The 72,089-nt window shown below is 36.7% G+C and overlaps 3 protein-coding genes and 1 non-coding gene across 5 annotated transcripts in view; 3 read left to right on the top strand and 1 right to left on the bottom strand.

The window, feature by feature from the left end:
- Nucleotides 1–4,860, top strand: part of LOC113893632 (killer cell lectin-like receptor 5) — a 10,212-nt gene extending 5,352 nt beyond the window's left edge. Inside the window, exons 7-9 of the mRNA XM_027543529.1 lie at nt 1,577–1,680; nt 4,454–4,619; nt 4,713–4,860. Coding sequence (XP_027399330.1) covers nt 1,577–1,680; nt 4,454–4,583 — 234 coding nt within the window. The 3' untranslated portion in view covers nt 4,584–4,619; nt 4,713–4,860. The remainder of the gene's footprint in view (nt 1–1,576; nt 1,681–4,453; nt 4,620–4,712) is intronic.
- TRNAC-GCA lies at nt 4,184–4,255 on the bottom strand. Its single transcript has one exon. It is a non-coding gene; the product is annotated as a tRNA-Cys (tRNA).
- Nucleotides 4,861–30,653: 25,793 nt separating the features above from the next.
- Nucleotides 30,654–41,804, top strand: LOC113892466 (killer cell lectin-like receptor subfamily I member 1). The gene is made up of 5 exons (XM_027541323.1): nt 30,654–31,152; nt 31,301–31,369; nt 40,518–40,669; nt 41,030–41,124; nt 41,632–41,804. Exons 1-5 carry the CDS (start codon nt 31,122–31,124, stop codon nt 41,741–41,743), a joined length of 459 nt encoding a protein of 152 aa, XP_027397124.1. The 5' UTR covers nt 30,654–31,121; the 3' UTR covers nt 41,744–41,804.
- Nucleotides 41,805–55,484: 13,680 nt separating this feature from the next.
- Nucleotides 55,485–70,548, top strand: LOC113892464 (killer cell lectin-like receptor subfamily I member 1). Of its 2 annotated transcripts, none has more exons than XM_027541321.1 (7): nt 55,485–55,800; nt 59,852–60,124; nt 63,123–63,221; nt 63,372–63,440; nt 68,942–69,093; nt 69,443–69,546; nt 70,339–70,548. In XM_027541321.1, exons 2-7 carry the CDS (start codon nt 59,920–59,922, stop codon nt 70,448–70,450), a joined length of 741 nt encoding a protein of 246 aa, XP_027397122.1. In that variant the 5' UTR covers nt 55,485–55,800; nt 59,852–59,919; the 3' UTR covers nt 70,451–70,548. The 2 variants fall into 2 exon arrangements, with proteins under 2 accessions (XP_027397122.1, XP_027397123.1); XM_027541322.1 differs by lacking the exon at nt 55,485–55,800 and adding an exon at nt 56,743–57,445.
- The last annotated feature ends 1,541 nt before the right edge of the window (nt 70,549–72,089 follow it).

Genomic DNA, 72,089 nt, shown 5'->3' with positions numbered 1-72,089 from the left:
TGGGATATAAATGTGTAGTAGCCACCAGTGGAAGGAAGAGCTCACCCGCAGCTCTGAAATCAGGGTAAGGGGAGCTCTCCTGTTTCATTTCCATTCATCTTTCCGTTGAGTGCTCCACCTTTCTTTCCTAACATACATGCACACATTCATTGCGGAAACATTGCATTTGCTGTTCCCTCTTCCCTTGTGGCTCAGAGGGTAAAGAATCTGCCTGCAGTGTAAGAGACCTAGGTTCTATCCCTGGGTTGGGAAGATCCCCTGGAGAAGGGAATTGCAACCTACTCCAGTATTCTTGCTTGGAGAATTCCATGGACAGAGGAGCCTTGTGGGCTATATATAGTCCTTGGGGTTGCAAAGAGTTCCACACGACTGAGCAACTAACACTTTCACTTCACTGCATGTAATAGTCTTCTCTCTGATACAACCATGGTGAACTACTTCATCTCCTTCAGCTGTTTATACACTTGTCAGCCTCTTAATGAGACCTGCCCTGACACCTACTTAAAATTGCAACCTGTGTATCAGCGCCCACCCCACCCCTCAGCCTCTCCTCTTCACTTGCAGGCATTCTTACCCTGCTTTAATTTTTATAGCTCTTGTCACCTTCTTATATATCATATTATTTATATGTATGTTGTTGACTTCTGTCTGGCCCACAACCCTCCAAAGCAGGGATTTTTCACATTTTTGTTCCATGATATATCTCAAGCTCTAAAAACAGGCACAGAGTTGAACAAATGGTCAAATAATAAAGTGATTCATATATTGGTGTGGTGTCCTCTTAAATGGAAATTTTTCTGTTATATCATCACTTACTATTTGGCTCAGAAAAAAATAATATTAACCTGGTAAAAGTATTAAAACACAAGCTAAAAATTGTGAAGTAACTATATCAAAAAGAGACAGGAGGTGAGAAAATAGAGCATGAGACTAAAAATTCTGCCTTTGTAAAATAGGAAGTCATAGGACAAACAGGAGAAGATAATTGCCTCTGGAGAAAGGCATTTAGTGAGGGAGGGATGACTACACACACACACACACACACACACACACACACACACACACATATATATATATATATAGCATCACTTGACTTCTAAAACCAAGTGCATGTATTTGTGTAATAAATTTTTAAAAATATCTGTAAGTTTAAAAAAGTGTATGAATTAAAAAACAGTTAACACTGTGCCCTTTCTTTTTGCAACTTAAATATTTCTAAAATACACTGGGAAAATAATACCCTTTTCATTACTGGGACTAAGCTAAAAAACAAACAAAAAAAATGATTAGCTTTGTTTATTTTATTTTTGGGGTTGAAGAAGAACTCAAATATTTTTTCAATGTTTCACTTATCAGTGGGCATATATATACTGCATTATTTTTATGATTCTTTAGACACCAGTTTTTTAGATTCTTTTTTTATGATTCTTTAGACACAGGACAGGGAAGCCTGGAATGCTGCAGAGTCGGACACAACTGAGTGATTGAACTGAACTGAACTGAGACACAAGTTCTGTATTTTTGTGTCTAATGGACTTCTGGTGTTAATAGCTTTGTGCATTCTGTTTCCATGCAGTGTATTCTGAAGTTACTTGCAGTAAACCAAACTTGGCTTGGCCTGTCTTATAAGGAAAAGGACAATGAATGGAAGTGGGAGGATGGTTCTCTTCCTTCTGGCCTGTAAGTTTCTACTAAATAATCCAATGCCTTACTCTTTTTGCAATGTCTAGCCTAAAGAGTTTTGAGGAAATAGAGATTATTAGGGACAAAATTTAGTCCTCTTTACTTCTCGCTTTTGTTATTTCATATTATATTGTCAGCAATTTTATAAATAATTAAGTCATTTAGATATTTTAAAATTAGTGTAAGTATATCCTTATTATTAGATGACCTGAATGATTACAATTTCAGGTAAGAAATATGATTATGGGAAAGAATATCATAAGTATGAATCTGAGTACCTCTCTGGTATTTTTATTGGGAACAAGCATAGAACTGTCATTTCTCATACAAATAATTTAGGTCTATTTTTTGGTTTTAAAGGCATATTTTTCAGTTGTTATTCAGAAACACTGCATTAGACAACTATGTCAGGAAAAAATATTTCAAGCTCTTTCATCACCATGTGCCAATCTTAGAGAATAAGATTGATAATCTTGATAGCCAATTATTTTTACTTTGTTCCATTAGGTTATATTATTCTGATGTTTAGTAAGGCTGTTTTTCTTCTAACTTATAATGTCAATACTTTTGACAGTTTTATCCTATTTATCTTTTTATTTCTTTTAAGATTTCTTGTATATAGTTTGTAACTTCTCTTGCAGGCACAGCTTTCCAGTTTTTTCCTTTAATAATTTGCTCTTTAAGTTTATTTGCTTCTATCACATAAACAGATGATTAACATTTAAATAAAATTAGATTTTTTTAACTCATTTGAAATTTATCTTAACACATAAAGGTGTGAAGGAGAAAGCTGAGGCATGTACATGAGTATTCAAATGTAGATGTAATTATATCTGTCTCTCTATGTATATTTCAATTAGGCAATCACTTTTCAGAGCACTGCTTAAACGACTCATTTTTTATCACTGGTTTTAATATCATTCATCATATACTAGAATTTAATATTTAAATAATTTTAGTCATCATATATGTCCCTTAAATATTTCATAGTTTTTACGAATATTTTGTGTGTAAACATATATGAATATTTTCCTGAAATTGCTGTACTAATGCATCAAATTTTTAATCTATTTTGACTTTTATGGTCAATCATTTTAATTACAGGAATTTTATGAGTTGAAAGGTTTCCTCTACTTCAAACCTTGTACAATGTTTGGAACATAGAACATTCAATAGATATGTTGAATTAATAAATGAAATAATGTATGAACTATTTTGGCAATTTAATTTTCCCAACACAGTTCAGAATTTCTTTCTAGTTCCTTTGGTATTTAAAAAAAATGTACTATGCCTTTAGCAATTCAGTAAATAAGCTTTGTCTTTTTTTTCAGATAGTATTAAACAACCAGTTTTGCTCTAGAGTGGATGAAAAGTCATTTTATTGACATTGAACTAAAATATTCCTTATATTCTAGATCTTTAGTAAAGGATTAAATTCAACCAGAATGTTTGGTAGCATCTGCCTACTAGCATTTCTACCAATGGTGATTTTCTAAATTGAAGTAAGATGAATGTATCAGAACAGAGGCAACTGTCCCAGCATAGTACATATACACTTGATCTTTGAACAATGTAGAGCAGGGGTGGGGGTTAGGGGCACCAACTCCTCCATGTAGAAGAAAATCTGCTTGGAAGTTTTAATTGGCCCTTTAAAACTACATGTTAAACTAGCCATGGATCCTGTAATACTGTAGGATTTACTATTGAAAAAAATCTTCATCTAGTTAGAACTGAGTAGTTGAAATCCATGTTGTTCAAGGATCCGTACACACATACATTCACACGCTCTCTCACACACACAAATATACGTATATGTGTGTATATATATACACACACAAAATTTAGAATATATATATATATATACAGGAGAAGGAAACTGCAACCCACTCCAGTATTCTTGCCTACAGAATCCTGTGGACAGAGGAGCCTGGTGGGCTGCCATCTATGGGGTCACACAGAGTCGGACACGACTGAAGTAACAACATACATGCATGCATATATATATATATATATATATATTCTAAATTTTGTTAGTAATTCTGGCTAGCTTTTATATCTAACATATTTACAAGTAAAGTATTCCCATTCCAGCTGCAACTGTACATGCATGTGTTTTCTTTTTAAAATTAATTTATTTTAATTGGAGGCTAATTACTTTACAATATTGTAGTTGTGCTGATCTATACTTAAACTTAATTCTGTATCCCAGATCATATGTCCTGTCTTTCCTGCTATTGTCATAATTTTCACAACTGGACCAGTCTCTTCTTCTTTATACAGGTGTACCTTTTCCCACATGTAAAATATTGGGTTGGCCAAAAGTTTGTTCTGATTTTTCCATAAACTGTTACAGAAAAAAAAATGAACAAACATTTTGGACAATAAAGTAAAAGTGAAAGTCTCTCAGTCCTGTCTGACTCTTTGCAACCCCATGGACTGTCCATGGAATTCTCCTGGCCACAATACTGGAGTGGGTAGGCTTTCCCTTCTTCAAGGGATCTTCCCAAGCCAGGAATCGAACCTGGGTCTCCCGCATTGCAGGCGGATTCTTTACCAACTGAGCTATCAGGGAAGCCAGTACTTAGAAATAATTAACACATTTTGTGAAACTTACTTATCATATGTCTATCTCTTTGTGTATATAGCATCGTGTGAGTTCTTTGAAAAGAGGGAGAGTGAGTGCCTTTACTCCCCCAAATTCCCTACAGTGCCAGGTATAATAAATTTCACACATCATGTTCTAAAGTAATGTTACTTTATTTGAACACAGCAAGTGGAGTCTACCAAAGCCAAGTATGGATTTCCAGGGGAAGTGTGTGTATGCAGGCGTGCACACTGTCGGCATAGATAACTGCACCATGTCTTCCTCGTGCCTGTGTGAGAAGCCTGTCTGTGCTTAAAACTCAGAAGAAGAAGGTTAAAAGAAAACTGATGAGGTTTGCACATCTCAGTAACATTCAGATTCACAATCTGCCTGTCTTTATTCTACTGTCACTTTACGTTATTCATAACTTTTTTGTTTTTGGCAGAAACTGATAAATGACTTCATGAAAGAAGAATCCAGAGTCTAGAGTTAAAGCCAAAATATCAGAGTGTCACACAAAGCATAGACACTCAGAACCTTTTGATTTTTTGAGAATTATACAAATGAATTAATAAACATATTTGTCATAAATACTTAGTCTCTAGGAGTCTTTTTATATTTAAAAATCTACTTATTTATTTTCAATTGTGACCTATGAAAATAATCCTGTAAAACAAATATAGTGGGGAATATAAGTGATAAACGGTTTACAACATAGCATACAAAAATGTAAAAAATACAAAGAAATATGAATAATAATAATAAAAGGCAGAAAACTTTTTTAAATTAATTAAAACAAATTGCTAAAGTTATCTGTTTCTCAAAACTGCTTGCAAAAGTCTTCCTAGCAGATTTTCAATATATCAGTTTCATTTAACATCTTTAATTTCTTGTTTCTCACCTTAGTGGAAAAGTTAAACTTCCTGCCGAAGGCTATTTTTAAATAGAAGCTGGGTCGGTTCTCCCCTAAATCCCACAGTTTCAAGTTGTTACGTCATTAATTCCTCCATTGCCTACATGCAACCACTTCCACTTAAAGAGCATTACTTTCAATCCATAAATACACCCATACATCTCTACCTATTTGTTATATTCATGTCTTCTAATCACTCCTTTTATGGGTTTCTTTTCACAGTAACTGTACTTGAGCAAAACTTCTACACTGATTATGTACTTTCTCACTTCTCAATCATCTTAGAATGTCATTATTCATCTTCTCTTTTCTCCTCTTTATTGGTACTGCTTTTGTTTGACACTAATTATCTGTTATTCACTCATTCACCCACTTTGAATCTTTTTATCTGTCTCTTTTAAGCAGTAAGTTTAATTCATAAATTCAATTTATTTCAAAATGTTATTTCTGAGATCAAATATTTTATTTCATGCTATTTGATCTATCAATAGAATTTTACTGAGTACTTATTTCATTCTTTTTGACACATTATCAGCAGCAGCAGCATTGTCATCTTTGGACACAATATTATTTTACTTTTAACAGCTTTTGTTCTTTCTTAGTTTTCTTCTTACTACTCTGGTCCCGTGCACTTAGTTTTCTTTATGGATTTTTCAATTGCTTCCTAATGTTGAAGCTTGAAGTTTATATCAAGGAATATTCATTTCATTTAGGATAACATATGATTTATTGTCACAGGTAACGGTAGAGAGACTTTTGCTGTAAGAGATAATAGACCAGAAAAGAAAGTGAAGTCGCTCAGTCGTGTCTGACTCTTCGCGATCCCATGGACTGTAGGCTACTAGCTCCTCCATCCATGGGATTTTCCAGGCAAGGGTACTGGAGTGGGTTGCCATTTCCTTCTCCAGGGGATCTTCCCAACCCAGGGATTGAACCCAGATCTCCCACATTGCAGGCAGACGCTTTACCGTCTGAGCTACCTGGACTCAAATACTTCTACTGCACTATCAGTATACCTAAGATTCTGCCAGTTATTCTATGAGTCTCAGTTTCCTAATTTACAAGATGGGGATAATAGCTGAAGCTCATAGTTGTTTGAGGATTAGGCAGGATCATCTGTTTGAGGCATTTAGGAGAAAGACAAGAGTGTGTCCAGTAGATGTTAGCTACTATTTAAGATGAGAAGGAAAATTTGAAGTTTCTTATAAACTGTGAAACATTGTATGATTTAAAGGTATTTTTATTATAAATAATAATGGCAAATGTAGAAATTATGATGGTTGAATGCACACTCTTCATAAATATCACATTAACTTTTTAACCTTTTTTAATCTACCTCCCTTTTTTCTATCTTGCACTCCTTCCTCTCCCCTTATTTCTTCATTCAATTACCTACACTCTTTTCTTTGTTTACTATCTTCCTTTCCTTTTACTTGTTATATTTCAGGTAGAGTTTATTAATTACAAGTGACAGAAACAGAATTTAACCTAGTGTGGGCAAAAAGGGAGAACTTTTGGAAATATACTTGCTTAGCCCCTAACATTGAAAGAAAGTTTGAATAAACAAACCATAAGAAAGGAGATGGAGTAGTTTAGCCACAGGGGAAACTGGAGCTGGAACTTGAACTCTACCAGGGTGATCCATTCCTTTTCTCTGCCTGTCTCAGGGTGGGGTTTTAAAAAAGATTTTTCATGAATATAGGTTTCTTCCATATAATAGAAAACATGGACAATATCTATTCTCAGGCCCCCTATTTTATGGCTTCTATTATGAGTATTATGAGAGAGATTCTTCTCATTTAATTTCAGTAGAAAAAAAATAGTAAATAATGGCACATTAAGGAAAAGCTAAGCCCAGAAAACACATCACCTTGGCCATAGCTCTATGTATTGGAGAGTGGGAGGTTCTCAGAAGAAGAGGTGTATGCTGGCTGATAGTTGCAAGAAAGCTCCTATAAATATGCACTAATTTTGCCTGTACAAACAAAAATTACCCCAAATTAAATATATTCCTTGACAGTCTAGAGATTTTAAGATAAAGTAATAATACTGACTCATTGGAAAAGACTCTGATGCTGGGAGGGATTGGGGGCAGGCGGAGAAGGGGATGACAGAGGATGAGATGGCTGGATGGCATCACTGACTCGATGGACGTGAGTCTGAGTGAACTCCGGGAGTTGGTGATGGACAGGGAGGCCTGGCGTGCTGCGATTCATGGGGTTGCAAAGAGTCAGACACAACTGAGCGACTGAACTGAACTGAATAATACTGAGCATATATTTAAAATTTACTATGTGTCAAGTGCTAAGTATTTACATGCATTAGTCAAGATAACCCTATGAAGTAGATGGCAATATTTTATAGAAAAGAGAAGTGGTTAACTTTCCAAGGTTGTAGAACAAGTTAGTAACAGACCTAGAATTTGATGCAGATATGTTTTTTCTAATTTATTTTTTAATTTTATTATTGGAGTATAACTGCTTTACAGTGTTGTGTTTCTGCTATACAGGAAAGTGAATCAGCTATAGGTATAAATATACACACATTAAAGATTGAAGGCAGGAGGAGAAGGGGACGACAGAATATGAGACAGTTGGACGGCATCACTGACTCTATGGACGTGATTTTGAGTAAGCTCTGGGAATTGGTGATGGACAGGGAGGTCTGGTGTACTGCAGTCCACGGGGTCTCAAAGAGTCAGACACGACTGAGTGACTAAAATGACACACTTTGCCCCTAATCCCACCTCTCTAGGTCACCACAGAGCACCGAGCTGAGCTCCCAAATGCACACGTCTTAATGCCACAACTCATGCCCTGAAACACATAGCTACATATATCTTCTCATATACCGATTCAAAGAAGCATTGGTAGAAGCATAGTATACTGATTAATGGCAGGTGACATTATGCTGGTAACCTTAGAAAATCATAAATAATGGTTCTGTGTTCAATAAAAATAGTGGGGAACTCAAAAGACTATATGGCCTTTGCAGTTTTGCAGTAGAATAGCAGTGTTAGAATAAGAACAAGTTCTCTGGAAAGTACACATAAGGGTGCCACTCAAATTTAAGAATAAAGCAGGAGAGGAATCCTAGTGGATTTTATATCTAGAAAAATATATCGATAAATTCCCCAAATCTCAATTTTTTTTTAGTATGTCAGGCTTCCAAGGAAATTGTATCTGAGACAGAGATTATTGTGTCAAAGGGGCTCTTAATGGAAGAGAAAGAAAATAGTATTGAACAGAAAAAGATGTGATAAACCTATAACTGAGATGGGGTTCAGTTCAGTTCAGTTCAGTGGCTCAATTGTGTCTGATTCTTTGAGACCCCATGGACTGCAGCACACCAGGCCTCCCTGTCCAGGAAGGGTTAATTTGTTGCTCACTCAACATCCCTTTTAGTCAGTGGACTTCTAAACCAATATGGTCACAGAAATGTCTTTATTTTTCTATGGTGTAGGTAGCTCAAGATTTAAATAGTTTTAAGGTTTGGTGTTGGTTAACACAAGCCATAAGACCAGTTCAAGCAGAAGGGAAATAAACTACATGCTTTGATGAAGGTAAACCATAGATACATAGCAGAGAACATGAGAAAAGGAGAGATTTTTGTGGCTAACTTTGGAAACACAATGTGGGAAAGATGTAAACACAACTCACATCTTTTCCACATTCAAAATCTGCTCATCTTGAAGTTTAGGATTTCCTCATTTCAATAAAGTCAAGTTGTAAATAAGGATCACTGAGTTATGTTCACTGGGATCAGATTCACGGGCAGGTCCTTTCAGTCCAGTGATCTGTATATTAAAAGCAAGTTTTCTGTTCCCCAAAACTCAAGAAAAAAAGTAGTGAAAAATTGTCTTCCACAAAACTCTTCCGCAAAACTCGTCCCTGGTGCCAAAAAAGGTTGGGGCCTGCTGCTTTATTTTCTAGAATGGGTACTGTATACCAATAAAGTTCAGAGCATTCTTTACATATAACAAACAGTTCAGTTCAGTTCAGTCGCTCAGTCGTGTCCGACTCTGCGACCCCATGAAGCGCAGCACGCCAGGCCTCCTGTCCATCACCAATTCCCGGAGTTCACTCAAACTCATGCCCATCAAGTTGGTGATGCCATCCAGCCATTTCATCCTCCGTCATCCCCTTCTCCTCCTGCTCCCAATCCCTCCCAGCATCAGAGTCTTTTCCAATGAGTCAACTCCTTGCATCAGGTGGCCAAAGTACTGGAGTTTCAGCTTCATTATCATTCCCTCCAAAGAAATCCCAGGGCTGATCTCCTTCAGAATGGACTGGTTGGATCTCCTTTCAGTCCAAGGGACTCTCAAGAATCTTCTCCAACACCACAGTTCAAAAGCATCAATTCTTCAGCGCTCAGCCTTCTTCACAGTCCAACTTTCACATCCATACATGACAACTGGAAAAACCACAGCCTTGATTAGACGGAACTTTGTTGGCAAAGTAATGTCTCTGCTTTTCTATATGCTATCTAGGTTGGACATAACTTCCCTTCCAAGGAGTAAGTGTCTTTTAATTTCATGGCTGCAATCACCATCTGCAGTGATTTTGGAGCCCCAAAAAATAAAGTCTGACACTGTTTCCACTGTTTCCCCATCTATTTCCCATGAAGTGATGGGACCAGATGCCATGATCTTCGTTTTCTGAATGTTGAGCTTTAAGCCAACTTTTTCACTCTCCACTTTCACTTTCATCAAGAGGCTTTTTAGTTCCTCTTCACTTTCTGCCATAAGGGTGGTGTCATCTGCATATCTCAGGTTACTGATATTTCTCCCAGCAATCTTGATTCCAACTTGTGCTTCTTCCAGCCCAGCATTTCTCATGATGTTCTCTGCATATAAGTTAAATAAGCAGGGTGACAATATACAGCCTTGATGTACTCCTTTACCTATTTGGAACCAGTCTGTTGTTCCATGTCCAGTTCTAACTGTTGCTTCCTGACCTGCATATAGGTTTCTCAAGAGGCCAGTGAGGTGGTCTGGTATTCCCATCTCTTTAAGAATTTTCCACAGTTTATTGTGATCCACACAGTCAAAGGCTTTGGCATAGTCAATAAAGTAGAAGTAGATGTTTTTCTGGAACTCTCTTGCTTTTTTGATGATCCAGCGGATATTGGCCATTTGATCTCTGGTTCCTCTGCCTTTTCTAAAACCAACTTGAACATCAGGAAGTTTACAGTTCACGTATTGCTAAAGCCTGGCTTCGAGAATTTTGAGCATTACTTTACTAGCATGTGAGAGTAGTGCAATTGTGTGGTAGTTTGAACATTCTTTGGCATTGTCTTTCTTTGGGATTGGAATGAAAACTGACCTTTTCTAGTCCTGTGGCCACTGCTGAGTTTTCCAAATTTGCTGGCATATTGAGTGCAGCACTTTCACAGCATCATCTTTCAGGATTTGAAATAGCTCAACTTGAATTCCATCACCTCCACTAGCTTTGTTAATAGTGATGCTTTCTAAGGCCCACTTGACTTCACATTCCAGGATGTCTGGCTCTAGGTCAGTGATCATACCATCGTGATTATCTTGGTCATGAAGATCTTTTTTGTACAGTTCTTCTGTGTATTCCTGCCACCTCTTCTTAATATCTTCTGCTTCTGTTAGGTCCATGCCATTTCTGTCCTTTATTGAGCCCATCTTTGCATGAAATGTTCCCTTGGTATCTCTAATTTTCTTGAAGAGATCTCTAGTCTTTCCCATTCTGTTGTTTTCCTCTATTTCTTTGCATTGATCACTGAGGAAGACTTTCTTATCTCTTCTTGCTATTCTTTGGAACTCTGCATTCAGATTCTTATAATTTTCCTTTTCTCCTTTGCTTTTCATTTCTCTTCTTTTCACAGCTATTTGTAAGGCCTCCTCAGACAGCCATTTTGCTTTTTTGCATTTCTTTTCCATGGGGATGGTCTTGATCCCTGTCTCCTGTACAGTGTCACAAACCTCATTCCATAGTTCATCAGGCACTCTATCTATCAGATCTAGGCCCTTAAATCTATTTCTCATTTCCACTGTACAATCATAAGGGAATTGATTTAGGTCATACCTGAATGGTCTAGTGGTTTTCCCTACTTTCTTCAATTTCAGTCTGAATTTGGCAATAAGGAGTTCATGATCTGAGCCACAGTCAGCTCCTGGTCTTGTTTTTGTTGACTGTATAGAGCTTCTCCATCTTTGGCTGCAAAGAATATAATCAATCTGACTTCAATGTTGACCATCTGGTGATGTCCATGTGTAGAGTCTCCTCTTGTGTTGTTGGAAGAGGGTGTTTGCTATGACCAGTGCATTTTCTTGGCAAAATTCTATTAATCTTTGCCCTGCTTCATTCCATATTCCAAGGCCAAAATGCCTGTTACCCCAGGTGTTTCTTGACTTCCTACTTTTGCATTCCAGCCCCCTATAATGAAAAGGACATCTTTTTTGGGTGTTAGTTCTAAAAGGTCTTGTAAGTCTTCATAGAACCATTCAACTTCGGCTTCTTCAGCATTACTGGTTGGGGCATAGACTTGGATTACTATGATATTGAATGGTTTGCCTTGGAAACGAACAGAGATCATTCTATCGTTTTAGAGATTGCATCCAAGTACTGCATTTCGGACTCGTTTGTTGACCATGATGGCTACTCCATTTCCTCTGAGGGATTCCTGCCTGTAGTAGTAGATATAATGGTCATCTGAGTTAAATTCACCCATTCCAGTCCATTTTAGTTCGCTGATTCCTAGAATGTCCACGTTCACTCTTGCCATCTCCTGTTTGACCACTTGCAATTAGCCTTGATTCATGTACCTGACATTCCAGATTCCTATGCAATATTGCTCTTTACAGCATCAGACCTTGCTTCTATCACCAGTCACATCCACAGCTGGGTATTCTTTTTGCTTTGGCTCCATCCCTTCATTCTTTCTGGAGTTATTTCTCCACTGATCTCCAGTAGCATATTGGGCACCTACTGACTTGGGGAGTTCCTTTTTCAGTATCCTATCATTTTGCCTTTTCATACTGTTCATGGGGTTCTCAAGGCAAGAATACTGAAGTGGTTTGCCATTCCCTTCTCCAGTGGACCACATTCTGTCAGCCTTCTTCACCATGACCCGCCTGTTTTGGCTGGCCCCACAAGGCATGGCTTAGTTTCATTGAGTTAGACAAGGCTGACTAACTAGGCTTATCAAGGGACTTTACAAATCTTGAAAAAATTTTAAATACCTTAATCCACTCAGGAATGGTTCTTTAAAGCTATTTAATTATTTAAGTAAATAGCTAGTGGAGGTGATCAAATTCCAGCTGAGCTATTTTAAATCCTAAAAGATGATGCTGTGACAGTGCTGCACTGAATATGCCAGCAAATTTGGAAAACTCAGCAGTGGAAACAGGACTGGAAAAGGTCAATTTTCATTACACAAAGAAGGGCAATGTCAAAGAATGTTTAAACTACCCCACCATTCACTCATTGCACATGCTGACAAAGTAATACTGCAAATCTTTCAAGCTAAGCTTCAACAATATGTGAACCAATAATTTCCATATGTATAAGCTGGATTTAGAAAAGGCAGAGGAATCAGGGGTCAAATTGCCAACATCTGCTGTATCATAGAAAAAGCAAGAGAATTCCAGAAAAACATATATTTCTGCTTCATTGACTATGCTAAAGCCTTTGACTGTGTGGATTGCAACAAACTTTGGAAAATTTTTGAAGAGATGGGAATACCAGACAACCTTATCTGTCTTCTGAAAAACTTGTATGCAGATGAAGAAGCAACAGTTAGAACTGGACCTGGAACAATGGACTGGTTCCAAATTGGGAAAGGAGTATGTCAAGGCTGTATATTGTCACCCTACTTATTTCACTTTTAAGCAGAATACATCATGCAAAATGCCAGAATCAAGGAAATTCAAGTTGGAATCAAAATTGCGGGAGAAATATAAATAACCTCAGATATGCAGATGATACCACCCTTATGGTAGAAAGTGAAGAGGAACCAAAGGGCTTCTTGATGAAGGTAAAAGAGAAGAGAGAAAGCTGGTTTAAAACTCAACATTCAAAAAATGAAGATCATGCTTTCCAGTCCCATCACTTCATAGCAAGTAGATGGGGAGACAATGGAATCACTGAAAGAGTTTATTTTCTTGGGCTCCAAAATCACTGCAGATTGTGACTACAGCCATGAAATTAAAAGACGGTTGCTCCTTGGAAAAAAGCTATGACAAACCTAGACAGCATACTAAAAAGCAGGGACATCACTTTGCCTACAAAAGTCCGTATAGTCACAGCTATGGTTTTTCCAGTAGTCATGTACGGATGTGAGAGTTGGACTGTAAAGAAGGCTGTGCTGAAGAATTTATGCTTTCCAACTCTGGTGCAGGAGAAGACTCTTGAGAGTCCCTTGGACTTCAAGGAGATCAAACCAGTCAATCCTAAAGGAAGTCAACCCTGAATATTCATTGGAAGGACTGTTGCTGCAGTTCCAATTCTTTGGCTTCCTAATGGGAAGAGCCAACTCTTTGGAAAAGACCCTGATACTGGGAAAGATTGAGAACAAAAGGTGAAGCGGGTGACAGAAGATGAAATGGTTGGATGGCATCATCAACTCCATGGACATGAGTTTGAGCAAAAACCGGGAGATTGTGAAGGCCAGGGAAGAACAGCCCCCTGGTATGCTGTGGTCCATGGGGTTGCAAAGAGTCAAACAGGACTGAGTAACTGAACATAAACACAAAATAATATGTATATAATAAGGTCTATTTGTACACACATTATAGATTTTACACCCCCCCCCACCACCATTTCTTGTTTTTTTCTGGTTGAAAGTGATGTGTTTTAAAAATAACTTGTCAAACTGAGATAGTCGCATTGACATATACACTACCATGTATAAAATAGTTAGTTAGTGGGAAGTTGCTATATAGCACAGGTAGCTCAGCTTGGTGCTCTGTGATGACTAAAGGGGTGGAATGGGGTTGGATGTAAGGGAGTCTCAAGAGGGTGGGAATGTATGTATACATATAGCTGATTCACTTCACTGTTTAAGAGAAACTAACACAACATTCTAAAGCAATTATACTTCAACAAAAAAGCAAAAACATAAAAAGTAAAAGCAATTTGTCTTCTTGATTAAGATTTCAATTACAGAACCAAAGAATTATATTTTACAGACTTGAAATTTACACACAAAGGTAAGATTTATGGGAGATTCATATATAAAAAAGCTACTCACTCTACAAATATTTTGAATATTTGTATTTAATTCTGTTTTAAATGTTAAACTCTTTGTTTTGATTCCTATTTTTAGAAAAATAGATTTATAAAAATGTCTGTAACCTTAGGTAAGTGAAGGTCTTTGAGGTACAAAATCAACTACAGATTCACTGAGAAAGAAAGAGGAAATACAAGATTATATTCCTAAATATTCTGGCTGGCAAAGTTTATAGAAATACATATTTAAATTCTAGCTAAATTCTAGAAAAATCCCCCGATCTAAGGTTGTAGAGATAGGCATTTCAGTCTTGGGAGTGTGTGAAATTAGAAAGTTTGAGAAAAGTTTAGAATTTTAAAAGGGTTAATAAATAATACAGTACAAAAATATAAAAGAATGGATATATGCCATTTTAAGTTTGGAATAAAATTGGAAAATGTCCTTTCTCTCATAAACAAAGAGAAAACTTTTGCATATCTTAGAATTAGTCTGTTAGAACTGAGTAAAGTGGAAGATTTAATTAATGAAATATGTCCACTTGAGCTATATTGTTATTTCAATTGAAGATAGTCTTATTACTGGGAAATTTATTACTTAGTGATTCTTACTGAAAAAGAAAATGTTAATTATTAAAATGCATTTTGTTACAGGACTGATAGATAAATAAATATTATAAATGTTATATTAATCTAAATACTCAGATTGCACATAGTTTTTGTTGGAATTTTCTTTTTGCTATTTTCCCTCAAGAAATATTCCAAGGATTTTAGCAAGGTTAAAGTTGGGAGTATACAATTGTCCCTTAGCATCCCTAGAAGATTGGTTTCAGGATGCCCCATGGATACCAAAATCTTTAGAATTTGCATATAATCTCAGCACATCCTCCATATACTTTAAATTATTTCTAGATTACTTATGATACCTGATTCAAAGCAAACCTTGTACAAATAGCTTAAGTACAATATAAAAACTATGTAAATTGTTGCCAGTGTGCAGCACATTCAAGGTTTGCCTTTTGGAACTTTCTGAAATTTTGTTTTTCAATACTTTCTACCAGTGGTTGGTTGAATTTATGGATGTGGAACTCATGGATGCAGAAGGCCACTTGAATATGAAAATTAATGTGAACATTGATTTATTTAGTCACTTTAATTTATACTGATATATTTAGCAATGATTCTAAATTACAACCTAAGTTTCTGTTCTGAGGCAGACATGAGTAACAAGAAAAAACAGAGGTTTGTCTTTTATTTTTAAAAGCAGAGATTTGGAACAGAAAAGATGCTGTTAAAGTGCTGCACTCAATATGTCAGCAAATTTGGAAAACTCAGCAGTGGCCACGACTGGAAAAGGTCAGTTTTCATTCCAATCCCAAAGAAAGGAAATGCCAAAAAATACTCAAACTGCCGCATAATTGCACTCATCTCACATACTAGTAAAGTAATGCTCAAAATTCTCCAAGCCAGGCTTCAGCAATAAATGAACCATTAACTTCCAGATGTTCAAGCTGGTTTTAGAAAAGACAGAGGAACCAGAGAACAAATTGCCAACATCTGCTGGATCATCAAAAAAGCAAGAGAGTTCTAAGAAAACATCTATTTCTGCTTTGTTGGCTATGCCAAAGCCTTTGACTGTGTGGATCACAATAAACTTTTTAAAATTCTGAAAGAGATGGGAATACCAGACCACCTGACCTGTCTCTTGAGAAACCTGTATTCAGGTCAGGGAGCAACAGTTAGAGCCAGACATGGAACAACAGGCTGGTTCCAAATAGGAAAAGGAGTATGTCAAGGCTGTATATTGTCACCCTGCTTATTTAGCTTATATGCAGAGTACATCATGAGAAATGCTGGGCTGGAAGAAGCACAAGTTGGAATAAAGATTGCTGGGAGAAATATCAGTAACCTCAGATATGCTGATGATACCACCCTTATGGTAGAAAGTGAAGAAGAACTAAAGAGCCTCTTGATGAAAGTGAAAGAGGAGAGTGAAAAAGTTAGCTTAAAGCTCAACATTCAGAAAACTAAGATCATGGCATCCAGTCCCATTACTTCATGGCAAATAGATGGGGACACAGTGGAAACAGTGACAGACTTTATTTTGGGGGGCTCCAAAATCACTGAAGATGGTGATTGCAGCCATGAAATTAAAAGATGCTTACTCCTTGAAAGGAAAGTTATGAGCAACCTAGATAGCATATTAAAAAGCAGAGACATTACTTTGCCAACAAAGGTCCCTCTAGTCAAGGCTATGGTTTTTCCAGTAGTTATGTATGGATGTGAGAGTTGGACTGTGAAGAAAGCTGAGCACTGAGGAATTGATGCTTTTGAACTGTGGTGTTGGAGAAGACTCTTGAGAGTCCCTTGGACTGCAAGAAGGTTCAACCAGTCCATCCTAAAGGAGATCAGTCCTGAGCGTTCATTGGAAGGTGTGATGTTGAAGTTGAAACTCCAATACTTTGGCCACCTGATTGAAAGAGCTGACTCATTTGAAAAGACCCTGATGCTGGGAAAGATTGAGGGCAGGAGGAGAAGGGGACGACAGAGGATGAGATGGAAGGATGACATCACTGACTCAATGGACATGAGTTTGGGTAGGATCTGGGAGTTGGTGTTGGACAGGGAGGCCTGGCATGCTGCAGCTCATGGGGTCGCAGAGTCAGACACGACTGAGCAACTGAACTGAACTGAAAAGACAATTCCAATTCTGCACAGCTGTCAGTTATATATTCAAAAGGCATATCAGTCAATCTCATATTATTATATAACCCAGTAAGCTTCTATTGTCTATGAAGTGACAATAAGATTCCTTACATAAACACAAAACTCTTCCTCACTCCTGCCACCCTTTCAGTTTTATTTCCTCTCACTGCCCTCCTAATGCAATGCTTTCTGTTGCCACAAGGACTGCTTGTTCTGTCCATAACTTTGTTACCTTCTTAGTAATTCTTTAGGACTCCAATCAATTACTACCTCTAAAAATCTGTTTTTCCCATCCACCCTACTTCAACCTGTACCAGGATTTGATTTTGTGTTTTTCTTTTCAAGCTGCACACTCGTATCACTGCCCGCTATGCAGATATCTATAATCATTTCTATACTTTTCTCAAATAGACTAAACACCTGGGCTTCAGTGGCTGTCCATCTTCACTGTGTAGCAGAGACCTAGTTACATTATACACTCAATAATTATTACTTTAATGAATGAAATTAGTGGGTATCAAGCAATATACAGAGGACAAGAAAGTTGGATGGCATCACCAATTCAATGCACATGAGTTTGAGCAAGCTCTGGGAGATGATGAAGGACAGGGAACCTGGCGTGCTACAGTCCATGGGGTCGCAAAGAGTCAGACACGACTGAATGAACAAGTACAAACAATATACATTCAATTAAGTCTGAGTATTTTTACTTCTTGTACAAAACAGCCTGAAAATGTCAGGATAGACAGTCTGTAAGTCAGGAAGAAAACTTTGGTGTAAATGATAATATGTGCACTAATACATAATACACATAAACTAAAATGTGTACCATATGTGTCACAAGCCATGGGCACCATTAAAGATTCACTGTCAGAACTTAAATAAAAGGAGAGATAAAGGTTGCTATTGAACTCAGACGAATTAGGATAGGATGGAAATTTAAATGAAGATGATTTCTGATATGTATTCAAAGTGTATATCACAAAGCCACCTTTTCAAATTTTCAAGTCCTAATTTAGGATCAAGAATTTCTTACCCATCTGATTTTATGGACATGCTTCACAAAGGATTCACTTCACTGATTAAATAATTTATAAAGCAGCATGATTGAATTTGTACTTATGGCATTAATCCAACAACTGAAGTTAAAGAAATGGGAAGACCCAGGAAATAATATCTCAGGTAGGAAAAAAATATAAGGATGGAGAAGAGAGAAATTGAAAAAAATTTATCGGAAAAGTCTCCTAAAAAGTTATCACCTGATTGTATTGAATCTAAATCAGCACCTGGTCCATGCTCTGCCTTCTGTTCTCCGATTTAGTGCTGTCTTTAAAGTCTCTTTTTTTGTTTTTCTTAGATTTGTTTTGATGCAGCCTTTTTAAAAGTCTTTATTCAGTTGGTTACAATATTACTTCTGCTTTATGATTTTTCATTTTTTGGCCGCAAAGCAAAGCATGTGGGATCTTAGCTCGCTGACCAGGGATCAAATTTACATCCTCTTCAGTGGAAGGTGTGTGTGTGTGTGTGTGTGAAAGTCACTCAGTCTTTTCTGACTCTTTGCGATCCCATCAACTGCAGCCCACCAGGCTTCTCTGTCCATGGAATTCTCCAGGCAAGAATACTAGAGTGGGTTGCCATGTCTTCCTCCAGGGGATCTTCCCAACCCAGGGATTGAACCTAGGTCTCCTGCATTGTAGGTGGATTCTTTACCAACTGATCCACCAGGGAAGCAGTGCAAGGTGAAGTCTTACAAATTATCTTTTTTGACAATCAAATAAACTTGCTTTTTTTTTTTAATTTTATTTAATTTTTAAACCTAACATAATTGTATTAGTTTTGCCAAATATCAAAATGAATCCACCACAGGTATACATGTGTTCCCCATCCTGAACCCTCCTCCCTCCTCCCTCCCCATACCATCCCTCTGGGTGGTCCCAGTGCACTAGCCCCAAGCATCCAGTATCGTGCATCGAACCTGGACTGGCATCTCGTTTCGTACATGATATTTTACATGTTTCAATGCCATTCTCCCAAATCTTCCCACCCTCTCCCTCTCCCACAGAGTCCATAAGACTGTTCTATACATCAGTGTCTCTTTTGCTGTCTTGTACACAGGGTTATTGTTACTATCTTTCTAAATTCCATATATATGCATTAGTATACTGTATTGGTGTTTTTCCTCCTGGCTTACTTCACTCTGTATAATAGGCTCCAGTTTCATCCACCTCATTAGAACTGATTCAAATGTATTCTTTTTAATGGCTAAGTAATACTCCATTGTGTATATGTACCACAGCTTTCTTATCCATTCATCTGCTGATGGGCATCTAGGTTGCTTCCATGTCCTGGCTATTATAAACTTGCTTTTAAAGGTCTGCAATCTCTTCTACTTTCTGAACCTAAACTAAATTTCAATATTTATTATCTACTTAAAACTTTTGCATGGACTGAACTCCCCTTCTTATTTAAATTTTACTAATGCCTTTCTATTTTGGGTTTTCTCTTAAGATCTCTGACCACTGGCTTCTACCTGACTCAGCCCCCATTGATCCACTGAGGAAGAAAAGTGGAAGAGGTAAGTGTAGCCTCTGCTACAGGAGAAAACGGTGCCATCAAGCTCCTAGTCTTAGGCTCGGGCTCCTATGGTCTCCCGCTCCCTCTGCCACCACCTCTGCCCCCTTACCCCACCTTCTCACTTCTCACTCCACCCCAGTCCAAGCTCTTGCTTTCTTTCCTCATGGCTAGGGCTCATCATTTTAGATTGCTATTTCATATCTTTTGGCTCTATTTCTGAAAACTGGAAATAAAAAATAGCAAGTATATGTTTTGTGTGCTCAGCTGTGTCCAACTGTTTGCCATCCCATGGACTGTAGCCCTCCAGGCTCCTCTGTTCATGGAATTTTCCAGGCAGGAATAGTGGAGCTGATGGCCATTTCCTTCTCCAGGGGATCTTCCCACCTCAGGGATCTCTTTATCTCTTGCATTGGCAGGGGCATTCTTCACCACTGCCTCACTGGGGAAGCCCCACCCTCCACCACATAATTGGAAATTTATAGTTTAAAAACTGAACTCGTATTGTCTGTGGTGGGAGAAATTTTGATTAGCCATTTTATGAAGAAACTGATTATATCTTTATCAGACTTCACCACATGCTATATTTAAATTTGTGTGTGTTATATAATATGGGTTTCCCAGGTGACTGAGAGGTAAAGAATTAGCCTGCAATGAATGCAGGAAACATGGGCTTGATCACTGGGTTAGGAAGATACCCTATGGGAGGAAATGGCAACCCACTGCAGTATCCTTGCCTGAAAATCCTATGGATAGGGGATCTTGGTGAGCTACAGTCGATGGGGTTGCAAAAAGAGTCAGACATGACTTAGCAACACAACAACAATAACAATGTCATATACATAGGTTATTTTTCATATTTTAATAAAATGTTACATATTTAAAATATTTTGTTTTTCCTTTTATTCAGGCAAATACATTATCTAAAAAAATTTGTCTTCAGTTTATTTTTTCTTGACCTTTCTCAGATTAAAAATATGTTTTATGTGTTTTATTCCCTTATGTGTGTGCATGCTAATTCTTTCAGTCATGTCTGACTCTTTGAGACCCTATGGACTGTAGCTGCCAAGCTCTTCTGTCCATGGGATTTTGTAGGCAAGAATACTGGAGTGGGTTACTATTTCCTCCTCCAGGGGATTTTACAGACCCAGGGATCAAGCCCACATCTCTAAGGTCTTCTGCATTGACTGGCAGGTTCTTTACCATTAGTGACACCTGGGAAGCCCTTTATTCCCTTATACATATTACCTATGCTTAGCACTTCATTTGCCTGATATAGGGAGCTAAGTTTAATTTTACCAAAAGTATATCTAGTTGTTCAAGCACAATTTGTTGAGTATTCTATAATTTATTTTCTGATTCACCCGTTTAAGTAACATGTCTGGGTGTCTACTATATGTCAAGGCCTAAAATGATAAATAATAATGGACATATCCCTGTGGAAATTAGAATTGTTGGAGAAAATATATATCAGTCAAATAACTATAGAAATTATTATAAGCTTCAGTGTTGATTATTGCCTCAAAAATGTAAACTATCAAGCTATGAGAAATATTATAGAGGTAACTGACCTAGTGTCAGAGTTCCCTGAAGAGCTCTAAAGGAGTATAGATTGAAACAGGTATTTTACAATCTGAATTATTTCAGTTAATTAGGTAAAGAAAAGGACAAAGAACGACTTAGGCAAGAATATTAGGATGTGTGAAGACCCAGTGATGTTAGGAAAAATGGTTCATTTAATTAAAGCGGAATGATGTAACAAGAGCAAAAAGACAGAAGTGTATGAAGCTTTCAAAGGCAAGGCCATAGCAGAGGCAGACAATTTGAGGATAATTTCTTATTTAAAATAGGCCAAATCTTGTAACTGACATAGATATACAGAGAATAAGTAGGGGGACTCCAGATTCCTTACTCTTTCAACAAGTTGAAAAATGGTGACCTTTAGAACATCTGTGGAATGATGATATGTTTACTTTGTTTTCATTTTTAAGGTGTGGAGTTCTAGTGTTTAATATTAGGGGCATTTGGAGAGGCGCTAACTGGCAAGGGAATAAGTGAGCTGAAACCTAAAGAAGAAATCTTCTCAGCATGTGCACATGTGTAAACACATGATACGTAGTAATTGAGACAAGGATGGTGGATGAAGAGACCAGGAGACTACAGATTAAAGAAGAAATGGTTAAGAAGAAAAGAGTGGTGAATGGTGTTGAATTCTATGGAAAGTTCAACTAAAAGAGAAATAAAGGATCCATTTAGTGAAGCAGAGATCACTTATGATCTAAAGGTGTACTGATGCCAAGCAGTCATTAGTAAGGAGTCAGAATGCAATGGCTTGAGTAGTGAGAATAAAATATAATAAATAGTAATGAAATGCAATGGCACTTTGAGAATTTTTCTAAGAGGATAGAGAGCAAAAATAGTATTTTTATTGAGCTTGAGGTCTAATGATGTTAAAAATTACATGTAATTTTAAACTGATGTGAAGGATAATATTAAGAAAATATTGAATATTCAAAAAGAAAGTGGAGTGATAAATAGTGTGTGATTCTTGGGTGGTGGAGTAGATAGACTCAAATATAGTTAAAATTGGCTTTATTGAAGAGGAAGAAAAACACCTCTGTTGAACAGGAGAGAAGATAAAATGCATGCGTATATAGAGAGAAAGATGAGGTAATCTGTTAGCTTTTCTTTTTCTGTGATATAGGTCATCTTCTGAGAACAAAGAGAGGGTGTGGAAGAGAGATTTGTTAAGAATGAAGAATATGTGATAAAATCAGTTGCAGAGAATGTGAAAGAATAATGACCTGAAGAAAGCAATAGGACACCTAGCAGCATTAAAGCGATTTGGTGCTGGTGACAAAGAATTTGTATTGTGGTAAATCTTACCTCTTCCAAAAGCACTTGGCTTCTCAGGTGTTGACAGACAGAAACATAATTTATCTCAAACATAGGATAATGATTTTATTGAACAAGTGGGACCAAAATATGTTCAAGAAAGCTAGTGATTGGCAGAAGAGAATCAAGGTTGACCTGAAAGGAGGTGAAGAAAGAAATATACTGATGGAGTGGAACAAGGTCAAGTTGGAGACAGGGCTGGAGATGTCAATGAGACCAGAGCATTTTCATGTTGGAGAAAGATGAATAAGCAATCTTGAAAGGTAAGAGTGTTTGTAGAGGGGGGGAGGTTTTAATAAGACATTTTTTGATATGAAACACTTAAAGGTACGACAAGGACCGAGATGTTCCCATGGGAGGGCTTGGCTGAGGCAGAGTGGGGAAGTCACTTGGGGATGGGGAGAAAGAAAAACTGAGTGGCCAGGGTGTAAGTGGATGGTTCACAGAGACATTGATGAATCAGAAGACTGTGATCCATTATTACAAGTCAATATCGATAATGCCTGGGAGCACATAAACCATGATGAGAGGAGGGAAAAGGAATGTTAGAGTCATAAGTAAATGGGGGTGACTTAAGGAAGATGGGATCAGTATGTGATTCTCAGTCGTCTGGTACAAACTAACAACAGAGACACATTTGGAAATTTATCATAATATGTTGTCTTTTTAACCCGCAAGTAGGTGACTATGGAAGTCTTTCAAATTACACAGTTATTAATTATAACATGCCAAACTCTACTACACTGTATTACATGTTATAATACACACAACGTAAACTTCGTTCTGGGTGGTGATAGCAACTACCACTAAATACTACTAAGAATTATATATTTTAATTTAGCCAGTAAAGCCTAAAATATACTTTCTATTCTGACACATCTGCAGACTTTTCTACATATCCCATGGTATTCTTGTTCTGTGTAACATCTAATAAAATATGTAATTTGGCTCATTTTTCTTTTCCATTAAGCTTCAGCTTTGATAAAGGGATATTCTTATTAAGCCGCCATTAAATTAATATTTTTTCAGACCTTTTTAACTAAAAAGTCTGTAATTTATGATACAGTTTTCAGAGTACCAAAAGTCATGAGGTATTGAAGCAACATTTTCACTTCTTGGTCAGTATTTTGTGGAAGAGTTAAAACTACAAATTGGCAGTTACGTGAAAACTTCCTGTGTAGTTTTTCACATATGTTTTGAACAACAAAAGTTTATGTCAGTATCAGAGTGCTTTCTAACCTAGAGTCTTCTCTAGAGGTTCTTATACCAGATTATCTACCTCATAACTAATTCCAACCTACAATAATTTTACATTATTTTAAGTCTCTGATTTTCCTACAAATTTATCTTCAAGTCAGTGAGTATGATTGCTTCCATTTATTTCCTTCTCTTAAGAAGTTAAAAATGTATGTAATGATTAGCATTAATTTGAACTAGTAACTCAGAATGTATTAAATGATAGTTTAGGAAAAAATAGCTTTTGTAAAATTATGTTGCATGCTTATTTCATAAACAATGGCATGGAGTATGAATCCAGGTATGTCTTTAATTTATTAATTTTTTTGTTTCTTTGTCTTGAAATTTTACTGTTTTTTTTTCTTTTTTTCATTTTTTTCCAACTACCTAGGCTCTTTCCTCCAGTAAATTTATTTAAAAAGCTATAATTTTCTCATTATTTTGAATTATTGGATCAGTAGATGTTTTTATTATTTGGTTTGGTACATAACAACAAATTAATTTCCAAAGGGAAAGATTTAGATTAACCTGAAGTCCGTGTAAATAAATGTGTTTTCTTGCACATTGTGCAACTCTATGTAACTGCATTTGACTTAAATTTACTGATTTTATTGGTAAAAATGTGTATCATTAGTATGTTAGTTCATATTTCTTTGGTTAGTGGTGAAATAAAAATCTTTTAGTGTGATTATTGGTGACAAAAAAATTTTAGTAATAAAAATGACATTTCTATAATTCAACTTAATTATTTTCCTAGTCTGTATGAGATTAGAAAGTTGTAACTATTTACTTATACTTTCTTTTAATCCTTTATTAGCTTTATTGTCTCATGTCTTACATTTAACATTTTGACTTATCTGAAATTTGTTTCAGTATTGTAGTGAAATTAGTGATCTAAGTCTATGTAATGCTTCGCTGTGAACCAATAGTCCATCCTTCCAGTGATTATACCACTTTTAAACTTTTCTTAGACCATGCTTATTTAATTACTTTTTCTTAATAACAATAGTCATTTTTCTTCCTCCTTTGGTACAAAAATGTAGTTTAATTGCACCAAATATTTTAACAGCTCATTCTTACAATACCAATATATTCTTCAATTAAATATCATTTTTCTATCATTGAGCAAAGTTTTCAGTAAACAATTTAAGGAAGTATAAAAATTTTTAATTAAAAAATTGTATCCAATTTTTTTCCTGAAATTTACTCTTAAAATAGCCATGGATGTAGAAAATATCCTATGTATAAAATTATTTGATTTTCAACATTTTAAAATTCTCAAAATTTCACCTTTAAGTTACTTTTATCACGTTCTTTAATTTTCAGTAAAATGAAAAGCAGTGCAAACTTGCCAAAACTGTACCTAAAAGTAATCACTGCAAATCTATTACTTTGCTTTATGTATCAATATTTGTTACATTAAATAGTTAAAGGTGTACTAGAGTATCAATTGGAGAAGGCATTGGCACCGGACTCCAGTACTCTTGCTTGGAAAATCCCATGGACGGAGGAGCCTGGTAGGCTGCAGTCCATGAGGGCGCTAAGAGTCGGATACGACTGAACGACTTCACTTTCACTTTTCACTTTCATGCATTGGAGAAGGAAATGGCAACCCACTCCAGTGTTCTTGCCTGGAGAATCCCAGGGACGGAGGAGCCTGGTGGGCTGCTGTCTATGGGGTTGCACAGAGTCGGACACGACTGAAGCGACTTAACAGCAGCAGCAGTAGAGTATCAATATATCAATGTGAAATATTAACTTATCTCACAACTCACTTTATTACAAACACATCTGCTAATAACTTTGTTTTTTGTTTTCTGTTTTCCAGCTTAACTCTTAGTAAAGCATAATGGAAAAAAAAATCTATGCTGTATAACTTTGGATGTTTAAAAATTGTAAGATAAATTGCTAAAAGTAGAATTGTTTCAGAGCTTGCATACTTTATGTTTTGTAAATATTGGTAAATATTTTTGTACTCACAATCATTTGCTAATACAAGAATATCTGTTATCTAGTGTTTTCACAGGTAAAAGTTATTTTATTCTTTCAATTAGGCTTTTTTATTTATTAATGAATTTGAAGACAATAATTTTTTTTTTCAAATTTTATATTTTACCTTTTTATTTCTTTTGTTCATTTTTGGTGGTTCATTGGCATTGTCTCATTAATTTAGGTGGTCCATGTGCTTGCTTCTGCTTGTGTGTGTATGTGGATAGGTAAATATGACTTGATTAAGTGGGAAAAAGATGGTAGGCAGGCAGACTGAGAGACAAATTGTTATTTTACAATTGTAAGATTTACCTAGTTCCTGAGAGAGTTTTTTCTATATTAAGAATCTTCTGAATAATGGATTATTTCAGTGATACAACAACCTTTATGTCAACTTGATTTGAGATTAAAAAGCTTTAATATTAAATTTAAATAATAAGTTCTTTGTTAATGTCTTTAATCATAGTCTACACATGATTAACATTATTCATTACATAAAAACTATTGAGAGAAAAAAACTATTGAGAAGCAAATATATATATACTTTACTCCTTTCAAAAAATGATTAAAAGAGGAAATGAAATGTATAATCATATTAAAGGAAAATAAAATCATTCTTCTAAATAAGGATTGCAATGTTGGGAGAGAGATTTAGTCTCTCATTTGGTCCCTTTTTTACTCTTCTCATGTTATACCTAAATGTTTACTTATACATCAGAATGAAATAATTTTTCACTGTTTGATCTGATGCAATGACCACTTAACTCTTTTCCTCACATTTGTCTATTGCATAGATACTAAAGAGAAAGATATCAAGATTGAGCTAAAGGAATCCAAGTCTTTTCAGAAAAAAAAAAAAAAGCTTAAGAATATGCAAAATAAAGGTATTGTAAACAAGCAAGAGGTAACCCACACAGAACTGAAATTTCCCAGATCTCAACAGAAGCAAAAAAGACCCAAAACAAATGAGAGAAATGTCGTATCAAGTGAACAGCAAGCAAGACACAAGGAACTGAAATCACCCAGATTTTCTCTTTCAGTACAGAAAATGGTTGTTTAGGAAAAAAAGAAAAAGTATAATATTACATTTTGCAATTCACTAGATCTCAGTTCTTGCATTTAGATTACTTCTCTCAAAATCTTTATTAAATTGCCACATTACACTATTTACTTATCGTCAGGACTGTCCTTGATTATTTTAGGATATTACTGTGGAATTGTTTGTCTCTTAAATAGTCCTTCACTATGTTCATTTCTTCTAAAATTGTACTGATCCAAATCCCAACAGAACTGCATTATTTGTAAGAACTGTTATATGAATTCTATTGCTTCTTTCATGTATTATTTTAAAAATAATTCTTGGTGCAAGTCTTCCATTCAGTTCAGTCTAACTCAGTTCCAACAATTATTTTTTGAATTTGTACTGTGGGCCTGCTCTGGACAAAATGGTACCTATAAAGGTAAAGAAGCAATAATCACTTGACTTCAAAAAACTAACAAGAGTCTATTAGCAGAGAGACAGACTACAGAAAGAAAAAGAATATTTTGGAGGTAAAGTTTTTTAAGACTCTACAATCATTTGGATATTGGAGGTAAAGGTGAGAAATTAGTAGAATAAGATAGCAAGATTCCTAACTTAAGTGACTGAGTAGTTAATCATCTTAACCACCATTAAGAAAAATATTTAATCCAGTAAAAGTCAGATCATGTATGACATTTGAATCATCTCTTAATCAGTTCAGAGGACAACATACATAATGAAATGGGATTTGAAAGGTTGAATCTCTAGAAAGAAGATGGAAATGGGCAAGAAAGACTGATGTGAGTAGATAGGACTACAAATAGAGATGATGTGAATGAAAAGTCTACCATAGAAAAAGGCAACATGTAAGAATTAGCAGAGGAAGACTCAAGAAAGGTACATATGAAATGCATATCCAGATAGGAGAAACTAAACTATGTCTAATAAAGTGTAAGTGGAAAATTATTTCCTTGGATTTTGCAGTTGGGGTTTTTGTTTGATGATGGAGAAAAGCTTACAAGCTACAACTGAAAGTTAAGGGATCGAAAGAAGTTTAGTATAGGAATAAAAAGAGTCCGGAAAGTATTTTTACAATTTTCACTGATAATAGCAACATAATAGAAATGACAATGAAAAGTGGAAGACCTGAGCCAAGACAAGGAATCCCTTATCTCAAAATATTAGATTTTGAGAGATTTGAGCCCATGTATAGACTAATCAGATAAAGTTTATAAAAAAGAGATGATGAAGAAAAGGGCACAAAAAGATAATTTTCTCTTAGATAATAAATGCTCTAAGGGAGACGGGTGGCATGGAATAAATAGGATATGTAAAAGGTTTTGACTTGAATCATAGAGAAATTGCTCATCTTCTGAAATAAAAAGACAATGACAACAGGGTGTGAATATATGAATATATATACACACACATACATACAGATATCGGAGTGGGCAAGTTAAAGACATTCATAGCCTCAACTATTTTGGTAAAATAAGAGAAATATCTTGGTGTTTGGATAGAGCTTCTCCAAGGCTTGATTTTGTTTTGTTTTGTTTTTTAACTATCTGGAGGACTTGGGGCAGAAGTTGACCAAAACTGCTGCTGCTGCTGCTAAGTCACTTCAGTCGTGTCCAACTCTGTGCGACCCCATAGACGGCAGCCCACCAGACTCCCCCATCCCCGGGATTCTCCAGGCAAGAACACTGGAGTGGGTTGCCATTTCCTTCTCCAATGCATGAAAGTGAAAAGTGAAAGTCAAGTTGCTCAGTTGTGTCTGACTCTTCACGACCCCATGGACTGCAGCCTACCAGGCTCCTCCGTCCATGGGATTTTCCAGCCAAGAGTACTGGAGTGGGGTGCCATCACCTTCTCCGTGACCAAACTAAGAGGATTGAATTTAGTATTTTGCTCCCTCATTGCTTAATCTCAAAACCTGAAAGTAAAGTTTGACTCCTCACACTCAAGTAGTGTGTTCAAGCTGACCTGCTTCTCTCTTGGACTGAGATTCATATATTTTCACGGAGATTACTGAGACAGACTCTCAAAAGTCTCACATCTTCCACTTTTCACCTTTCCTTATATTTCAAGCAAAATGATCATGACTTTTTAAACAAAGTTCCTACACAATTTTCTATTGTTCTTAAAGTTAAAAAAAAAAAATAGTCCTCTCGTCCTACAGACTATCTCTCCATTTCCATCCCCTCCTTTACTGAGCTCCACTAGATTGTATTTCAGTTCCAAGCTCCCTGTCCTTTAAAAGTGTTTACAGAGATTGCCTCTCCAAGTTGAAGACACCCTCTCTCCATCCCCCATGCTTCTCCTACTTTAAGGAATAATGAATTTTTATTTTCCTCAAATTTTAAGTACAATGCCACTTTTTGACAGAAACATTTTCTAACATTATGCTGAAACTTGGTGCGTGCTTAATTGCTCAGTTGTGGCTGACTTTTTGCGACCCCATGGACTGTAGCCCGCCAGGCTCCTCTGTCCACGGGATTCTCCAAGCAAGTATTGCCGTGGAGTGGGTTTCCATACCCATCTCCAGGAGATCTTCCCAACCAGGGAATTGAACCCAGGTCTCTCACATTGCAGGGGGATTCTTTACTGTCTGAGCCACAAGGGAAGCCAAAACTTGATGAACATGCTCATATATCTTTATAAAATGTATGACAGCTATTTCTTTCTTGACAAAAGATAATAATGTATTTTGTTACTTCCCTTTTGACTGATATACTGAATGATTGATTGGCTAATAAAATGGATAAGAAAGCTGTGGTATATATACAAAATGGAGTATTACTCAGCCATTAAAGAGAATACATTTGAATCAGTTTTAATGAGGTGGATGAAACTGGAGCCTATTGTACAGAGTGAAGTAAGCTAGAAAGAAAAACACCAATACAGTATACTAATGCATATATATGGAATTTAGAAAGATGGTAACAATAACCCTGTATATGAGACAGCAAAAGAGACACTGATGTATGAACAGTCGTTTGGACTCTGTGGGAGAGGGAGAGGGTGGGATGATTTGGGAGAATGGCATTGAAACATGTATAATATCATATATGAAACGAGTCACCAGTCCAGGTTCGATGCATGATACTGGATGCTTAGGGCTGTTGCACTGGGATGACCCAGAGGGATGGTACATGGAGGGAAAAGGGAGGAGGGTTCAGGATGCGGAACACTTGTATACCTGTGGCAGATTCATGTTGATATATGGCAAAACCAATACAATATTGTAAAGTTAAAAAATAAAATTAAAAAAAAATGTTAATGTTCAATGGAATTTATAATTAAGATTTTTATTTGCATGACACTATGCTTCCTGGTGGGGCTTCCCTGGTGGCTCAGAGGTTAAAGCGTCTGCCTCCAATGCTGGAAACCTGGGTTTGATTCCTGGGTCGGGAAGATCTCCTGGAGAAGGAAATGGCAACCCACTCCAGTATTCTTGCCTGGAAAATCCCATGGATGGAAGAGCCTGGTAGGCTGCAGTCCACCAGGTAACAAAGAGTTGGACACTACTGAGCGACTTCACTTCACTTCATGCTCCCTGGTAGCTCAGCCGGTAAAGAATCCACCTGCAATGCAGGATACCCAAGTTCAATGTCTGGCTTGGGAAGTTCTCCTGGAGAAGGGATAGTCTACCCACTTCAGTATTCTTGGGCTTCCCTGGTGGCTCAGATGGTAAAGAATCTGCCTGCAATGCGGGAGACCTGGGTTTGATCCCTGGGATTGGAAGACCCCTTGGAGAAGGAAATGGCAACCCACTCCAATATTCTTGCCAGGAGAATCCCTGTGGACAGAGAAGCCTGGCAGGCTACAGTCCATGGGGTCCCAAAGAGGTGGACACAACTGACCGACTAAGCACAGGATATTATTTTCTCTATCTAGATGTATTTCATTTCTGAGTTTACTAGAAGAAAGTATATTTGCGGAGTGCTCAGAGTTGATAATTTATAAAATCATAGGCAAAGGAGGCTCAAAGATGATGGTGAAGGTGGTTCAGGTGACATACCTGGAGCCTCAAGCAGGATAAAAAGTGAGATCAGGAAGAACCTATTAGGGAGGATATTTGAGTATGGAAAAATTAGAGTTCTGAATGTGGCTAAGAAATGGTTTTATTCAGGATGAACACATTCAAGAATTTAAAAAACGAATGATTTCCCTCTGAGAGTGAAACATTTTGGTGTTCAGTTTTATATTTGATGTTTTCTGGGAAATGATGAAGCTTCATCATTGTTTCTGTTTCCTTTAGTGCCACACCACCGATCTACAAAGTGGCAAGTGTTAGCTTGGAGTCTAGGGATCTTGTGTGTGGTCCTCATGATAACACTGCGTGTCTTGCTTGCAAAGTGTAAGTAAGTAATTGAGAAAATATCTGTTCTTATTACAATCAGTATGTCAGCAACATGTTTCAATGATTTGAAATCAGGACTGAATTTTACATTGTCTTAATATTTTATCCTAAGGAGAACTAATTACTATCATGATTTTTGCCATAGTATTTTCTAGCAGAGAAGACCAAAACCAAAAAATATCAACTGTTCCCACTCTATCTTCTAAAACTGGTGGTAAGTATTCTCTCTGTTCAGTCTAATTCTAATATTGATTACTGGTCTAAAGAGTTTATTTTCCTGACATCCACAAAACTTTAGTCAATCATGATAGAAAAATATAATTTTATAGTATGTTCAGTTTTTCATTAAGGAAAAATTAATATTGGGCAAAAGAAGAAAGATAATATAGGAGAATGTGAAAATACTCAAAGTGTCATGTGTGTAAGTATTGTCTGTGATTTGATTCTTATTAGGACAAAAAAGCGATTTAAATTATATTGAGGTGAAGGTGTGAGAAATGGGTGAAGGATGTCTAAAAGATAGAAAGAAAACAAGTGAAAAGCCAGGGAGTTGTGTCTCTTTGGCAATTTTTCTTTCTCGCTTTCTCTGATGGAGATGATTAGCATTTTTGAAATCACAAGCATTTATATTTTACATTAATATTTATTGTACATCCAGATTCAGTGGCCATAGTATAGAAAGTTGTTTTTAGTTTTCTCTCTTTTTCACATATTGCAAGTTTACTCAAATCCTTATCAGTAAATTCAGCACTTATAAAGAAAAAGATATATCTATTCCTAAATGAGCCTGTCTTTCCAGGAAGATGGGATTTTTCCCCTCTGTTATCCTTTTGGGGAAATAATTGCATTTTCATGAACAGGGTTGGATTTTCAGGAAGGATGCATTTGCCAAGAAACAAAGTATCTTTACCCACACACACACAAAAAAAACAGAAGGGTAGGGCTCCTATATCAACCAAAAGCATTGCCCATGAGTATTACCCATGAACTATCTTCTAAGCAGTTAAAAAGGAAAGAAAAATTATGACAATAATGGAGTAATTCAGGCATGGCATGAAAATAATTTGGCTTAGCATTCTCCAAGAATTTAGAGACAAACATTTATGAAAGGAGAAAAGTCAAAGTATAAAAAAGATGGAAGAAAGAACTAATTTCAAGTTTTATTAAAAATAAATTGCCTGAATAAAAAGGGAATGTCCCAATAGATTCAAGAAACAGGAGACTAGACAACACAGCTACTAGTTTTTATTATAATCAGTTATTGTTTTAGAACTTGTTTGATGGCTCTTAGAAAAAATAAAACCTATAAATGCCAAATATTAGCCATTTATATGGCTTGTGTTTTTGTTTTTCTTTCATTCACCTGGTTTGAAAATTCAGTTCAGTTCAGTTGCTCAGTCATGTCCAACTCTTTGTGACCCCATGGACAGCAGCACGCCAGGCCTCCCTGTCCATCACTAACTCCCAGAGTTCACTCAAACTCATGTCCACTGAGTCGGTGATGCCATCCAACCATCTCATCCTCTGTCATCCCCTTCTCCTCCTGCCTTCAATCTTTCCCAGCATCTGAGTCTTTTCAAATGAGTCAGTTATTTGCATCACGTGGCCAAAGTATTGGAGTTTCAGCCTCAACATCAGTCCTTTCAATGAATATTCAGGACTGATTTCCCTGAGGATGGACTGGTTGGATCTCCTTGCAGTCCAAGGGACTCTCAAGAGTCTTCTCCAACACCATAGTTCAAAAGCATCAATTCTTCAGCACTCAGCTTTCATTATAGTCCAGCTCTCACATCCATACAAGACTACTGGAAAAACCATAGTTTTGATTAGACAAACCTTTGTTGGCAAAGTAATGTCTCTGCTTTTTAATATGCTGTCTAGGTTGGTCATAACTTTTCTTCTAAGGAGCAAGTGTCTTTTAATTTCATGGCTGCAGTCACCATCTGCAGTGATTTTGGAGCCCAAAAAGATTAAAGTCTCTCACTGTTTTCACTGTTTCCACATCTGTTTGCTATCAAGTGATGGGACCAGATGCCATGATTTTAGTTTTCTGAATGTTGAGTTTTAAGCCAACTTTATCGCGCTTCTCTTCCACATTCATCAACAGACTCTTTAGTTCTTCACATTCTGCCATAAGGGTGGTGTCATCTGCATATCTGTGATTACTGACATTTTTCCCAGAAATCTTGATTCCAGCCTGTGTTTCATCCAGCCCAGCTTTTCTCATGATGTACTCTGCATATAAGTTAAATAAGCAGAGTGACAATATACAGCCTTCCAATACTCCTTTCCCTATTTGGAACCAGTCTGTTGTTCCATGTCCCATTCTAACTGTGGCTTCATGACCTTCATGCAGATTTCTCAGGAGGCAGGTCAGGTGGTCTGGTATTCCCATCTCTTGAAGAATTTTCCACAGCTTGTTGTGATCCACACAGTCAAAGGCTTTGGCATAGTCAATAAAGTAGAAGTAGATATTTTTCTGGATCTCCCTTGCTTTTTCAATGATCGAACAGATGTTGGCAATTTGAAATCTCTGGTTCCTCTGACTTTTCTAAATCCTGCTTGAACATCTGGAAGTTCATGGTTCACATATTGCTGAAGCCTGGCTTAGAGAATTTTGAGCATTACTTTGCTAGCGTGTGAGATGAGTGCAATTGTGCAGTAGTTTGAGCATTTGGTGTTGCCTTTCTTTGGGATTGGAATGAAAACTGACCTTTTCCAGTCCTGTGGCCACTGCTGAGTTTTCCAAATTTGCTGGCATATTGAGTGCAGCATGTCACAGCATCAATTTTCGGGATTTGAAATAGCTCAACTGGAATTCCATCAACTCCAGTAGCTTTGTTTGTAGTGATGTTTCCTAAGTCCCACTTGACTTCACATTCCAGGATGTCTGGAACTAGGTGAGTGATCACACCATTGTGGTTATCTGGATTGTGAAGATTTTTTTTATAGTTCTTCTGTGTATTCTTGCCACCTCTTCTTAATATCTTCTTCTTCTGTTAGGCTCATACCATTTTTGTGCTTTATTATGCCCATCTTGCATGAAATGTTCCTTTGGTATCTCTAATTTTCTTGAAAAGATCTCTAGTCTTTCCCATTTTGCTGTTTTCCTCTATTTCTTTGCATTGATCGCTGAAGAAGGCTTTCTTATCTCTCCTTGCTATTCTTTGGAACTCTGCATTCAAGTGGGTATATATTTCCTTTTCTCCTTTTCTCTTCATTGTCTCAAAAATGACAGAATCATCTCCATTCATTTCCAAGGCAAACCATTCAATATCACAGTAATCCAAGTCTATGCCCCGACCAGTAATGCTGAAGAAGCTGAATTTGAACGTCTCTATGAAGACCTACAAGACCTTTTAGAACTAACACCCCCCAAAGATGTCCTTTTCATTATAGGGGACTGGAATGCAAAAGTAGGAAGTCAAGAAATACCTGGAGTAGCAGGCAAATTTGGTCTTAGAGTACAGAATGAAACAGGGCAAAGGCTAATAGAGTTTTGCCAAGAGAACCCACTGGTCATAGCTAACACCCGCTTCCAAGAACACAAGAAATGACTCTACATATAGACATCACAAGATGGTCAACTCCGAAATCAGAATGACTATGTTCTTTGCAACCAGAGTTGGAGAAGCTCTATACAGTCTGTTAAAACAAGACCAGGAGCTGACTGTGGCTCAGATCATGAACTCCTTATTGCCAAATTCAGACTTAATTTGACGAAAGTAGGGAAAACCACTAGACTATTCAGGTATGACCTAAATCAAATCCCTTACGATTATACAGTGGAATTGAGAAATAGATTCAGGGGATTAAATCTGATAGTGTGCCTGAAGAACTATGGTTAAAGGTTTATGACATTGTACAGGAAGACCATTCCCAAGAAAAAGAAATGCAAAAATGTTATTTGAGGAGGCCTTACAAATAGTTGTGAAAAGAAGAGAAGCAAAAGGCAAAGGAGAAAAGGAAAGATATCCCCATTTGAATGCAGAGTTTGAAAATTAAAAGCAATCAAATAAAAATAATTAAGGACATGCAAATTATGACCCCAGTGGGTTACCATTACACAACCACCCAAATGGATAGAACTTGAAAAGACTGACATTAACAAGCTTTAGAAAGGATGTGGAGTTAACTGTACAGGCACAAATCCCCAATAAGTCTACTCTTAGACACTTAGAAAAGAGAAATGAAGACACATGTCCACATAAGACATGTGAAAAAAATATTTCTAGACACTTTTCTTGTAATTCTTATAAGAATTATCAGCAATCCAAATGTAAATCACCAGATAAATAAACTGCCAAAATGTGGGTTAGTCATAGAATGGACTGTTCAGTAATGAAAAGGAATGAAATCCCTATACTCACAACCTGAGTAAAACCCAGAAACACTATGCTGAGTAAGCTAAGAATTGATCAAAAGAATTGATACTGAGTGATTCTGCTTATATGAATTGTTAAAAATATAATCTGTAAAAAATAATTTACAGTTATGCATATCAGATCCCAGGTTGCTTGGGTGAAGTAGCAGTGTGGGGCATTAGTTGAAAAGGGACAGAAGTTAGCTTTTGATGTGATGGAAATATTCTAAATTTTAATTGGCGAGGAAGTTACAGAAGTATACTTATTTTTCAAAACTTATCAAATTGTGTACTTCAAAACAGTTTATTTTGTTGTGTGTAAATTATAACTCAAGTTGACTTAAAAATGGCACGTGCCTGTGTACTAAGTTGCTTCAGTCGTGTCCAAGTATTTGTGACACTTTGGACTTAGCCCACCAGGCTCTTCTGTCCATGGGATTCTGCAGGCAAGAAAACTCCAGTGGGTTACTGTGCCCTTCCTTAGGGTATCTTCCCGACCTAGGGATGGGACCCAGGGATCAGGCACTGCAGGTAGATGATTATTATTATTATTATTATTAGGGTAACCATCCCTGGAAGCCCTAGTGATTCCTTTGCTATTACATAATGCCTTTGTTTGGGGCTTCCTGGGTAGCTCAGTGGTAAAGAATCTGCCTGCCAATGCTGGAGATGCAGATTCATTCCCTAGGTTGAGAAAATCCCGTGCAGGAAGAAATGGCAACCCACTCTAGTATTCTTGCCTGGGAAATCTCATGGATAGAGGAGCCTGGCAAGTGGGATATGACTGAACATGCAGGCACAGTGCCTTTCTTTGTCATCATGGTTTTGCCTTTAAAGTCCATTTTGTCTGATAGAAGTATTGCTTTCCCCATATTCTTATTTTTTATATTTGTATTTTTGGAAATATCTTTTTCCATCCCCTAATTTTCACTTTGTGTCTTTCACCCTGAAATGAGTCTCTTATAGGCAGCATATCACAGTTTCTTTTTTTTTTAAATCCAATATGCTTGCTTTTGATCAGAGCATTTAGTTCATTGACATTTAAGTAATAATCATCCAGGTGGCTCAAATGGTAAAGAATCTGCCTGCAATGCAGAGACCAGGGTTTGATCCTTGGGTTGAGAAGATCCCCTGGAGGGGAAAATGGCAACCCAATCCAGTTTTCTTGCTTGGAGAATCTCCACAGACAGAGGAGCCTGGAAGGCTGTAGTCCATGGGCTCACAAAGAGTCGGACATGACTGAATGACTAAACATGTTGATATATATGTACTAATAACCATTTACATCTTTGTTTTCTGGTGGTTGTAGTTCTTTTATAGTCATTTCTTCTTTTGTTTCTCCTTTTGTGGTTTGCTGATTTTCTTTTTTAGTATACCTGATTTATCTTCTTTTTAGTTTTTGTGAATCTGTTGGATGTTTTTAATCTGTGGTTACCAGGGAGTTCAAGTATGTTAACTCACAGTTATATCTACTTGCTTTAAAAGGATAGATATTCAAGTTCAAACACAGTATAAAAGATATACATTTTTATATTTACCTCTCCCACATTTTGATGTCCTATTTTATAGCTTCATGATTATCTTTTCACTGTTTCCTGTAGTTACAATCACTTTTGCATTTTTTTTATTCTTTTTTAATCTACATTCTGACTTAAGTGAGCTTAGATTCTTTTATATATTTGCTTTTCCTATTGTGATTTTCCCTTTCCTATAGGTTATTGTTTCTTTTCTATTAAGAAACTGCCCTTCGATATTTCTTTTTGTATAGGTTTGCTGCTGCTGCTGCTAAGCTGCATCAGTCATGTCCGACTCTGTGCAACTCCATAAATGGCAGCCCACCAGGCTCCTCTGTCCCTGGGATTCTCCAGGCAAGAACACTGGAGTGGGTTGCCATTTCCTTCTCCAATGCATGAAAGTGAAAAGTGAAAGTGAAAAGTGAAAGTGAAGTCGCTCCAACTCTTAGTGACCCCATGGACTGCAGCCTACCAGGCTCATCCATCCACGGGATCTCCCAGGCAAGACTACTGAAGTGGTGTGCCATTGCCTTCTCTGTTGTATAGGTTTAGTATTGCTGATTCTTTTGGTCTTCGCTTATTGGAGAAATTCATCATCTTTCCTTCTATTCTAAATGATCATTTTGTTGGGTAGAGTATCCTGGGTTCCAAGTTTTTTCCCATTTCTGGACTTTGAATATATCTTGCCACTTCCTTCACATCCACTATTGATAAATTACTGCAGAGCAATTAGTTGACAGTCTTGTGGGAGTCCCCTTGTAACTACCTCTTTGTATTTTTCTTTCTGCCTTTAGAATCCTTTCTTTCAATTTTTGCATTTTAATTTCACATTTCTTGATGATGTGTTTGGGTTGATTGTGTTTGGGACCCTCTGTGCTTCCTGTTTCCTTCTTTAAGTTTGGAAAGTTTTCAGCCATAACTTCTTCAAAACATTTTTGATCCCCTTCTCTCTCTCTTCTCCTTCTGGAAGCCCTATTCTGTGTGGGTTGGCATGTTTTATATTATCCTATAGATCTCATATATTGCTTTTGTTTTGCTTTATTTGTCCTTATATCTGCTGTTCTGATTGAGTTATTTCCATTTTTTCTGTTCTGGGTCATTTATTCATTCTTTGTGTCATTTAGTTAGTTATTCATTGCTTCTAGATTGCTTTTTATCTCAGTAATTGAGTTATCTACTTTTGATTGGTTCTTCTTTATAGTTCCTAGTTTCTTTTTATAGTGATCTACATTTCTATTGATAGCCTTTCTTAAGTCAGTTAGTATTTTTACTACCACCTTCTTGAACTCAGGGTCTGGTGAATTCTGTTTTATTATTTGTTCTTTCAGGGGATTTCTCTTGTTCTTTTAATTGAGAGTAGTTTCTCTGTCATTTCTTTTTATTGAAATTTCTCTGACTATATTGAATTTAGGAGAAACAGTTGTGTATTGTGGTCTTGAAGGTTGGTTTTCATGTGGCAGCAATCCTGTAAAGACTGTGTTTGTCCAGTGTCTTTGATGTAAGGGCTGCTTTTGATATGGAAGCCAGCTACTTCTATCCTCAGGGTATCCTGGCCACTATCACTTTGCTAGGGTATGTGATTGACATTAGTGGTGTGAGGCGGGACTTCCTCTCTTCTCAGTGGCTGTTGCTGTCTGTCAAGTGCTGGATCTTTTCCCAGTTGCTAGAGTAAAAACCCTGAGGGAAAGACTCGATCAGCCTCCATTGCCCTTGAGTGCATGCCCTGACACAAAGTGGGGTGCTTGCTGAAGCAAGTGTGACCCATGTACTTACAGAAGACCTATGCACAACCTATGGAGGTGTCCATGGCTCCACTCAGAAGTGGCTTGGGCTTGCATCCCTTCCCCTGTTGTGATAATCCCAGGTCTAGTGCAAGGCTGTAGTGTGGAGAATGCTGAGGCTAGGGGTCAGGGCACTGTGGCTGCAGGAAGTGAGTTGGCTGTGCTGCTATCGAAGATCTGGGCTGTCTCTGTGGCATTCTTCTCCCAGGCCCTGTCTGCCACAGATCCAGCTCTGAACTGAGGTATGAAGTGGGTGGAACTGGGGTGCTCTCAATTGGGAGAGGAACCGCTGAGTGCTCCTGTGGGTGCTGAGAATTGCTGTCACTGCCCTCACCTGAAACACACCTCAGGCTCATCCAGGCTGCCTCTGTGTAGTTACATCAGGTCCTCCCTCAGTATCTGTCTACTGGGACTCAGCACGAAGCCACTGAACACTCCTGCAGTGCTGCCCTGCAGATTTGCTGACAATGGCTAGCATCGCCCCACCCAGATCACTCTCTAGGCCTCCCAGTCTGTCCCTGCAGAACTAGACAGAGTCTTTTCCCAGGACCTGTTTGGCTGGATACGACACCAAACAATGGTGTGGAGTGAGCAGGACTGGGGTGATCACCTCTTTGTATTGAAATTTGTGGCAATGCAGCAGTCACCCATGCAAGACTCTACCCACACTGACTGTTAGCCAACCAGCACATACACTGTCCTCATAAGTAGAGTCTAGGCTTTTAGAGCCCTCTTTCTGTCCCAGGAGTTTCCCCATCAGGCAATAGGGCTTGTCTCCTACACACAGGATCCAGGACTGGGATGCCCAGACTATGGCTTATTCTGCTTATTCCACAGGGTGAGGGTTCTTTTCTTTCCTTTCAGATCCCTCCCAAGGGTGCAAGGTCCTGAACTGATGCTGTTTTTTTCCCCCATCCTACCAGGTTACAATTTTCTTGCCATTTTGATTGTATGGGAGTTCTGCCAGTTTCCAGTTAGTTTTTCATGAAAATTGCTCCATATGTAGATGTCTTTTTGATGTGTTTGTGTGGATAGATGAATTTCATGTCCTGCTTCTCTATCATCTTACTCTCCCTCAAGTATATGTTTTTGATGATTTAAAAAATATTATTAAAAATGCAAATTACATGTTTATTAAATAAGGTATAAGTTTTAAAATTTTTTTGCTGAATTTTATTCTGTATATTTAAAATCATTAATAATAAACATTTTTGACAAAAGGGAATAACTCATCAGTTACTTTCAGTGCTTGTATGTTTATATGTTGTTTAGCCTCTTATTTTATTTTTAATATTTATTTATATGGCTGCTCCAGGTTTTAGTTGCAGTATGTGGGATGAAACCCAGGCCCCCTGCATTGGGGGCAAGGAGTATTAGCCACTGGACCACCAGAGAAGTCTCTGGCCTTTTAAACATGCATGTATAATTTTAATCACATCAAGCAATCTTGTAATATTATTTGGAATGCATTTTCCTTATAGGTAAAATTTGATAACAAATTTTAAGTAGAAAAGTATAATACATGAGCTAAATATTATTGTTAGCTATGGTTTGTATAAAATTTGCCCAGGAACATTACAAAAAATGCTCACTTTGCTTTCTACCTAATATTCATCTGTATAAGAAGCACAAAGGTATAGTAACTGTGTTAGTAGTAGTGATTCATAGTACAGAGTACACATTAAATGAGTTTATATTTTCTAGAATGTTCCTGTGACCTTTGTTCCACTCACTGGATTGGATTTGGAAATAGTTCTTACCATCTTTTCAGTCAAGCCAGAACCTGGGTGGAAAGCCATGCTGCCTGTGCAGAGCTGAATTCCCACCTTCTAAAGATTGATACTAAGGGAGAGCTGGTAGGATAGACACTTCTGTTTTTGTTGGTGGTGGTGGTGTTATACTGTAACTATATTTGGTTTGAAAGCATTAGTGATTGACACCATAATTTGGGAAAACTGGAGATTCTCAAAAGTATATGATATTTTCTTTCTTTGACTCAATTTTCTTAGGGAGAGATTAGAGAAACTCTACTTTTTGAATGTTTAATGCTAGAAGAAAAAAATCACATTAACAAATGAGATATCTTGAGAAAAAAAAAATCTTTTTAACACTAAGTAAATGTATGCAAGCCCTTGGGAGAACTCTAACCAATAACCTTTGAAAGGAGTGGATTATAATATGCACACTTTTCTGGTTTATGATTTTTTTCCTAATAGGAAATTTTATCAGTGCTAGAAGAAAAAGGATGGATAGGTCTTCAAATCAGTGAATCCTGGTTATGGGAAGATGGCACCACAGTAAATGAAAACCTGTAAGTACAGTATTTTGATAACTGAACTTTTCTGTGTATATAGGGATGTGTGTATGTTATGTGTGTAGGGCACAGAAAAATCAGCTAAGAAAAAGGAAATTATTATGTTTTTTGAAAATCATCCTGTGAGATTTAATTGGGGGAAAATTGCCAGTTCTTTCTAAAAAATTTCACCTTTAGGAACTTTACATTTTTAACTTTACTGGACTCAGGATAAATTTGTGCATAGTTTTAGGCAAGCTTATAAATCTATAGACTTCTGTTGTATTTTTATTATTTGTCATTTGGCTTATAATTCTACTTAAACAGGATGGGATTAGGTATTGTCTAATATTTTCTGTTAAGTTTTAATATTTTGTAATTAAAGACTATTAATCTTCAGAGTTTTGTTCTTGTTTTGATTTGTTTAGTTTGTTCTTTTACTGTTTCTTATTTTGTTTTTGCTGATTTTAAGCTTGTGAGTTGGCATTTGTAGATATGACACCTTGCTTTACAATTTTTTTGCAGATTTGAATTCCTGAAAATGGATGATGAGAGTTGTGCATATATTGAAGGAAATTATGTGTATACTGCTAACTGTTTATCTGGGAAATCTTACATCTGTGAGCTTACCATATAGCAGCTGAATTTTGCTAATACATATTGTTGGTGAATTTTAATTAATTAAAAAGTACAAAATATGTTGTTGCTTTTATAAAATGGTATAAATTATTACTAAAGCTTTTTTTTTAACTGCACACAGAATACTTTAGCTAAATTTTTGAATTTTAAATGTATTCTAAGTGAGGAAAATTTATCACCCAAATTCCTTGGGAGCAAGTATTTTCCCTATGATAACTCATATTAATATTTTTTAATTTAATAAAGTTAAAAGCACTTTTTATGAACTAAAAAATTTGTAAAATTAGGGATACAAAAATAAAAAGGGCTTCTATATCAGTTAGGGTTCTGGCATGAAATAGACATCATTTAAGATTGTTCAAGAGGTTTACAGTGATGAGGACACTCACCATATTGGTGAGGTTTAATGGAAAAAACAAGAAATAACAAGATTTATAGACCTCTCCTTGGGGGCAAGTCTTGGGGGCAAGCCAGGGTGCTTGTGTTCAAGCACACTCCTTAAGAGCAGAGTCCAGGATTCCCACAGTCCTTCCATCTGTCCCGGTACTTCTACCATTAGCCACGGGTACTTGTTTCCCCCACAAAAGACTCCAGGACTGTCACACCCAATCTGTGGCCTGACCCATTCAATCCCAAGAGTGGGCCTCCATCAGTATAATCTCTCTTTCCTCTGAGGCCCCTCCAAGGGGCACCAGTCCTGACCCAATCACTTCTCTTCCCTGCCTACCTGATTACTTGTGTATCTTTCTTACAGTTTGGTTACACAGGAGTCCTTTTGCCAGTTTCCAGTTAGGTTTCAGTGAGAATTGTTCCACATGTGGATGTATTTTTGACACATTCATGAGAGGGCAGGTGAACTTTATGGCCTCTTACTCTGCCATCTTAATCTGAAAAGTGTTAGTCACTCAGTTGTGTCTGACTCTTTGCAACCCCATGGACTCTAGTTCACCAGGCTCCTCTGTCCATAGGATTCTCCAGTCAAGAATACTGGAGTGGGTTGCCATTCCCTTCTCCAGGTCTTGATCTGAACCTCCTTTATTTACTTGAAATATAGCATGACTCCCTTTTGATCTATAAAATTTCTGCTGAAAAGGCAAATAATAATGTTATGAGAGTTCTCTTGTATATAACCAGTTGCTTTTCTCTTGCTGCATTTAGTATTCTCTCTTTGCTTTTAATTTTTGCCACTATAATTATAAGTGTTTTTTTGTGAACCCCTCTGAGTTCCTATTGTTTTGGAACTTCTGTGCTCCTGGACAGGGATATTTGCTCCCTTTTCCAGGTTAGGGAAGTTTTATACTCTTATTTCTTCAAATGAGTTCTCTGCCCCTTTCTATCTCCCACTTCCTTCTGGGTCTTGTTTGTGTACTTGACATTATTCCATAAGTGTCTTAAACTGTCCTAATTTTTGAAATTCTTTTTTCTTTATTCTGTTCAAGTCAAGCAATTTCCACCATTCTCTACCAGTTTGTTCATCTGTTCATCTGGGTCATCTAATCTGTTGCTGATTCCCCCATGTGTATTTTAAAATTTTAACTATTGAAATCTCCAGCTCTGTGTTTCTTCTGATATTTTCTAACTCTTTGCTAAAATCTGTGCTCACCCACTCTTCTCCTGAGTTCACTGAGCATTCCCATGATCATTTCCTTGAATTCTGTTAGATAGATCAGTTACCTTCACTTTGTTTACTTCTTTTTCTGTGATTTAACCTTGTTCCTTAATTTGAAACATCCTGTCTCCATCATTCTCTCTGATTCTCTCTATTTGTTTCTCAGTGTTAGGTAGTTTGGTCATGTTTCTGGTTCTTGGAGAAGTGATCTTACATAGGAGATGTCTTATGGTTACAGAGCCATATGCTCTAGAGGTGACTCTGTGTGGGATGCATAGGTCAACTAACTACTACTGGGACACTGGTAGATGTGGTTAGTCCCTGTCTTGTTGGTTATGTTTGCAGAAAACATTTTTCCATGTTGTCATATTTTTTTTCACTTTTCCAATAGTATCTTTTTGATAGACACAAAGACTTTATTCCCAAGATTTATTGAGATATAATCAACATATAACATTAAGTCAAACATTTTGATTTGATAGATTTATATACTGCAGAATGACTACCATCATTGCATTGACTAGTACCTCTGTCCTATCACAGAGGTACCTTTCTTTTTCATGATAAAACTTTCAAGATATATTTATTAGCAACTTCCAAGAATATACTACAATATTATTACTTTATTCATCATGCTGTACATTAGATCTCTAAAACTTGTTAATCTTACCACTGAAAGTTCATTCAGTTCAGTTCAGTCACTCGGTCATGTTCAACTCTTTGGACTCCATGGACTGCAGCACGCCAGTCTTCCCTGTCCATCACCAGCTCCTGAAGCCTGTTCAAACTCATGTTCATTGAGTCAGTGATGCCATCCAACCATCTCATCCTCTGTTATTCACTTCTCTTCCTGCCTTCAATCTTTCCCAGCATCAGGGTCTTTTCAAATGAGTCAGTTCTTCACATCAGGTAGCCAAAGTATTGGAGTTTCAGCTTCAGCATCAGTTCTTCCAATGAATATTCAGGCCTGATTTCCTTTAGAATGGACTGGTTGGATATCCTTGCAACTCAAGGGACTCTCAAGAGTCTCCAACACTGCAGTTCAAAAGCATTAATTCTTCAGCCTTCAGCTTTCTTTATAGACCAACTCTCACATCCATTCAAGATTACTGGAAAAACCATAGCTTTGACTAGACTGACCTTTGTTGACTAAGTGATGTCTCTGCTTTTGAATATGCTGTCTAGGTTGGTCATAGCTTTTCTTCAAAGGAGCAAGTGGCTTTTAATTTCATGGCTGCAGTCACCATCTGCAGTGATTTTGGAGCCCAAGAAAATAAAGTCTGTCACAGTTTCCACTGTTTCCCCATCTATTTGCCATGAAGTGATGGGACTGAATGCCATGATTTTAGTTTTCTGAATGTTGAGTTTTAAGCCAACTTTTTCACTTTCCTCTTTCACTTTCATCAAGAGGCTCTTTAGTTCTTCACTTTCTGCCATAAGGGTGGTGTCATATGTGTCAGTCAGTCAGTTCAGTCGTTCAATTGTGTCTGACTCTTTGCAACACCATGAACCATGCACGCCAGGCCTCCCTGTCCATCACCAACTCCTGGAGTCCACTCAAACCCATGTCCATTGTGTCAGTGATGCCATCCAACCATCTCATCCTCTGTCATCCCCTTCTCCTCCTGCCTTCAATCTTTCCCAGCATCAGGGTCTTTTCAAATGAGTCAGCTCTCTGCATCAGATGGCCATGAAGTGATGGGACTGGATGCCATAATCTTAGTTTTCTGAGTTGAGCTGTGAGCCAACATTTTCTCTCTCCTCTTTTACTTCCATCAAGAGGCTCTTTAGTTCTTCTTCATTTTCTGCCATAAGGGTGGTGTCATCTGCATATCTGAGGTTATTGATATTTCTCCTGGCAATCTTGATTCCAGCTTGTGCTTCCTCCAGCCCAGCATTTCTCATGATGTACTCTGTATATAAGTTAAATAAGCAGGATGACAATATACAGCCTTGATGTACTCTTTTCCCTATTTGGAACCCGTCTGTTGTTCCATGTCCCATTCTAACTGTTGCTTCCTGACCTGCATACAGGTTTCTCAAGAGGCAGGTCATCTGTGTATCTGAGGTTATTGATATTTCTCCCAGCAATCTTTATTCCAGCTTGTGCTTCATCCAGACCAGCATTTCATTATCTTTGACTAATATTTCCCTACCTCACACCAAGTCACTGGTAACTATCACTTCTCTGTTTCTCAGAAATTGACTTCTCCAGATTCCACACATATTTGATATCAGGTAATATTTGTCTGTGTCTGTCTGACTTATTTCAATATCAAACTGTCTGGTGTTGCTTTCAGAATATGTAGTTTTGTATTTACCATGCCAAATTCTCTCTTATCATTCTTCAGCTTTAGAAGTAAAATGTCCATTCTTGGCTCTTTGCCCTACTGTACAATTTTTAGAAATACCTTGTTTAGTTCTTGAAAAAAATTAATAATTGGATGTTTGTTTTAGTTATACTAAATGTTTATAACAATTTGGGCAGAGTTTGTGTATTTGTAACATAAGTAAATATTTCAGTGAATTGGTAAGATATTTTACCATTAATTTAGGTCTTCTTCAGTAATTTTCAATAAAACTTCATAATTCTTTACATAGTAATTGTGTTTATCTTTCATTAGATTTATCCTAGGTATTTAATTTTTTCCTTAATGTAAATCACATCATTTTTTAAATTTATACTGGAAGTGAAGCACTCATATAGAAAATAGAACAGCCAATTAATGTATAATATTTAATTTTCACAAAATAAATATGACTATTTGGGGATACATTGTGTTGCTGCCAGAATATATTTTGAAGTGTTAACTCCCTATTTCCAAATGTGACCTCATTTGGAAATAGATCTTGGTATGTGATCTAGTTAAAGCTAGTTCTTTCTTTAGAGATACGCCTAGAAAATTGTGCTTAGGGATCAGCTCTGCTCACAACCTTATTTTGAACTTCTACCTTCCAGACTGTGAAAAACAAAATCTGTTTTTTCAAGATATTCAAGTTGTACTACTTTGTTACAGAAGCCCTAGGAAACAAATACTACATTGATGTAACCAGCACCCATATAATTGAATAATATTCCAAGCACCTGAGAAATGCCTCTTGGACACTGTCTCCAGGAATAACTCCTCATCTTCATAACAGCTATCCATTCCACATCATTATTCCTTTTGGGAATAAATCCCCACTATAGTACATTTTGTCTTAATTTATAATAGCAGAGATTAGATTTACCTGGTTTTAAACTGTATGAATAAATGGAATCTTATAGAATAAACTATTTTGTGTCACTTTTTTTTCCTCAAAATTGTTTGTGATATTAATCCACAATGACATGAACAGACCGCATAGATAAAAGAGATACCATAAAGAGATATTCAGCCTCAGAAAGAATAGGAAAATGTAAATTTAAATAATTCAAGATAATCCTTTCTGTTGGTGAAGGTTTTATTGGTAAGATATCTCTTACCTCCTTAAACTAAGAAGATGAACTACTATCTTGATCTTTTGTTAAAAATAAATAGCTAGGTTGTAGCTCTTACCCTCGTTTTCATTTCTTCAAATTTGTTTGAGTGCCAAACAGATATTGTTTTCAAAAGGAATAGCAAGTAATTTGTAAAGATATAAGAGAAGTAAGATTTATTTCATTCTGCTGTACTGGCAATATTTTGAGAAAATTCAAGTTGCATATACTTTTTGAAATTAATCTTAATCTGATGCTTTATTTGCAAAGGAGAAATCTACTACAATGAAACTTCATTTTATTCATATCTGTTTTGAGTGGTTATATTCAAGAAGCATTCATAGGGCAACAGTAAAGATGAGGGAAGGGTCACATTTCAAGTTTATTATTCACTCAGAACAGTTCAGTTCAGTCACTCATTCACGTCCGACTCTTTGCGACCCCACGAATCACAACACGCCAGGCCTCCCTGTCCATCACCAACTCCTGGAGTTTACCCAAACTCACGTCCATCGAGTCAGTGATGCCATCCAGCCATCTCATCCTCTGTCGTCCCCTTCTCCTCTTGTCCCCAATCCCTCCCAGCATCAGGGTCTTTTCCAGTGATTCAACTCTTTGCCAGAGGTGGCCAAAGTATTAGTTTCAGCTTAAGCACCAGTCCTTCCAATGAACACCCAGGACTGATCTCCTTTAGGATGGACTGGTTGGAATTCCTTGCAGTCCAAGGGACTCTCAAGAGTCTTCTTCAATACCACAGTTCAAAAGCATCAATTCTTCAGTGCTCAGCTTTCTTCACAGTCCAACTCTCACATCCATACATGACTACTGGAAAAACCATAGCCTTGACTAGATGGACCTTTGTTGGCAAAGTAATTTCTCTGCTTTTAAATATGCTATCTAGGTTGGTCATAACTTTCCTTCCAAGGAGTAAGCATCTTTTAATTTCCTTGCTGCAGTCACCATCTGCAGTGATTTTGGAGCCCAGAAAAATAAAGCCTGACACTGTTTCCACTGTTTCTCCATCTATTTCCCATGAAGTGATGGGACCAGATGCCATGGTCGTAGTTTTTTGAATGTTGAGCTTTAAGCCAACTTTTTCACTCTCCTCTTTCACCTTCATCAAGAGGCTTTTTAGTTCCTCTTCACTTTCTGCCATAAGGGTGGTGTAATCTGCATATGTGAGGTTATTGATATTTCTCCCGGCAATCTTGATTCCTGCTTGTGCTTCTTCCAGCCCAGTGTTTCTCATGATGTACTCTGCATATAAGTTAAATAAGCAGGGTGACAATATACAGCCTGCACATAAAATAGGTTTAAACAATTAAATACCTCATTGGGAATATGACATAAATTAGTCACTCATTCATGTCTGACTCTTGTGACCTCATGGACTGTAGCCCACCAGGCTCCTCTGGCAAATATTTTGGAATACATAGCCATTCCCTTCTCCAGACTATCTTTCTGACCCAGGGTTCAAACCTGGGTCTCGCCATTGAAGGCGGATTCTTTACCATCTGAGTCACCAGGGACATGACATACAAGGTAACATATTCACAGGTTCAGGGATGAGGATGTGAACGTCTTTGAGGGCTGTTTATACACTATCTCCCACAGTCTTCCACTCTTGGGAGGATGAATTTGGAATTCTACATTATGGCCTGTTACTCTTCCTGAGCAAATTCTCTGACCACAGCTCTGATGCTGGCAGTGAATGCATGACATGTTCCTCTTATGTGACAATCTCACTCTAGGAGATGAGTGTTTGGCAGATGGAAATAAAAGTTTAAGGTGCTCAGTCGTGTCTGACTCTTTGCAACCCCATGAACTATATAGTCCATGGAATTCTCTAGGTCAGAATATTGGCTTGGGTAGCCTTTTCATTTTCCAGGGGATCTTCCCAACCCAGGGATTGAACCCAGGTCTCCAGCATTGCAGGTGGATTCTTTATGAGCTGAGCCATAGGGGAATCCCAAGAATACTGGAGTGGGTAGCTTGCCCCTTCTCCAGGGGATCTTCCCCACTCACGAATCGAACTGGGGTCTCCCATATTGCAGGCAGATTCTGTACCAACTCAGGGAAACCCTGGAAGGGCTATCAGGGAAACCCAGATAGAAGAAGGCAGCACTGGCTGTCGGTATTAGTAACTGTTGTTTAGCTGCTAAGTCATGTCCAACTCTTTATGGCCCCATAGACTGTAGCCTACCAGGCTCCTCTATCCATGGGATTTTCCGGGCAAGAGCACAGCAGTTGATCACCATTTCCTTTTCCTGGGGATCTTCCCAACCTAAGGATCAAACCCATATCTTCCTGCATTGTCAAGTGGATTCTTTACCGCTGAACCATCAGGGAAGCCTTGTATTAGGAACTACTTCTCTACATTTTCCTAATTTCTCTACAGCCATTTTAATGAAGTATTAATAGGAGCTGTACTGGAGATACTATACAGGTGCAAATGTCCAAACAGACGGCACCCAGTGTACTCTTTCTTGCAGTCTTAACCAAATTTAAGATACAGATAAGCTTGAAGATTATGGTTTTTATTCTTTGATTTACTACAGTCTGTAGGGTTGCAAAGAGTCAGACATGACTGAAGCAACTTAGCACAGCACAGCAACAAATATTTATTGAGCATCTCCTTATGTCCGTCACTCTTCGAGGGTCTGAGGCTACATAAATGGACAAAACAAAGAAAAGTCACTGTCCACATGGACTGACATTAAAGTGGAAAAATGACAAAGACAGTGAAGTAATAAATCATATGTAATAAGTGATCATGAATGCTAATAAGCAAAATAAAGCAGTGAAGGGTATTTTGCAGTCAAAGAATTGGATATTTAAATAAAGAAGTCAAGAAAGGCCTTGGGTCATCCAGATATCATTATATTTTTGCTTTGAGAGTCAACTTAATAATCTAAATGTTCTCATTTTCTTGGTTAAAGGTGTTTCTCCATCCTTACTATTATAAAATGCCTTTTCCACAGTATAATTACTCTTTATCAATAAAATGCATAATAGATTGACAGGACTGTAATTTCTGTACAAAAATTGCTTACTGATGTTATCAAGGGATAGGAAAAAAAAAAAAACATTACAAGGCAGGGTAGAAAGAAGGGTAAGGGAAACCTGGGGTGTGTTAATAGTATATAAAATAGCCCTGACAAAAATGTAGTATGTGTGGAAATTTGTGTGTCTGTAATACTTAATATTAAACAAATGAAAGAGGATTAAGTATATTTCAGATAAGACAGGACAAGTTCAAAGATACACTATTTTCTGTTAATGTTTTTCATATGCTTTATCAAGTAACACCACACCAAAAAAAATATTGGTTCGCTCTTAGATGTTATGAAAAGTTGAAATAAGAGGTGGTGTAACTCCTAAACTCAAGAAGAATGTACAAGTGAGATACGACCAATAGAATTAAATGCACATAAAAACTGGTAACAGAACACAGAAAGATGACTGCGTGTGAGTGGGTGAAGTGTGCAGCAGGCGACTCTGCTCACCCCGGTAGCTGCACAGGAAGCTCTAGCTCGGCCAAGGCTGTGGTGGACGCTGTGGCTTCCAGGGGAGATGGCACTCAGCCTGTGAGGTCAACATGGGTGGAGGTGATGTTCGCTATGTGGCTGAAACAGTGGCCTTTTCCCTGTAAACATGTTAACATATCTTAGCAAAGGAAATACTACAAAGTGGGTCAAATAAGGACGTTTTCCGGGGAATAAAGTGAAGAAGACACTAAGTAGAGAAAGTGAGACTGGTCTTAAGATATTCACAGATACTCTAGAAAAGAGACTATGCTTTCATACTTAAAAGCATACAAAACCTGTCCATTTATACACATGTGAAGGCAAATTTAAAGCATAGGAATTATATTAATATGGATTGTATCAAAATTCAGTTACCTTTTTATTAATACTAGAAATTATATTAATACCCCTGAATTAATGGATTATATTCACATGCACAAATGTAAAATTTGGTATTATGAGTTACCAAATGTAAAATTTGGTATTACAATTAGATACATCAACAAGTTAATGACTAAAAGTGACTTTATGAATCTTGCAAATATTGAAAATCTTATTCCACCAAGGAATGGCTTCTTTAAGACTGTAATTGTTTTATTAAACATTGTAAACAGTATGTGTATATTAAGGTCTGTTAGTCCATACAGAGAAGATCACCTGCCCTTTTTTTTTCTGGTTGAAAGTGATGTATTTTAAAAGTATTTGTGTTTTTAACTAGTATAGACCAAAGAATTATATTTTATAAACTTGAAATTTACACACAAGGATAAAATTTATGGAATATTAGTATATAAAAAAGCTGCTTACTTATTTTACTGAATATTTGTATTTAATTCTGTGTCTAATGTTTAGATCTTTGTTTTGATTCCAATTTTTTGAAAACAGATTTGTCAAATTCCCTGTTGCCTTAGATAAGTGAAGGTCTTTGAAGTACAAAATCAACTACAGATTCACTGAGAAAGAAATAGAAAATAGAAAAATAGAAAATACAAGACTATATTCCTGAAAGTTTGGGCTAGCAAAGTTTTAAAAATATGTGGTTTAAAATCTAGCTATATTTTAGAAAAAAACCTCTGATCCACTACTGTAGACACTGGCATTTCAGATCATAGGCATGTGTGAACTTGGGAAGTTTGGGAAAAGTTTAGAATTTTCAAAGATTAATAATAAAGTTCAAAAATGTAAAAGAATAGTATATGCTAGTATAAGTTCCAAATAAAATTGCAAAGTGTTCTATTCACTCATAATATAGAGCAAATTTTTGCATGCCTTTTATTTACTATGTTAGAACCCAGTAAGATTGGAGATTTAATTAATGAAAATCAGCTCTATTGATTTATCATTTGGAGAAAATCTTATTACTGGAAATTTATTTACTTAGAGATGCTTATTGAAAAAGAAAATATTCATTATTAAAATACATTTTGTTACAGGGCTAAGAATTTTTAGACCTGAAAATAAATATTGCATTGTTGTTTAGTCACTAAGTCGTCTCTGACTGTTTTTTGTGACCCCATGGACTGCCTGCCAGGCTCCTCTATCCATGAGATTCTCCAGACAAGAATACTGGAGTGGGTTGCCATTTCCTTTTCCAGAGAATATACCCAACCCAGGGATGGAACCCTAGACTCCTACATTGGCAGGAAGATTATTTACCACCAAGTCACTAGTGAAACCCATTAAAAATAAATATTTTACTAATCTAAATGCTCAGATTGCAAGTAGCTTTTGTTAGGAATTTTCTGTTTGCTATTTTTCCTCAAGAAATACTATTTTAGCAGGTTTAAATTGGGGCATACAGTTGTCCCTCGGCATCCCTGGAGAATTGGTTCCAGGGATCCTTTGGATACCAAATTCTGCTGATGCCCAAGCCCTTTATATAAAATTGTGTGGCATTTGCATATAATCTCAGCACATCCTACATATACTTTAAATCATTTCTATATTACTTATGATATCTGATTCAATGCACATGCCGTGTAAATAGTTTAAGTACAATGTGGAAAGTGAAAGTGTTAGTCACTCATTCATGTCCCACTCTTTGCGACTCCATGGACTGAAGCTTACCAGGCTTCGCTGTCCATGGAATTCTTCAGGCAAGAATACCAGAGTGGGTAGCTATTACCTTCTCCAGGGAATCTTCCCAACCCAGGGATTGAATCCGGGTCTCTCGCATTGCAGGCAGATTGTTTACCATCTGAGCCACAAGGGAAGTACAATGTAAGCACTTTATAAATAGTTGCCAGTTTGCTGTACATTCAAGTTTTGCTTTTTTTGAACTTTCTGAAATTTTGTTTTTCAAATACTTTCCATCAGTGGTTGGTTGAATTTATGGATGTGGAACTCATAGATACAGAGAGCCACTTATATATGAAAAGAATTTGAAAATTGATCAATTTAGTTAATTTGGTTTATACTGATGTATTTCACAAAGGTTCTAACTTATACCCTGTTTTGAGGTAGGCATAGGAAATAAGAAGAAACACAGGTGTATCTTTTATACTTAACAGCAGATCTTCTGAACAGAAAAGATGCCAGGCTGTAGTCAAAAAGATTTTCACATCATTATCTGAAGACTGTCCCTAGTTTGGGAAGATCCCCTGGAGGAGGGCACAGCAACCCACTCCAGCATTCTTGTCTGGAAAATCTCATGGATAGAGGACCCTGGCAAGCTACACTCCATAGGGTCTCATAGAGTCGGACACGACTAAAGCAACTGAGCACGCATGCATGCCTAAGAACTAAATCAAGTTTTTGTCAAAAAATAGCAAACATTGCTTCAAAACTGAATTGATATTGTCTGTGGTATTGCCTGTGGTAAGAGAAACTTCTAATTAGCTATTTTAAGAAGATATTGTATTTTTATCAGACTTCATCACGATATATTTAAATATATATATATATGTTATACAATATGGATTTCCCAGGTAGCTCAGAGGTAAAGAATCATCCTGTAATGTATGAAACATGAGTTTGACCCCTGAGTTGGGAAAATCCCATGTGGAAGGAAATGGCAGCCCACTCTAGAATGCTTCCCTGGGAAATCCCATGGACAGAGGAGCCAGTTAGGCTACAGTCCAGAGGGTGACAAAAGAGTCAGACATGACTTGGTAACACAACAACAACAACATTATGTAATATATATAGGTTATATATTTTTCATATTTAATAAAAAGTTTTATATAAATTAAAATATTTTGTTTTTCCCTTTTTTTTGGACGAGCACGTCATTTAAAAAATTTGTCTTCATTTTTTTTTTTTTTTGCCTTTCTCAAAGATTAAAAATACATTTTCTGTGTTTTATTCCCTTATGTGTGCACATGCTGAGCCACTTCAGTTGTGTCCGACTCTTGGAGACCCTATGGACTATAGAAAACCATGGGATTTTCCAGGCAAGAGTACTGGAGTGGGTTGCCATTCCCTCCTCCAGGGGATCTGCCTGACCCAGGGATCAAACCTGCATCTCTTAGGTCTCCTGCCTAGGTAGGCAGGTTCTTTACTGCCAGTGCAACCTGAGAAGCCCTTTATCCCGTTATACATACACTCCTGTTTAGCATTTCATTTGCCTAATATAGGGAGCTAAGTTTAATTTTCCAAGATGTAATATCTAGTTGTTTAAGCACAATTTATGGAGTGTTCTATTATTTATTTTCTGATTCACCCATTTAAGTAACATGTCTGGTTTCTACTATGTCAGGACCTAAAATGATAAATGGTAATGGACATATCCTTGGGGAAATTAAAATTGTTGGAGAAAATATATATCAGTCAAATAACTACAGAAATTATTTTTAGCTTTCAGTATTGATTATTACCTCAAAAAAAGGTAAATTATCAACCTGGTACTATGAGAAATAACATACAGGTAACTGACTTAGTGTCGGAGTTCCCTGAAGAGCTCTAAGGGAGTATAGATTGGAACAAGTATTTTACAAACTGAATTGTTTCAGTCAGTTAGGTAAAGAAAAGGACAAAGAACGATTTAGGCAAGAATATTAGGATGTGTGAAGACCCAGTGATGTTAAGAAAAATGGTTCATTTAATTAAAGAGGAATGATGCGGCAAGAGCAAAACGATAGAAGAAAGTGTATAACACTTTCAAAGACTAGGCCATAGCAGAGGCAGGCAATTTGAGAATAATTTCTTATTTAAAATAGGTCAAATCTTGTAACTGATCTAGATAAACAAACAGTAAATTGGGGGAATTCCAGATTCCTTACTCTTTCAACAAGTTGAAAAATGGTGACCTTCACTAACATAAGAACATATGTGGGATGATGATATTGTTTACTTTGTTTCATTTTTGAGGTGTGGAGTTTTAGTTGTTACTATTTAGGACATTTGAGGAGATGCTAACTGACAAAGAATAAGTGAACTGAAACCTAAAGAAGAAATCTCAGCATGTGCACATGTGTAAACACATGATTTAAGTAGTAATTGAGACAAGGACTGTGGATGAAGAGACCAAGAAAATATAAAGAAGAAATGGTTAAGAAGAAAGAAGTGGTGAATGGGATTGAATTCTATTAAAAGTTCAACTAAAAGAGAAATAAAGGATCCATTTAGTGAAGCAGAGATCACTTATGATCTAACAGTGTGCTGATGCCGAGGAGTCATTAGGTAGGAGTTAGAATGCAATGGCTTGAGAAATGAGAATAAAATATAATAAATAGTGATGAAACTCAATGGCACTTTGAGAATATTTCTAAGAGTGATAGAGAGCAAAGATAGTACTTTTTATTGGGATTGAGGTCTAATGATGATGAAAATTGTGTGTAATTTTAAACTGATGTGAAGGATAGTACTAAGAAGATACTGAATATTCAAGAAGAAAGCAGAGTGATAAATAGTGTGTGATTCTTGGTCAGTGGAGAGGTAGATTCAAATATAGTTGAAATTGGCTTTATTTAAGAGGAAAGAAATCACCTCTGTTGAACAGGAAAGAAGATAAGATGCATGCATATACACGGAGAAAGATAAGGTAATCTGTTAGTTTTTCTTTTTCTGTGATATAGGTCATCTTCTGAGAACAAAGAGGGTGTGGAAGAGAAATTTGTTAAGAATGGAGAATGTGTGATAAAATTAGTTTCAGATAATGTGAAAGAATGATGACTTGAAGAAAGCAACAGGATTCCTAGCAGAATTAAAGCAATTTCTTGTTGGTGACTGTGAATTTATATTGCAGTAAATCTGATCTCTTCTAAAAAGGACTTGGCTTCTCAGGTGTTGACAGAGAGGAACAGATAATTTATCTCATACATAGGGTGATTTTACTGAACAAGTGGGACCAGAAAATGTTCAAGGAAGTTAGTGATTGGCAGAAGAGAATCAAGGTTGATAAGAAAGAAGGTGAAGAAAGAAGTATACTGATAGAGTGGAATGAGGTCAAATGGGCTGCAGACATCAATGAGATCAGAGCATTTTCATGTTGGAGAGAGATAAATGAGCAATCTTGAAAGGTAAGAGTGTTTGTGGAGGGTGCTAAGTTTATATGACACTTTTTTAGATGAAATACTTAAAGATATTCAAAGACCAAGGTGTTCCCATAGCGGGGCTTGGCTGTGGCAGAATGAGGAAGTTACTGTAGATGAGGAGACAGAGAAATTGTGTAATCGGGATATAAGAGGATGGTTCATATGGACATTAGTGGATCAGAATACTGTGATTCATTAGCCTGGTCAATAATGAGGATACCTGGGAGCACATAAGCCATGATGAGGGAAAATGAATGTTAGAGTCATAAATAAGTGGAAGAGACTTGAAAAAGATGGTGTCTGTACTGTGGTTCTCAATCATCAGGCACAAACTAACAAGAGACACATATGGAAATTTATATTAAAATGTTTCCTTTTTTACCCATAAGCTGCTGATCATGGAAGTCTTTCAAATTATATGTATTTATTATAACACACCAAGCTTTCCAAGTGGCTCAGACATTAAAGAATCTGCCTGCAATTCGCGAGACCCAGGTTTGATTCCTGGGTTTAGAAGATCCCCTGTAGAAGGGAATGGCTAACCATTCCAGTATTCTTGCCTGGATAATCCCATGGACAGAGGAGTCTGACAGGCTACAATCCATGGGGTCACAAAGAGTCAGACATGACTGAGCAACTAACACCCACAAACACACACATGACTATATTAAACTATATTATGAAAGTGAAAGTCGCTCAGTCATGCCTAACTTTTTAGGACTTCATGGACTATAGAGTCCATGGAATTCTCCAGGCCAGAATAGTGAAGTGGGTTGCCATGCCCTTCTCCAGGGTATCTTCCCAACCCAGGGATTGAATCCAGGTCTCCCGCTTTGCAGGTGGATTCTTTACCAGCTGAGCCGCAAGGGAAACCTAAGAGCACTGAAGTGGGTAGCCTATCCCTTCTCCAGAGGATCTTCCCCACCGAGAAATCCAACTGGGATCTCCTGCATTGAAGGCTGATTCTTTATCAACTGAGCCATCAGGGAAGCTGATATTAAGCTGATAAACTGTATTGTATGCTATAATAAACACAATATAAAAATAAACTTCATTCTCTGGGTACCAACTAATAAGCAAGAATTATCTATTATAATTTAACCAGTAAAGCCTAAAAATAATTTCTATTGTCATAACTACATACTTTTCCATGTATCCCATGGTACTCTTATTTCATATAATCTCTAATACAATATGTAATTGGTCCAGTTTTCTTTTCCTTTAAGTCCTCAGGCTTGATATTAAAATACTCTTATTAAGCGGTCATTAAATGTAATATTTTCCTTATACATTTTAAACTGAAAATTTGTAATTTATGAAATGGTTTTTGAAATACCAAAGGTATTTTTTATTTCCTGATTGGTATTTTATGGGGGAGGTAAACTACAAATGAGTAGTTTCATGAAAACTTCCTTTGTAGTTTTTCACACATGCTTTGAATAACAAATGATTATGTCATTATTAGATTATTTTTCAACCAAGAATCTTCCCTGAAGGTTCTTACACCACATTATCCTCTGTATAACTTTATTTTCAGCATACAGCGATTTTATATTGTTTAGTATCTTTATATTGTTTAGTATCTTTGATTTTCCTACAAAGTTTCTTTTTAAATTTATTCTTCAAGTTGGTGAGTATTATTGTTTCTGTTTATTTCCTTCTCTCAAGAAGTTATTGTATGTATGTAATTGTATGTAATTTTTGACATTAATATCAACAATCAATTCATAATGTACTGCAGTTTAGGAAAAAAATCATTTCTGTAAAATTACATTGCGTGCTCATTTTGTAAACAATGGTATGAAGAATGAATGCAGCTATCTTTTGTATTTTTTGATTCTTCGTCTTGGAATTTTCTTGTTGTTCTTTTCTCCAATTGTTTAGCCTCTTTTATTAAATAACCCATATTTTTCTCATTATTTTAAAATGTTGGATCAGTTGATGTTTTCATTATTTGGTTTCCATACATACTAACTATTTTCCAGAAGGGAAAGATTTAAATTAACCATAAGTCTGTGTAAATGAATGTCTGTTTTCCTGCACATTGTCCAACTCTGTGTGGTTGAATTTGATTTATTGATTCTGTAGGTTAACATCTATATTATTAATATGTTAGTCTGTATTTCTTTGTTTAGTGATGAAGAAAAAGCCTTTTCATGTGGTTATTATTGACAAAAGGTCTTTGCATTAGCAATAAAATGATGTTTTTATAATTCAACCTAACTCTCTTTCTTGTCTATGTGTGATTAGAAACTTATAACTATTTACTTATACTTTCTTTGAATGTTTTATTAATTTTATCATCTCATGGTTTGCATTTAACATTTTGATTTATCTGAAATTTGTTCAAGTATATATTGTGAAATTAGCAATCTATGTATTGCTTCAATTTGAACTAATATTCCATCTGATTCTATCACTTTTAGCATTTCCTGGATCATGTTTATTTAATTATCAACTCTCAAAAACAATAGTCATTTTTCTTTCTTTTTTGGGACAAAGAAAAAGGGAGTTTAATTGTTCTAAACATTTAAACAACAACATTCTTACAATGCCAATATACTCTTAAATATCAATTTTTTGCTGGTGCTAAATGAATTGGTCAAAACTTTCAGAAAACAATTTGAGGAGGTGAGAAAAATTTTTAATTTGAAAATTAGTTTATCCTAGTTTTTTCAAAATTTACTGTTAGTAAATTTATAGAAGGATAAATATAGGATATGGAAAAGGCTTTATGAATAAAATTGTTTGTTACTCAATACTTCTAAATAGTCAAAATTTTAAAAAAACCGTTAAACAAATAATAAACAAAAAAAAAATAGCTTGTATCATACATTCTTTTATTTTCAATGAAATAGAGAGCAACGCATGCCAAAACTCTACCTACAAGTAACCACTGAAAATACAGCCTGTTAGAAATCTATTATTTTGCTTTAATAATATATATTCCATTATACAATATAATAATATATAAAAATAATATCTGTTACATTAAACAATAGTATACTAGGGTATAAATGTACCATAGCTTTAACACCTTCCTTAATTGTGAATTCTGTTGATAACTTTTTGTTCTTTTTTTTTCCAATTTAGCTCTTAGTAAATAAAAACAAAAGATAGGTTCTGCATATTTTTGAATATTTAAAAAGTATTTTGTAAGATACATTGCTCAAGCTAGAATTGCTGGTTAAAATTCTACTTATTTTATGCTTTCATAAATATTGATATTTTGTACTCACAATCATGTGCCAATTCAACAAAGTATTAATTATTTAGTGTTCTCACAGCTGAAATGTGCTCTATTATTTTCATTTGCATTTCTTTCTTTATTAACGAGACAATAAATTTTTAGAATTTTATGCATGACCTTTTAATTTCTTTTGTCCCTTTTTGGCAATTCATTGGTATTGTTTCTTAATTTTAGATGGCTTGTTTGTTTGCCTCTGTGTGTGTGTGTGTGCTTGCAAATAAACATGATCTAGTTAAGTAGAAAAATCATGTTAGGCTGGCAGAGAGATACATGGTTATATGCAAATGTAGAATTTACCCAGTTCATGAAAGACATAGGTTTTTCCCCCTCTATTAGTCAAGAATCTACTGCCTAATGAATTATTTCAATGATACAGTAAACTTTATGTCAATGTGATTTGAAATAAAAATTTTAATATTAAATATAAGTAATTAAACCTTTGTTAATATAGCTGTGTTTTAACCTTAGTTCACACATTGTCGACATTTATTCATTACATAGAGAATGTTGAGGAGGGAAAACATATCTACTTTAAACCTACTCCTTTGAAAACCTGATTCAGAGAGGAAATGTATCTTATCAATCTTATTAAAGGAGAATAAAACTATTTTTCTGAATAAAGACTGCAAAGTGAGAGGGAGATTTAGTCTCTCGCTTACTCCCTTTTTTACCCTTTTAATGTTATACCTAAAAGCTTACTTGTACTTTAGAATGAATGCATTTTTCACTGTCTGATTCGATATAATCACCACTTAACCTTTTCCCTCACTTTTCTCTACTGCATAGATATTAAAGAGAGACACAGAAAGATACCCAGATTGAGCTGAAGCAGTCTAAGTTTAAAAAAAGAAAAAATGCTTAAGAGTATGCAAAACAAAGGTATTGTAAACAAGCAAGAGGTAATCTACACAGAACCAAAATTTTGCAAGTCTCAACAGCAAAAAATATCCAAGACAAATCAGAGTAATGCCCAGTCAAGAGAAGAGCAAGTAGACTATATGGAACTGAAGTTTCCCAGATCTTCTCACTTTAAGCACAGAAAACAGAAAAAAGGAAAAGGTACATTATTATATGTATTATATTTTGCTATTTGCTAGATCTTGATTCTTGGGTTTAGAAAATTACTTCTTTCAAAACCATTGTATAATAAAATTGCCTCATTACACTGATTACTTATCTTCAGCACTCTCCTTAGTTATTTTAGATATTACCATAAAATTTTTTGTCTCTTAAATAATCCTTCACTATGTTCATTTCCTCTAAAATAATCCTACAGAATTGTATTACTTGTAAGAATTATTGTGTAAATTCTACTGCTTATTTTTTAAATAATTTTAAAAATAATTCTTGTTATTAATCTTCAATTCAATTCAATGTAACTCAGCCCCACAACTGTTTTTGAATTTTTACTGTGGCCCTGATCCAAACCTATGATACCCATAAAGATGAAGCTGCAATAACCACTTGGCTTCAAAAAAACTAACAGAATTTGTAAGAGGAAAGATAGATTACAGAAAAATATAATAATGATTAATTGGATATTGGCATTAAAGCTGAAAAATTAGCAGAATATGATAATAATGTTCCTAACCTAAGTGACTGAGTAGTTAATCATCTTACTCATCATTAAAAAAATAATGTTTACTCACCATTAAGAAAAATATGTTTAATCTAATAAAGGCAGATCATATATGAAATTTGAATTGTCTCTTGATCAGTTCAGGGGAAAATGTCCATAAAGAAATTGGATTTTAAAGGCTAGATGTCCCAGAAAAGGATGGAAAAGGGTAGGAAAGACTTATGTTAGTAGGTAAGATCGCAAACAGAGACAATATGGGTGAAAAGTCTATCCTAGAGAAAAAGAACATATATGACTTAAGCAGAAGAAGATTCAAGAAGGATACATATGAAATGCATGTCCAGACAGAAGGAGAAAATAAACTATGTCTAATAAATGACAAGTGGAAAATTATTTCTTTGGACTTAGAAAAGTCCAAAAATTTGGGGTTTGGCAAAGTCCAAAAAATTGGGATTTCTGTTTGAGTGCCAAGAAAAGCATATAAGCTACAACTAAGGGTTAAGAGGTTGAAAGAAATTTATTATGGGAATAAATTTAGTTCAGAAAACATTTTTACAATTTTCATTGAGAAAAAAACAACATAAGAGAAATGATGATAATAAATGAAAGACCTGTATGAATAACAAGGACTCTGATGCTGGGAGGCATTGGGGGCAAGAGGAGAAGGGGACGACAGAGGATAAGATGGCTGGATGACATCACTGACTCGATGGACGTGAGTCCCAGTGAACTCCGGGAGTTGGTACTGGACAGGGAGGCCTGGCGTGCTGCGATTCACCGGGTCGCAAAGAGTCGGATACAACTGAGCGACTGATCTAATCTGATCTGATCTGATATTAGAGTTTGAGAGGTCTGAGCCCATACATGGATGAATGTGACAAAATTTATAGAAAGAGATGATGAAGAAGCTGGCAAAAAAGAGAAAATTTCTCTTAGAAAATAAATGTTCTAAAGGAAACTGGGTGGCATGGAGTAATTAGGGCATACAATAGGTTTTAACTTGGGCCATAAAGAAATTGCTTTTCCTCTGAATTGAAAAGAAGATAATAAGGTATGAATATATGAATATCCATATAGTAAGGTAGAATATATGAATATTCATATATTCAGGAAGGCGGTCAAGGTAAGGAAATTCATGGTTTCAACTTCCTTGTAAAATAAGAAATTTCTTGGTGCTTGAGTTAGAGTCTTACTGAGGCTTGATAATTTTTTTTTTTTTTTGGTAGTCAAAGAGGGACTTTGGGCAGAAGTTGACCAAAATTAAGATTAGACATGCTAATATTTATCCACCACACTGTTTAATTTCTAAACTTGGAAATTTGACTCCTCACACTCTTTCATCTATGACACATTCAAGCAATCTTGAAAAGGACCACGTGTTCAAATAACTTGCTTCTCTCTTGGATTGATGTCTATCTGCTTTCATGAAGATTACTGACACAGACTCTCTAAAAGTCTCTCATCTTCCACTCTACACATTTTTCAATCTTTTCTTATGTTTCAAGACAAATGGTGATATCTTTTTAAAATAGGTGTCTGCAAAGATTTCATATTGTTCTTAAAGTTAAAAACAGTTATCTCTATGCTTCCATTCTCTCCGTTGCTCCCTGAATTCCAGTCAGACTATAATTTCAGTTCCATGATACATCAAATTTCCTGTCATCTAAAATCATTTATTGATGACTCTCCTCGAGTTTGATCCCTGGGTCAGGAAGATCCTCTGAAGCAGGAAATGGCAACCCACTCCAGTATTGTTGCTTAGGAAATCCCATGGACAGAGGAGCCTGTTGGATTACAGTCCACAGGGTCACAAAAGAGTCAGACAGGACTTAGTGCCTAAACAACAACCCCAAGTGGAAGACCTCCTCCATGTCTTTCGTACTTGAAGAAATAATTAGCTCTTACTTTCCTCCAGCTTTCAGTGAAATGTCTTTTTTTTTTTGATAAATGCATTTCCTGTTCACATGTGTCTGGATTAAAACTTGGTGAACATACTTGTATGTCTTTGTAAAATTTATGATAATTATTTCTTATCTCAACAAAGAGCAAAAATGTGTTTTGCTATTTCCCCCCTGACTGATTGATTGGCTAATGAGCGAATATTAATATTCACATAGAGTTTTGAAAATAATTTTTTTGCATGACAGCATTATTTTCTCTAGGTGTATTTCATTTTTAAGTCTCCTAGCTGAGAGTATATTTTCAAATTGCTCAGACTCAATAATTTATAGATGACTAGGCGAGGAATACGCAAAGATGCTGGTGAGTCAGGTGACATACCTGGGGCCTCAAACAGGATCAGAAAGAATTGAAGTCAAGAAAAAGCTAAAAAGGAGGAAATCTGGGTATCAAAGAACTCATACAAGGATTGGAAAATGAATGACTGCCCTCTGAGAGTGAAACAAAATGGATTTAAATTTCATATTTGATGATTTGTGGGAACTGATGAAACTTCATCATTGTTTCTGTTTCCTTTAGTGTTACACCACCGATCTAAGGCCTGGCAAGTGATAACTGGGAGCCTGGGGACCTTGTGCGTGGTCTTGTTGACAGCAGTGTGTGTCTTGCTTGCAAACTGTAAGTAATTAAGAAAATAATCTGTCCTTGGCACAGTCAATATATCAACAACATAATACGTTTCAATGATTTGTGATCAAGACTGAATTTTTATTGTCCTAATTATTTTATTCTAAACAGAACTAAGTATTACCATGATTTTTTCCATAGTATATTCCAACAAAGAAGACCCAAACCAAAAAATATCACCTGTTCCCACTGTATCTTCCAAAAATGATGGTGAGTACTCTCTCTGTTTTGTCCACTTCTAATATTGATTATTAGGGTTAAAAGGTTTGTTTTCCTAACATCCACAAAACTTCAGTGAATCAGATAGAAAAAATCCTCTTTTATGGTATGTTCAATTTTTTATCATGGAACTATTAATATTGGGCAAGATGAGAAAGATGACACAGGGGAATGCAAGACCCAAAGTACTATGTATAATAGGTAAGTATTGTTTTTGTGATTTGATTATTTTTAGGAGAAAAATGGGATATAAATTATATTAAGGTGGGAGCAAGAGAAATGGGTGAAGAGGGCAAAAAGAAAAAGAAAACAAATGAAAAACAAAGGAGTTATGTCTCAATAACATTTTTTTTTGTTTCTAGCTTTCCCTGATGGAGATGATTCCTCTAGCATTTATGAAGTTAGAAGCATTTTGATTTTATTAAAGTACATTCATTTTATTTATACATTGATATAGCTATGATATAGAAAGCAGTTATTGTTTTGAATTCTTGTTGTTTTTTTTTCACTTATTGCAAGTTTACTCAAAGTCCTAACAGTAAACTCAGCACTTGAAAGAAAGACAAAGAATGCGAGAGAGAGGGAGATAATGTTTCTGAGTCTATTTTTTCAGGAAGTTGGGATGGTTCCCCTCTGACTTTCTTTCACGGAAATTTTTCCTTTTTAAAGAACAGTGTTAGATTCTCAGCACAGATGCATTTGCCAAGAAAGGTATCTCTTTTTCCATACACTAAAACCAAAAGGGTAGGGTCCCTTTGTCACTGAGGCCAAAGACATTCCTCATGAGTGTTCCTGATGAACATTTCCTACAAGCAGGGGGGATAAAGAAAGAAATAGAAGGAAAATAATAAAAATCATGCACTGGTTTGAGGATGACATAAAAATATTTTGGTTTAGCACTCCCATTCAAAAGCAGAGACATTACTTTGCCAACAAAGGTTCGTCTAGTCAAGGCTATGGTTTTTCCTGTGGTCATGTATGGATGTGAGAGTTGCACTGTGAAGAAGGCTGAGCACTGAAGAATTGATGCTTTTGAACTGTGGTGTTGGAGAAGACTCTTGAGAGTCCCTTGGACTGTAAGGAGATTCAACCAGTCCATTCTGAAGGAGATCAGCCCTGCCATTTCTTTGGAAGAAATGATACTAAAGCTGAAACTCCAGTACTTTGGCCACCTCATGCAAAGGGTTGACTCATTGGAAAAGACTCTGATGCTGGGAGGGATTGGGGGCAAGAGGAGAAGGGGATGACAGAGGATGAGATGGCTGGATGGCATCACTGACTCGATGGATGTGAGTCTGACTGAACTCCGGGAGTTGGTGATGGACAGGGAGGCCTGGTGTGCTGTGATTCATGGGGTCGCAAAGAGTCGGACACGACTGAGCAACTGATCTGATCTGATCTGAAGAAATTAAAAAGGACTAAACAGTTATGAAAGAGGAAGTCTAAGATTAAAAAAAGATGAAAAGAACTAATTTCAAGTCTAATTAAAAATAAATTCTTTGAGTAAAAAGAGAAAATCTCAACAGATGCAATAAACAGAGAGTAGATACATCAGTTGTTAATTTTTTATTTAAATTAGTGATTGACTTGAGAAACTTTGTTGTCTCTCAGAAAAAAAAAAAAAACCATATCAATGTCAAACATTAGCCATCCACATTGCTTGTGTTTCTGTTTTCCTTTCATTCGCCTAATTTGAAAATAAAAAGCGATCAAATAGGAAATTAAGGAAATGCAAATTATAACCCCAATGAGTTACCATTACACAACCACCAATATGGTTAGAATTTGAAAAGACTGACAGTAACAAGCTTTAGTAAGGATGTGGAACTAACTGTACTGGCACAAGCCCTTAACGAGCCTACTCTTAGACACTTGAAAAAGAGAAATGAAGGCATATGTCCACATAAGACATGTACAAGAATATCTAGAGACACTTTATTTATAATAACTAAAAATTATAAGCAATCCAAATATAAACCTCCAGAGACTACTCAGTAATGAAAAGGAATGAAATCTCTATACACACAATAGATAAGATTCAAAAACATACTGAGTGGGAAAAGATGCAAAAGAATTGATCTTGAAGGATTATGTTTATAAGAGCTGCTTAAAAATGTAAAAAAAATAATTTGTGGCGATGTAAATCAGATCCAAGGTTGTTTGGGTGAAGTAGGGGTGTTGGAGCATTAGTTGGGAAGTAACATAAATTAACTTCTGTGTTAATAGAAATATTCTAAAATTTGATTGGAGAGGAAGTTACAGAAATATATTCATTTATCAAAACTTATCAACTTGGATATTTCAAAACTGCTTTTTATTATGTGTAAATGATAACTCTGTGGACTGTAGCCTGCCAGGTTCCTCTGTCCATGGGATTTCCCAGGCTCAGAAGCAACCTGGGCTTGTATCCCTTCCTCTGTTGTGTTCATCCCAGATCTAGTGCAAGGCTGTAGTGCAGAAGGCTGGGTTTGGGGGTCAGGGCATCATGGCCATAAGAAGTGCTGCTGACAGAGATGTGGACGGTCTCTGTGGCATTCTCCTCCTGAGACCAGTCTGTCCCAGATGGACCTCTAAGATGTGGTAGAGAGGGATTGGAGCTGGGATGCTCTCCCTGGGAGAGGAACCACTGTATACTCCTGTGGGTGCTGAGAATGGCTGCTGCTGCCCCACCCAAAACACACCATAGCCCCTCCAGGCAGTCTCTGCGTGGCTACATCAAGTCCTCTCCCAATACCTGTGTGCCTGAAACTCAGCATTAAGCCACTGAGACTCCTGGGGTGCTACCCCTGTAGCCGCTATATTCGTAGCTGCCCCATCTGTCACCTTGTGTGTACGCTGACAGTGACCACTACCCACCCACCCCCATCACTCCCCAGGCCTCCCAGTCTCTCTGTGTGGAGTTAGACAGTCTTTTCCCAGGGCCTGGTTGTCCCAGATATCACACCAGGCTGTGGTGTGGAGTGAGCAGGGTTGGGGTGATCACCCTTTTGGATTAAAAAGAGTGTTGATCCAGTAGCCACAAGCCCAAAGATCTCTCCACCCTGATTGTTGGCAAACCAGCCCATGCACACCCCTCATAGAGTCAGTCTATCTAGGCTTCTCCAGTACTTCTATCTGTCCCAGCAGTTGTCTCAGCAGACGAGGGGGTTTGTCTCCCATGCACAGGACCTAGGACTGGAATGCCCAGATTGTGGCTCACCCTGCTTGCTGTTTGAGTGAAGGTCCTTCTCCTCATATCAGATCCTTCCCAAGGGTGCAGGTCCTGAAATGATGCCTTTTTTCTCCCATCCTACAGGGTTACATGTTTCCTGCTGTTTTGATTTTATAGGAGTCCTTCTACCAGTTTCCAGTTAGTTTTTCATGAGCATTGTTACACATGTAGATATTTTTTTGATGTGCCTGTGGGAAAATGAGTTCCATGTCTTCCTACTCCACCATCTTGTTCCCCCTCTCTAAGTCTACATTTTTTATGATTATAAAAAATTATTAAAATACACAAGTTACATGATTATTAAATTGTTGAAGTATAAGTTTTAAAAAATTACTTACTGAATTTTATTCTGTGTATTTAAATTGCTTCCCTGGTGGATAAGTTGCTAAAGAAACTGCCTGCAATGCCAGAGACTGAGGTTCAATCCCTTGGTAGGGTAGATATCCTGGAGAAGGAAATGGCAAGGAATATTTAAATTAATAGCAAAAATTTTGACAAAAGTGAAATAGCTCATTAGTTGCTTTTTGTGTTCATATGATTATATGTTGATTAGTTTTTTATTTATGACATTTATTTATTCACTTATTTATTTGACTGTGCTGGGTCTTAGTTGCAGCACATGGGATTTTCCATCGTCTTTGTGGCATGTGGGATATTTCTAGTTGCCACATGCAAACTCTTAGTTGCAACATGTGGGATCCAGTTCCCTGACCAGGGATCAAGACTGGGTCTCCTGCATAGGGGCTCAGAGTCTTAGCCACTGGACTACGATATGCATGCATAATTTTGATCAGATCAAAAAAGTTATACTTAAAATGCATTTTCCCTATAGATAAAATTTTATAACAAATTTTAAGTAGAAAAATTAAAAGCATGAGCTAATTATTGTTCAGTTCAGTCGCTCAGTAGTGTCCAACTCTGCGATCCCATGAATCACAGCACACCAGGGCTCCCTGTCTATCACCAACTCCTGGAGTTCACCCAAACCCATGTCCATCAAGTCGATGATGCCATCCAACCATCTTATCCTCTATCGTCCCCTTCTCCTGCCCTCAATCTTTCCCAGCATCAGGGTCTTTTCCAATGAGTCAGCTCTTTGCATCACGTGGCCAAAGTACTGGAGTTTAAGCTTCAACATCAGTCCTTCCAATGAACACCCAGAACTGATCTCCTTTAGGATGGACTGGTTGGATCTCCTTGCAGTCCAAGGGACTCTCAAGAGTCTCCAACACCATAGTTCAAAAGCATCAATTTTTCAGTGCTCAGCTTTCTTTATAGTTCAACTCTCACATCCATACATGACCACTGGAAAAACCATAGCCTTGACTAGATGGACCTTTGTTGGCAAAGTAATGTCTCTGCTTTTTAATGTGCTGTCTAGGTTGGTCACAACTTTCCTTCCAAGAAGTAAGTGTCTTTTAATTTCACGGTTGCAATCACCATGTGCAGTGATTTTGGAGCCCCCCAAAAATAAAGTCTGACACTGTTTCCACTGTTTCCCCATCTATTTGCCACCAAGTGATGGAACCAGGTGCCATGATCTTAGTTTTCTGAATGTTGAGCTTTAAGCCAACTTTTTCACTCTCCACTTTCACTTTCATCTAGAGGCTCTTTAGTTCTTCTTCACTTTCTGCCATAAGGGTGGTGTCATCTGCATATCTGAGGTTATTGATATTTCTCCCAGCAATCTTGATTCCAGCTTGTGCTTCTTCCAGCCCAGCGTTTCTCATGATGTACTCTGCATAGAAGTTAAATAAGCAGGGTGACAATATACAGCCTTGACGTACTCTTTTCCCTATTTGGAACCAGTCTGTTTTTCATGCCTAGTTCTAACTGTTGATTCCTGACCTGCATACAGGTTTCTCAAGAGACAGGTCAGGTGGTCTGGTATGCCCATCTCTTTCAGAATTTTCCACAGTTTATTGTGATCCACACAGTCAAAGGCTTTGGCACATTCAATAAAGCAGAAATAGATGTTTTTCTGGAACTCTCTTGCTTTTTTGATGATCCATCGAATTTGATCAATTCAAATTTGGCAGTTTGATCTCTGGTTCCTCTCCCTTTTCTAAAACCACCTTGAACATCTGGAAGTTCATGGTTCACATATTGCTGAAGTTAGCTATGGTTTTGTTTAAAATTTGCCCAGAAATGTTACCAAAAAATGCTTGTTTTGCTTTCTACCTAATATCCATCTGTATAACAAACAGGAAGATAAGGGAATTGTGTTAGTAGTAGTGACTTATTGTACAGAGTACACATTAAATATATTTTTACGTTCTAGAATGTTCCTGTGACCATTGTTCAACTCACTGGATTGGATTTGGAAGTAGTTATTATCATCTTTCGAGTAAAACCAAAACCTGGATGGAGAGCCATGCTGCCTGTGAAGAGCTAAATACCCACCTTCTAAAGATCGATATCAAGGGAGAGCTGGTAGGGGAAACACTTCATTTGTTTGTTATTGTTGTTGTTATACTGTGACTGTATTTGGTTTGAAAACATTAGGGATTGATGGTATAATTTGGCAAAACTGATGTTCTCAAAAGTCTATGATATTTTGTTTCTTTGACTCAGTTTTATTAGGGAGAAATTAGAGAAACTCCACTTTTTGAACATTCAATGCTAGGAAAAAAGCACATTAATAAATGAGATATCTTGAGAAAAAATCTTATTAATACTAAGTGGATGTGTGTAAACCCTTGGGCGAAATTTAATCAATAATCTTTGAGTCAGAAAGGAGTGAATTATAATATGTACACATTTATGATTTTTTTCCAAATAGGAAATTTTATCAATGCTTGAAGTAAAAGGATGGATAGGTCTCAAAATCAATGAAACCAGTGAATCCTGGTTATGGGAAGATGGCAGCACAGTAATTGAAAACCTGTATGTACAGTGTTTTGATAACTGAACTTTTCTGAGATTATATGTGGTTTTGTGTGTATGTGTGTTATGTGTGTAGGGAACAGAAAGAGCAACCAAGATAAAGGAAATCATTATGTTTTTTGAGGATCAGTCTGTGGGATTTAATTGGGGAAAATAATTCTTTCTAAATAATCTCAGCTTTAGAACCTTTACATTGTTAACTTTACTGGACTCTTAGGAGAAATTGGGCATAGTTTTAGGCAAGTTTATAAATCTATACATTTCTATCATAGTTTTATCATTCGTGATTTGCTTTTGTTGTTGTCCAGTCACTGTCATTTCCGATTCTGTGACCCCATGGACTGTCTTCCCTATCCTTCATTAACTCCCTGGGTTTACTCAAAGTCATGTCCATTGGGTCAGGGCTGCCATCCAACCATCTCATCCTCTATCACCCTCTTCTCCTCTTGCCCTTAATCTCTCCCCACGTCAGGGTCTTTTCCATTGAGTCAGCTCTTCACATCAGGTGGCCAAAGTATTGGAGCTTCAGCTTCAGCATCAGTTCTTCCAATGAATATTCAGGATTGATTTCCTTTGACTTATAAATTGTCATTTGGCTTATAATTCTATTTAAACAAACAGGATTAGATACTGTTTAGTATTAACTGCTAAATTTAAAGACTCAGTCTTCAGGGGTTTGTTCTTATTTTATTTGTTTAGTTTGTTCTTTTATTCTTTCTCATTTTGTTTGTTAATTTTAAGCTTGAGATAAAATTGGCATTTGAAGATTTTATTGCTTTAATTTTTTTACAGATTTGAATTCCTGAAAATGGAGAAAGATGGTTGTGCATATATTGAAGGAAATTATGTTTATACTGCTAACTGTTCATCTAGGAAAAGTTACGTGTGTGAGTTTACTGTATAGCAGCTCAATTTTGCTAATACAAGTTGTTGCTGCTGCTGCTGCTGCTGCTAAGTCACTTCAGTCATGTCCAACTCTGTGCGACCCCATAGACGGCAGCCCACCAGGCTCCGGCATCCCCGGGATTCTCCAGGCAAGAACACTGGAGTGGATTGCCATTTCCTTCTCCAATACAAGTTGTTAGTGAATCCTAATTAATTAAAGAGCATAAAATATGTTGCTGCTTTTATAAAATTTTATTAGTTATTAGTTAAACCTTTTTTTACTGCATGCAGAATACTTCAGTTACATTTCCAAATTTTAAATGTACTCAAAGTGAGGAAAATTTACCACCCATAAATTCCTTGGGAGTGAGTAGTCTCCTTATGAGAGCTCATATTAGTAATTATTTATGTAATAAAGTTAGCAAACATCCTTTATGAACTAAAAAAATTGTAAAAATTAGGGATATAAAACTAAAAAAGGCTTCTACTTATATCAGTTAGGGTTCTGGCATGAAATAGACATTTAAGATTGTTGTAGAGGTTCACAGTGGTAAACCACATTGGTAAGGTTTAATGGAAAAACAAGAAATAGCAAGATTTATAAACCTTTGTCTGTCCAGTCTTGGAGGCAAACCAGTATGCTTATGTTCATGCATACTCCTTAAGAACAAAGCCCAGGCTTCCCACAGCCCTTCCATCTGTTTTAGTAGTCTTACAATCAGTCACAGGTACTTGTCTCCCCCACATAGGACTCCAGACTGTGACACCCAATCCATGGCTTGACCCATTCAATCCCAAGAGTGGGTCTCCATCAGTATAATCTCTCTTTCCTCTGAGTTCCCTCCAAGGGGCACCAGTCCTGACCCAATCACTTCTCTTCCCTTTCTACTTGATTATTTGTGTATCTTTCTTACAGTTTCAGTTAAACAGGAGTCCTTTTGCCAGTTTCCAGTTAGGTTTCAGTGAGAATTGTTCCACATGTGGAAGTATTTTTGACATGTTGTGAAGGAGTAGGTGAGCTTTATGTCCTTTTACTCCATCATATTGATCTGAACTTCCTTTATTCAATTTGCATACAGCATTCCTATCTTTTGACCTGCAAAGTTTCTGTTGAAAAGCCAAATGATAGTCTTGTGGGAGTTCCTTTGTACATTGTAATTTGCTGTGTTGTGCTTAGTCACTCAGTGTTGTCTGACTCTTTGCAATCCCATGGACTGTAGCCTGCCAGGCTTCTCTGTCCATAGGGATTCTCCAGACCAGAATACTGGAGTGGGTGACCTTTCCCTTCTCCAGGGGATCTTCCCAACCCAGGGACTGAACCCAGGTCTCCTGCATTGCGGGCAGATTCTTTACCAGCTGAGCTACCAGGGAAGCCTCTCCCTTGTACAATACCAGTGGCTTTTCCCTTAATGATTTTATTAATAATGGTCTCTTTTTATTTTTAATTATTGCCACTATCTTTATAATGTGTTTCTTTGAGGACCCCTTTGGGTTCATATGTTTTTGTACCGTCTGTCCTCCCAGACAGGGATATTTGTTTCTCGGGTTAAGGAAGTTTTCTGCTCCTATTTCTTCATATGAGTTTTCTGCTCCATCTCTTACTGGGGATCTGTATGATGCAATTGTTTGTGCACTTGATATTGCATAATGTGTGTCTT

Source organism: Bos indicus x Bos taurus, chromosome 5, assembly GCF_003369695.1.
Source record: "Bos indicus x Bos taurus breed Angus x Brahman F1 hybrid chromosome 5, Bos_hybrid_MaternalHap_v2.0, whole genome shotgun sequence".
NCBI classification, from domain to species: Eukaryota; Metazoa; Chordata; class Mammalia; order Artiodactyla; family Bovidae; genus Bos; species Bos indicus x Bos taurus.
The sequence above is the reverse complement of the archived record's forward strand: the minus strand, read 5'-3'. Positions and strand labels throughout refer to the sequence as shown.

Coding starts and splice junctions, on each gene's coding strand:
- LOC113892466 (XM_027541323.1), top strand. CDS start 31,122: ATGATAACACTGCGTGTCTTGCTTGCAAAGT. Junction 31,153..31,300: donor GCGTGTCTTGCTTGCAAAGT/GTAAGTAAGTAA, acceptor TTTTTGCCATAG/TATTTTCTAGCAGAGAAGAC. Junction 41,125..41,631: donor ACCACAGTAAATGAAAACCT/GTAAGTACAGTA, acceptor ATTTTTTTGCAG/ATTTGAATTCCTGAAAATGG.
- LOC113892464 (XM_027541321.1), top strand. CDS start 59,920: ATGCTTAAGAGTATGCAAAACAAAGGTATTGTAAACAAGCAAGAGGTA. Junction 60,125..63,122: donor AAAACAGAAAAAAGGAAAAG/GTACATTATTAT, acceptor TGTTTCCTTTAG/TGTTACACCACCGATCTAAG. Junction 69,094..69,442: donor TCGATATCAAGGGAGAGCTG/GTAGGGGAAACA, acceptor TTTTCCAAATAG/GAAATTTTATCAATGCTTGA.